Consider the following 72,089-nt stretch of genomic DNA (forward strand, 5'->3'; position numbering starts at 1 on the left):
ATTTAAATGATTTATTTTTTGAAAAGGCCCACTTAGGGCCACATCCCATTTATTAGTGGATGAGATGTGCCTACCGGGTCGTAACGTTTAAGGCCCGTCCAAGTCAAAGTCTGTCCCGTCCAGTTATAGCCTTTCAATCAATTGCTTTACTTTTTGTGAAATGGTACAGCAAAATCAAATTCTTTATTTATCAAAAAGAAAAAAAGATACTGAATTTCAAGGAAAAAACAACAGAGAAACAAGAAGTCATATATGTTTTCGGTAGCATATCACATATAAATTTCCAAAAACTTTCACCAATTATGATAAAATCATGGGGAAAATGGAATCTCAATTGAAGCTCAAGAATACCAGCAGTTGAAAAGAATAAGTAGAACTGCCTTCGCAATGAAGATGCAGAGCTTTGTCGTCTTACACGTTGATTCAGTGCTACAACAAAGTATGTGATCTCTGTCGAAAACAATTAGATGCCAGTTATGGCATTTTTCTCATGCTTGTTGTAGTTTTCTCCCGGAACGAGCAAAATGACAACATTGCTACAGAAGCTACCTAACAAAGACAACCCAGCAGATTCCATATAATGTAGCAAAAGTACTTCAGCAAATAGTAGCTGCAAACACTTTCTAGTATGTCAAAAAAATACTGGAATATTCCAAGGGAAAAACAAGAAGATATATATGTTCACCAACTGTTAGGAAATCACGGGAAAGTGGGAATATCAATAGCAGCTTAAGAATACCAGCAGTTGGAAAGAATACGTATAACTGCCTTTGCTGTGAAGATGAAGAGCTTTATCCGTCATACATGATTCAGTAATGCACCAAAGTATGCGCCATGTAAATTTATGTCAAAAACAATAGCATGTCAGTCCTAGCATTTAGCTCATACTTTGTAGTAGTAGTTTTCTCCCAGAACGAGCAAAATAACAACTATGCTAGAGAAGCTACCAAACAAAGAAAGAAACCCAACAGAATCCCTATCATGTAGCAAATAGTGGCTGCAAATATTTCTAGTATATCACAGAAACCCAAAATGCAAATGGATGTTCATGTCAACAAGAATTAAAGGTTTCAGCTAAGACAAAAAGTAGTAAGCTCCAACTAGGAAGGCATAGAAAGAGAATAGGAAGATAAAGGAATTAGCAAAGCATTACCTGTCATGACCCAAAATCCCATCGCATGAGTCGTGATGGCGCTTAGTTTCTAAGACTAGGTAAGCCAATTACAAAAACAATTCAAGCCAATTTTATTTTTTTTTTATTTTGAAATAGAGTTTAATACAAGTATCGAAACCAAAAACGGAAACAATTACAACAGCCTCCCAAGACTGGTAATACAGAGTCACGAACTCTAACTGGATACATGAAATGATCACAAGGATCGTAATACAATATTGTTCGAATAATAACTGATCGTACAATAAAATAAAAAGAATCTAAGGGACTGCGACGACCAAGCACCTCAACCTTGAATCCTCGCGATCAAAATGATAACTCTGTCCGAGTCCGATATCTCCAATATCTGGCTCTGCACAAAAATATGCAGAAGTGTAGTATGAGTATACCACAGTCGGTACCCAGTAAGTATCAAGACTAACCTTGGTGGAGTAGTGACGAGTTACAGTCAAGACATTCACTAGTCAAATAACTTGTATGCAGTATGTGAAAATAATAACAAGAGAGGAACATATTATCTCATGATAATAACTCAATCCTCGAAATCCAGTAAATACAGAAATACCAAATACTCAGCGTCTCTTACGAAAGCATCGAAGCCAATACAATTCAACAAGAGATACAAAGCACATAAACTGTTGAGGCGCGCAACCCGATCCCATCGTACAACACTATCCACCCTTATTACACCATGTGCAAGTGTACTATTACAGCCCAAATCAACAGAAAATATCAAGGATATCAATTAGCTCACCAAAACCGCAAGACGGGTTGCACAAAGTGTAAAATAATCACAACATCACACAAAACTCACCAACACAATAACCTCACATTATCACATATCATCCCTCACATTGCCACCCTTATCTCTCACATAGCCACCTGTATCACTAAGCCCAGACAATAACAATAGTCACATTTATCACTCTTATAACCACCCTTATCTCTCCGTATAATAGCCTCCCTTATCACTCCGTATAATAGCCACCCGTATCGCTCCGACCAGAAAATATCACAATACATATAAGAACAATGAAATACCACCCTTATGCCCTGTACGATAATAACAGTGGAATGCCACCCTTATACTCTGCATAACAATAATCCAAATCACACAACAATTCACACTATATATCGTCACAATAACACAACATAATCAACTCGTATTACAAATGCCCGAAGGCCACAACCTTTCCAAAGGTTCAACGGTATCAAAATATTTCACAACAGATAGCCCACGGCTCAACACAGCATATATAAAAAAAATCTCAATAATAATAATATCTCTTTTAAATTCAACTTCAAGTAAAATAAATTAATGCCTCTTGATTACTTAAATTCCAATTATTCAATTAAGGAAAAACTCAATAATGAAAATATCTTCAATAAAGTGGTAACTCAACAATCAAACGTTTCACGTAGATGTTAAAGTAGTAAATAAGAATTAAAAAAAAAATTGGCAAGTAAAGACTGAGGCAGGTAACAACGATTTACAGTTAAATCATGTAACGATGAACATGGCAAATAAAGGATATAATGTGTGCTCATGATCTCCAATTTATACATAAAAGATGCTTAAGAGCTTAAACCGATAGAATTTGCACACATAAGCCCGAGTACGTACTCGTTACCTCGCATACATGTTTTTTACATTACACAAGTTGCACATACGACTCAATGCCTAAGGGGTAATTCCCCCACACAAGGTGAGGCAAGATACTTACCTTTACGAGTTTAGGCCGATACTCCAAAATGGCCTTCTCGCGTGAAATGACCTCTGAACGGCTCAAATCTAGCCAAAATAATTTCATAACATCGTTAAAATTCATCGAAAATAATTCCGGATAATAAAACGTCGACTTGTAATTTTACATTGAAAAGTCAACCTGAGGCCCGCATCTCGGAACCCGATAAATTTTAACAAAATCTGAACACCCATTCCGATACGAGTCCAACTATACCAAAATTATCAAATTCCGAAAAAGAATCGTCCTCTAAATCTCCATTTTATATTTTTGAAAAATTTCACAATTTTTCTCAATTTCTTCCATTAAATTAGAAATAAATAATGAATATAATCATAGAATCATGAAATATAATCACTTTTGGATATATAATACTTACCCAAGTCAAACACATGAAAAACTCCTCCAGAATCGCCCAAAATCGAGCTCCAAAAATCTAAAACGAAATGAAGAAATGACCAATTCCGATCCCTTATGTTTCCGCCCAGTTTCGCATCTGCGGACAAATTTGCCCGCCTGCGATGTCGCTTTTTCGAGCCAAATTCCACTCATGCGGAATTCCACTGGCCAGCAGCCTATCGCACCTGCGGACTCTTTCGCATTTCTGCGCAATCGCAGGTGCGATGCACAATTGCGCATCTGCGAAGCTTCCCGCTTCTGCATTCCAGCTTCCGCACTTGCGGTTTCATAGGTGCGCTGGTTTTTCCGCTTCTGCGGCCACAATGCCAGTCCTCCCCAGGTCGCTTCTTCGACCACTTGGTCGCTTCCGCGATCACGCACCTGCGATCCTTCTTGCGCAGATGCGAAGACACCAGTCACCAAAATTCTAGCAACTTCAACAAGGCTTAAAATAATCTGAACCCCATCTGAAACTCATCCGAGCCACTCGGGGCCTCATCTGAATATACCAACAAGTGCCCTAACACAAAACGGACCTACTCGAGGTCTAAAATTACCTCAACAATGTCAAAATTACGATTCCACCTCTAATCGAACTCGTGAATTTTTCAAACTTTCCAACTTCTATATCTTGTGCCGAAACGTATCAAATCAATCCGGAATGACTTTAAATTTTGCACATAAGTCATAAATAACATAATGGAAATGTTCAAATTTCCGGAATCTAAATCCGAACCCGTTATCTACAAAGTCAACCCTCGGTCAAACCTCTCAACCTTCCAAAACTTCAACTTTCCAATTTTTGCCAAAATGCGCCGAATCATCCTACAGACCTCCAAATCCAAATACGGGCTCAAGCCTAAGTCCAAAATCACCATACGAAGCTACTGAAATCATCAAAACTCCATTTTGGATAGTTTATACAAAAGTCAAACTACGATCAGCTTTTTTCACTTAAGCTTCTTAAACAAGAATTATTCTTTCAACTTGATCCCGAATTATCTGAAAATCAAACTTGACCACACACACAAGTCATAATACACATTACGAAGCTGTTCGAGGCCTTAAATCGCCGAACAAGACGAAATTTCTCAAAATGACAAGTCGGGCCGTTACATTCGCCCTCTCTTAAACAATCGTTCGTGCTCGAACGTGCCAAGAACCTTTCTAAGGACATCAAATTACTGAGTGTATTCATTATACATATACTCGTGGGTGATCCTACGTCACCCCAATTGACACAAGCCAGATAACACCATCTCAATATGAGATTGTTTCTACTATTCACACTCATAAACCTTAGAACCAAAATTCCTCGCTATCCGATCATTTCCAAAAGGACCCGATTTCCACATCAATACACGATATCAGCCTCAACCAGTTGTAACAACTTATGCCTACACTCGCATGGTAAATTCATACAACATAACATATCATACATAGGCTCATAGTAATAACTTCCGCCCATAATGGCTGCCCATAATCGATTACAACACCAACAATTAACTTCATCTCAGTCTAAGCCTTGTTTCAAACCTTCACAATATTGACAATGATGTAAGGAACATGAAGACTCCATAAATATTCACCCGAATCAACGAGTCACATTTAACATCACCTAGGTACATACCTCGTAAACTAAAACTCAATAAATACAACACGAATATGGCTAAATATGCACAGAAAAACATATAAAAGAGCTGTCAAATAAGCCCAACAGGAATAACTCCCTATCAGTGCTATAATGCAAATAAATTTCATAAAGGAGAATTTAAAACACATGTATTAGCCACAAGGATCGCATCCTGATATAACTACCACCGTGGCACGTAGCCCGGTTCAAACATATCAAATCACATGAAATCGTGAGGATCCCATCTTCAGCTCTGAATCATAAGTATTATACTCATTGTGCCAATCGAAACCTTCCATTTCTTTTTTTTTTTCTTATAATAAATTTCTTTTAAGCAAATTCACAATACATAATGAACCCCCATACCGTTAGGGCATCTAATTCACAAATTGTAACCAAATTATCCCGAAATGACATGAAAACTCACCGTACTGAGTAACAGAAAGTCATTCTAGCCGCATATCATTCAGTAGTGAACAGAAACAAAATAATAGACTCGAGCTAACACCATAGAATCTCCCAACAGAGATAAACACATGAGTGGAGCATGATAGGATGTCTCGCCTAAAAAATCAGAACTGAATTAATATAAGAATAATGCTCCTTTATAATTAATCAACATCATACATGTAATAACACTATCTGGTGTAGCGGCCTCAGCCATACCATAGCAATTATATCAACAGGCCAGGCCTCCCCCTCTAGGGTGCCCTCTACCTGCCTGTCCTCCACCCCTAACTAGTTGTGCATGTGGAGTATTAACTGGAACGGAGCCTGTAGCCTGAATGCTCTGATGGGGCCTCTCCCAAGTCTGGGACAATCTCTCATGATGTGCCTAGTATCACCACACTCATAACAACCCCTTTGCGGGAGCGGTTGCTCATACTGAGTCTGTGTCGGATAACTGAAATAACCACTATAAGAACCTTGTGCCGGTGGTGCACTAAAAGATGACTGCCCCGCATGAGTACCCTGACTAACTGGAGCACCACGAGTAGTCTGATGTGCGGATTGGGTAGGCCGATTGCCCGAATCTCTGCCATAATGGTTCATAGATGAAGAATAAAATCCACTAAATCTTCCAGAACTTTGAGACCTTTTGGTCTCCTTAGACTCCCTTTCCTCACCCCGTACAAGTTCTAACATCTTGAAAATCTCCACAACTTGCTTAAATGGAGTATCAGTCTGCAACTCTCGTGCCATGCATATTTTAATATCATAATCGAGCCCCTTAATGAATCTGCGAACTCGCTCTATGACTCTATGAACCAAAGTAGGTGCATGACGGGAAAATCACTGAACCTGATGGCATATTTTGACACCATCATGATGCCCTAATGCAACCGTTCAAACTCTATGTGCCACGCATCCTGGAGGGTCTAGGGAATAAACCCTTTCAAAAAACATCTCCGAAAATTGAGTCCAAGTGGGTGGTGTTGCATCGGCTGCTCTACCCTCTTCATAACCTTGCTACCATTGGCACGCTGCTCGTGATAGCTGAAATGTAGTAGAGGAAACTCCGCTCACTTTCACAATATCCATGGTACGAAGAATACAATGACATTTTTTTAGAAATCCCTGTACATCCTCGGTAGTTGTACTGGTGAACGTAGGTGAACTATACCTCTGAAACCTCTCAAGTCTCCTTTATTCCTCTTCTGATGCTCCTGGCCTGACTTTAGGCTGAACCGGAATAACAAGCTGTACCGGCACTACACCCAGAACCTAACCAGTATGAACCCGCTGCTTTGGAGTAAGGGCGGTAGGAGTCTAAGCTCCTCCCCCAATCTGTGAAATATTTGGTGCAACGGAGATCAATCCCACCTGAGTCAATGTACTAAACATGTTCAGGAACTGTGCTAAAATGTCTTGTAGTCCATGGGTAACAACAGGTGCTTCTGGTACCTGTCCCCCAACCGGAGCTACTGGCGGCTCCTCAACTGCTTCTCTGACAGGTTCTCAAGCTGCGATACGTGTCCTTCCTCGGTCTCTACCACGGCCCCGGCCTCTCGAGGCTCTAGCAGGGGACGTAAGCGTCTGCTCAGCTGACACGGTAGCGCATGTCCTCACCATCTGTGAGAGAATAGAGATTCAAAGGCTCAAACCTCAAAATCAACAAATTCGCACTACATGAATGAAAGAAGTGAAAATTTTCCTAATAGTTTTATAGCCTCGCGAAGATAAGTAGATACGTCTCTGTACCGATCCGTAAGACTATACTAGACTCGTTCGTGACTCGTAGAACCTATGAACCCAGAGCTCTGATACCAACTTGTCACGAACCAAAATCCCACTACAGGAGTCGTGATGGCGCTTAGTCTCTAAGACTAGATAAGCCAATTACAAAAACAATTCAAGCCAATATTCTTTTTGAAATAGAGTTTAATACAAGTATCGAACCAAATACGGAAACAATTACAACAGCCTCCCAAGACTGGTAATCACGAACTCTAACCGAATACATGAAATGATCACAAGGATCGAAATACAATATTGTTCGAATAATAACTGACAATACAATAAAATGAAAAGACTCCAAGGGACTGCGACGACCAAGCACCTTTACCTTGAATCCTCGCGATCAAAATGCTAACTCTTCCCGAGTCCGATATCTCTAATGTCTGGCTCTGCACAAAAATGTATAGAAGTGTAGTATGAGTACACCATAATAGGTACCCAGTAAGTATCAAGACTAACCTCGGTGGAGTAGTGACAAGGTACAGTCAAGACATTCACTAGCAAAATAACTTGTACGCAGTATATGAAAATAATAATAGGAGAGGAACATACGGAACAGTAAAACAATTATCTCATGATAATAACTCAATCCTCGAAATCCAATAAATACAGAAATACCAAATACTCAACATCTCGTACGAAAGCACCTAAGCCAATATAATTCGACAAAAGATACAAAACACATAAATTGTTGAGGCGCGCAACCTGATCTCACCGTACAACACTATCCACCCTTATTCCACCATGCAAATATCAATAATAATAAGTAAATATATGTTGCAGCTCGCAACCCGATCCCACTATATAATCATTATCATAAAATACGGGTCTCAACCCACTATCATATTCTCACGGCACCTCATGCCCATATCTCAATCATAACCGCACGGACAACTCACGTGCCAATAATAAAATTATCATCTACTCATGGCACCTGATACCCACATCTCATATCACATCTGCACGTATAGTTCATGTACCAATAACATAATCATTATATACCCACGACACCTCGTACCCACATCTCATTTCACATCTGCACAGGCAGTTCACATGCCAATAACATAATCCGCTTGTCCTAGTCACATGCTCACAATTTTAGAATGGATTAGATAATTATCAATTTAAGTACTCGTGAGCTAGTATAAATATTATTCTACAGTGTATGTATGTGCAAGTGTATTATTGTAGCCCAAATCAACAAGAAATATCAAGGATATCAATAAGCCCATCGAAACCGCAATACGAGCTATACAAAGTGTAAAATAAACACAAAAGAATCACAACATCACATAAAAATCACCAACACAATAACCCCACATCATCACATATCATCCTTCACATTGCCACCCTTATCTATCCTATACCCACCAGTATTACTCCGCCCAGACAATATCAATAGTCACATTTATCGCTCCTATAGCCACCCTTATCTCTCTATATAATATCCTCCATTATCGCTCCGTATAATAGCCACCCTTATCGTTTCGCCTAGACAATATCACAACACATATAACAACAGTGAAATGCCACCCTTATGCCCCACATGATAACAACAATGGAATGTCACCCTTATACTCCGCATAACAATAATCCAAATCACACAACAATTCACATGAGCTATTGTCACAACAACACAACATAATCAACTCATATTACAAATGCCCGAAGGCCACAACCTTTATAAAGATTCAACGATATCAAAAGATTTCACAACAGATAGCCCACGGCTCAACACGACGTATATAAAAAATCTCAATAATAACAATAACTCTTTTAAACACAACTTCAAGTAAAATATATTAATGCCTCTTGATTACTTAAATTCCAATTATTTGATTAAGGAAACACTCAACAATGAAAATATCTTCAATAAAGTGGCAACTCAACAATCACAGATTTCACGTAGATGTTAATGTAGTAAATAAGCATACAAAAACAAACTTGGCAAGTAAAGACTGAGGAAGGTAACAACGATTTACAGATAAAGCATGTAACGATGAACATGGCAAATAAATGATATAATGTGTGCTCATCATCTCCAATTTATACATAAAAGATTCCTAAGAGCTTAATCCGATAGAATTAGCACATATAAGCCCGAGTACGTACTCGTCACCTCGCGTACACGGCTTTCACATTACACAAGTTGCACATACGACTCAATGCCTAGGGGTAATTCTCCCACGCAAGGTTATGCAAGATACTTACCTTTACGAATTTAAGTCGATACTCCAAAATGGCCTTCTCGCGTAAATGACCTCCGGAGGGCTTAAATTTAGCCAAAATAATTTCATAACATCGTTAAAATTCATCGAAAATAATTCCGGATAATAAAACGTCGACTTGTAATTTTACATTGAAAAGTCAATTCGGGGCCCGCATATCGGAACCCGATAAAATTTTATAAAATTCGAACACCCATTCCGATACGAGTCCAATCATACCAAAATTATCAAATTCCGTTAATGAATCATCATCAAAATTTTCATTTTATATTTTTGAAAGATTTCACAATTTTTCTTAATTTCTTCCATTAAATTCAAAATAAATGATGAATATAACCATAGAATCATGAAATATAATCACTTTTGGATATAGAATACTTACCTAAGTCAAACTTGTGAAAAACTCCTCTAGAATCGCCCAAAAACCAAGCTCTAAAAATCCAAAACGAAATGAAGAAATGACCAATTCTGATCACTTATGTTTCTGCCTAGTTTTGCATCTGCGGACAAATTTGTGCGCCTGCGACGTCGCTTTTGCGAGCCAAATTCCGCTCCTGCGGAAGTCCACTAGCCAGCAGCCCATCGCATATGCACACTCTTTCCCACTTTTGCACAATCACAGGTGCGATGCACAATTGCGCATCTGCGAAGCTTCCCGCTTCTGTGTTTCAGCTTCCGCACCTGCTGTCTCGCGGGCGCACTGGTTTTTCTGCTTCTGCGGCAGTGCAAGTCCTCCCCAGGTCACTTCTGCGACCACTTCGTCGCTTCCGCGATCACATACATGCGGTTCCTCATGCGCAACTTCAACAAGACTTAAAACGATCCGAACTCCATCCGAAACTCGCCCGAGCCACTCGGGGACTCCTCCCAACATACCAACAAGTCTCGTAACACAACACAGACCTACTGGAGGTCTCAAATAACATCAACAACGTCGAATCTATGAATTGGACCTCGAATCGAACTCATGAATTTTTCAAACTTTTCAACTTCTATATCTTGTGCCGAAACGTATCAAATCAATCCGGGATGACTTTAAATTTTGCACACAAGTCATAAATGACATAATGGACCTGTTCAAATTTTCGAAATCAAAATTCGAACCCGTTATCCACAAAGTCAACCCTCGATCAAATCTCTCAACCTTCCAAAACTTCAACTTTCCAATTTTCGCCAAAATGCGCGAATTATCCTACAGACCTCCAAATCCAAATCCGAACGCACGCCTAAGTTAAAAATCACCATACGAAACTATTGAAATCATCAAAACTTCATTCTGGAGTTGTTTACACAAAAGTCAAACTTCGGTCAACTCTTTTCACTTAAGCTTCTTAAACAAGAATTGTTCTTTCAATTTGATCCCGAATTATCTGAAAATCAAACTCGACCACACACGTAAGTCATAATACACATTACAAAACTACTCGAGGCCTTAAACCTCCGAAGAAGACGAAATTTTTCAAAACGACAAGTGTCACGCCCCGAACCTAGGAGCGAGACAAGCACCCCGTGCCTCACCTAACCTGGCGTACCAAATTGCGACTAAGGGACTCTGAACACATAATGTCATACTTTGGCCATGGGGCCACCTTGCAAGACAATTTGCGAAGCAAAATATAAATCTGAATGGAAACTAGCACTAACTAAATATCAATATAAAGCTAGGCCGACAAGGCCGTCATAGCTACTACAGCTGACAAACCACCAATTTATACAAACCCAACATACTGCACTAACCAACAGGATATGCCTACAAGCCTCTACTGATAGATGTACTGTGATCGGAACAGGGTCCCGACCTACCCATAACATATATACAGATATACATAAGATGTACACAAAACTCTAGTCCTGGCAACTCCGAAAGACGTGGAGCTTACCGATCAGGCGGAACTCGGAAAACACCTACTGAGGAGGTCTACCCGTCTGTCTGTCTGAACCTGCACGCATGAAATGCAGCGCCCCCAAAAAAGGGACGTCAGTACGAAATAATGTACCGAGTATGTAAGGCAATAAAATAACTGAAATCTGAAACTGAACTGATAATATGATAACTGAAATTAACTGGGAGTCAAAGATGATCTGGAGATATACTTACCTGCTGATACTGACTCAACTCCTTCAATATAGTAAGTAAAATAATTGTACGGCCTTATAAGGCTCGGTATATATAACTGCTCTGCCATAGTAGGCTCGCTTATAGGCGCTCGGCCATACTAGGCTATGTATCTCGACCATGCTGGGCTCGCTCATAGGCGCTCGGCCACAGTAGGCTCGGTATATAACTTTTCATCTGATCAGAAGTTGCCCAATAGGGGCCTGCCCATCGATTATAGCTCGATGGTAATGAAAATACTGTAATACTGTATATATAGGCTTGCTGCTCTCTTGACTGGAAGAAGACAATACTAAAATTGAATATAGAGTCTCGATAAGGAATAATATTGTAACTTATGAGAGTAGAATAGTGTGAATAAATTCATGAATATGAACTTCTCTTTTTGTCTCATTACTAACACATGTAGCTACGAGATCATGCCAAAATGAAGGAAGGCTTAGCCTTAACATACCTTATCACAATCTTTGTAATAACCAAGTTGAACTCACCTCTTCGCACCTTAATCTACAAGAATGATAATAATACTATCGTTAAGTTACGAAAGGTACAACTATCGCACAACGAACGACAAACTTATTTTGTATTAAAACGGGCAGCATCTCCCCTATAATCCTTACTTTCTCCAAATTCAAGATAATACCAACAATACAAGAACAGAACAATAACAATATATATACATCATTTTCCAGCCCTATATACACCATCAAATACTACAAAATAGCCCAACACACCCCAATCTCTTCATACACAAAACGATCACCGTAGTAGTGTCAAACGACCCGGAAATGTTATGACGAATGACCAGCCAATCACCCTACATTTATATGGTGTTTATAAACCCCCTTCCTCCTCCAAAACTCCACAAAACAGTAGTAAAACACGCAGCCCAACAGCAACACAAAACAGTCCACAAAACAGTCCGCTACAAGTGAATAACTCGAACTCACGGCTTCCGATCACCGTCCCGTGAGTTCTTACAAGTATAGAACGACTTACCATGAATTTTCAGAAGAAAAACTGGATGAAAGAGAGCAGTAAACTCACCTTATTTGTTGGATAACTCAGCTCCTATCTTGGTTCTTCAAACTCTAGGTTTTACCTCCAATTAGAACTTGAAAGGGAGAGAAAATCAATTAGGGTTTGTGGGAAATTTTTGGGAGGATTCTTTGCAGAGCTTATGTCTGGTTATTATGCTCTATTTTAAGTCTAATATATGAAGAAAATAGGCCCTTAAAAGGCCTCTTTGGACGACCATAAATGGCCCATTTTTGGGCTTTCATTTAAGCAAGTAGGTGACACACCTACTTGTCACCTAGCAGCTTGCGCAGTATCGCACAAATGCCCATATCTTTCTACTCCAATGTTGTATTGACAAACGGTTTAATGCGTTGGAAAATAAACTCATAGATATTTAATTTGATGGGTGGAACACCCTATAACTCTAAGTATATTGGGAGAAAATCGCAGTTACATTTGACCCAAAATTTCAGTAAAACCTATGAGTGTAACTTGTGATGACTTTCATCGACTTTTGTTCCACAACTCGCTTGACATTAAAACATAACACACGGATGTCATACGACTAATATAAATCATAACATAATCTCCTTATCATGTTAATCACCCTAGTCTCACCCCAAAGGTACATGTTATAACATTCCCAACTTGTCGACTTTCGACGAAATATTATTTTATTTAATTGCTTTAGCTTCTGAACTGTCCAACCCTCTTTGTACTTGTTGTTCATGATCTTTAATATTTGTAACCTCAGAGGTAACATGATTAACTTACTTTATATACTTTTAAATATTATCTCATCTTTGGTCCTACATTAGTTTGCTTATGACGCATTTTTACGTACGAAAATATAGGTTGTAACATCACTCCCCCCTTGGGAACATTCGTCCTCGAATGTTTACTCTTAGAGATTTTGGAAAATTTTGCCAAAGTATCCTTCGTACACTAGGTTAAAACCAACCTACACGTAGCCAGAAACATACTATGCATGCCACATATGGCCAATCTTTATAAATAGCAGCAATTTGCCTCACCGACCGTAAATCATAAATATTGAAAGTGAAAAATAAAAGCTTACCTGATGACCTGCTAGCCTACATAGAGCTATGTTGTAGCGTCCCATCTCGAACCATATCTTCAGTTTGAAATAGGTGGGGGTATTTAGACTTCATTTCTTCCTCCGATTCCCACGTCATCTCTTCTACATTCTTGCTCCTCCATAAAACCTTTACGGAAGCTACCTCCTTATTTCGTAGATTGCGGATTTGTCGGTCTAGGATAGCAACTGGAATTTCCTCGTATGACAAGTCCTCTGTAATCTGTACATTCATCCGTGGGCACCACTCGGGTAGGATCGCCAATGCACTTCCGTAGCATAGATACGTGAAAAATCGGATGGACAGACTCCAATTCTGAGGGCAACTCTAACTCATAAGCTACTTGGCCCACTCTCCGAATGATCCTATAAGGCCCAATATACCGTGGGCTAAGCTTGCCTTTCTTGCCAAACCTCATCACGCCCTTCATAGGTGATACCTTTAAGAATACCCAGTTATTAATCCTGAACTCTAAGTCTCGTCGCCGCACATCAGAATATGACTTCTGACAACTCTGAGCTGTCAACAGTCGCTCCCGGATAAGCTTTACTTTCTCTATGGCCTGTTGAACCAGGTCTGGCCCATATAACCCAGATTCCCCAACATCAAACCACCCTATAGGAGATCTGCACTTACGCCCATACAAAGCCTCGTACGGAGCCATCTGAATACTGGAGTGGTAACTGTTATTATATGCAAACTCAACAAGAGGTAGATGTTCATCCCAACTTCTTTTAAAATCCAACACACATACTCGTAACATATCCTCGAGCGTCTGAATTGTGCGCTCGGCTTGTCCATCAGTCTGTGGATGAAAAGCTGTGCTGAGATTCACCTGAGTCCCTAGACCTCTCTGAAATGACCTCCAAAAATGTGCTGTAAACTGAGCCCCACGGTCAGATATAATAGAAATTGGTACTCTGTGTAGCCGTACTATCTCCTTAATATATAACTTTGCATAATCTTCTGCTGTATATGTAGATCTGACCGGTAGGAAGTGAGCTGATTTCGTGAGCCTATCGACTATCACCCCTATGGAATCGAACTTACGATTAGAATGAGGTAAACCCGTGATAAAGTCCATGTTTATCGCCTCCCATTTCCATGTCGGGATCTCTATAGTCTGCATTAGCCCTCCAGGCTTCTGGTGCTCTATCTTCACTTGCTGGCAACTAGTACATTGGGCGACAAACTCAGTAATGTTCTTCTTCATATCGTTCCACCAATACACATCCTTAATGTCATGATACATCTTCGTCGATCCAGGATGGATGGAATACCATGAATAATGTGCCTCTGACATAATCCTGTCTCGTAGCCCTGCTACATCTGGAACACACAAACGACCCCTGTATCTGAGAACCCCATCTCCCTTGAGCTCTAACAATGGCTTCTTCTGCTGCGGAACTCGCTCTCTCAACTCAACCAACTCTGGGTCCTCGTACTGCCTTTCCTTGACTTCAGCTATGAGGGATGATTTTGCAGTGTTTTGGAGTACAACTCCACCATCCTTAGAATCTACTAACCGAACCCCCAACGAAGCCAATTGATGAATCTCTCTAGCTAATTGTCTTTTCTCGGGCTCTACATGTGCTAAGCTACCCATAGATCGGCGACTTAAGACATCTGCTACAATATTAGCTTTCCCCGGATGGTAGAGAATGTTAACATCATAATCTTTCAATAACTCAAGCCATCGCCTCTGTCACAAATTCAACTCTTTCTGCTTGAAGATATATTGTAGGCTTTTATGATCAGTAAATACATCAACATGAACACCATATAAATAATGCCGCCATATCTTAAGTGCATGGACAACCGCAGCTAACTCGAGGTCGTGGGTCGGATAATTCCTCTCGTGCTTCCTCAACTGCCTTGAAGCATACGCAATTACCTTCCCATGTTGCATCAGGACACATCCTAACCCGACACCTGATGCGTCACAATACACGGCATAACCCTCTAGACCCTCTGGAAGTGTTAGAACTGGAGCTGAGGTCAACTTGTTCTTAAGCTCTTGGAAACTCTACTCGCAAGCCTCTGTCCATTGAAACTTAGTTTCTTTCTGTGTCAACTTCATCAATGGTGCCGAAAGGGAAGAAAAACCCTCTACGAACCTCCGATAGTATCCTGCTAAGCCTAGAAAGCTACGAACCTCTGTCGGAGTGGTAGGTCTAGGCCAAGATTTCACGGCCTCAATCTTCTGAGTGTCCACCTTTATCCCTTCATCTGATACAATATGCCCCAAGAATGCTACAGACTTCAACCAGAACTCACATTTAGAAAACTTAGCATACAACTTACGATCACAGAGGGTTTGGAGTACTGCTCGCAGGTGGTCCGCATGCTCATCCTCTGAACGGGAATAAACTGAAATATCATCAATAAATACTATCACGAATAGATCTAAAAATGGTCGGAATAGGCTATTCATCAAGTCCATAAATATAGCGGGTGCATTAGTCAACCCGAAGGACATGACAAGGAACTCGAAGTGGCCATATCGGGTCCTGAAGGCTGTCTTCGGAATATCTTTTTCCCGAACTCTGACCTAGTGGTACCCCGACCTCAAATCAATCTTGGAAAAGCATCTAGCTCCCTGCAACTGATCAAACAAGTCATCGATCCTTGGAAGTGGATACTTATTCTTAATAGTTACCTTGTTCAACTGCCTATAATCGATACACATCCTCAGCGAGCCGTCTTTCTTCCGCACAAATAGTACCGGTGCACCCCAAGGTGAGGTACTGGGCCTAATGTAACCTTTCTCCAGCAAATCTTTTAACTGCTCCTTCAACTCCTTCAATTCGGCAGGTGCCATTCTATACGGAGGGACGGATATTGGTTGAGTTCCTGGAAGCAAATCGATGCTAAAATCAATCTCTCGCTCTGGAGGAATACCTGGAAGCTCATCTGGAAACACATCTGCATACTCTTTGACTATGGGAATAGACTGAAGTGTAGGTATCTCAGCATCTGCATCTCTAACTCGCACAATATGATAAATGCACCCTTTTGCGATCATTTTCCTCGCCTTTAGATAGGAAATAAACCTACCTCTGGGTGTTGGTGTATTACCTACCCATTCAAGGACTGGCTCACCCAGAAAATGAAATTTGGCTACCTTTGCTCGGCAATCAACTGTGGCATAGCAAGCTGCCAACCAGTCCATGCCCATGATAGCATCAAAGTCCATCATCTCTAGCTCAACTAGGTCAGCTGAGGTCTGACGACTACAAATTGTCACCGTACAACCTCGGTAAACCCGTCTAGTAATAATCGATTCTCCGATCGGTGTAGATACCGCAAAAGGATCACTTAGTATTTCAGGCACTATACCAAACTTCCTCGCGACAAATGGGGTAATATACGATAAAGTAGATCCTGGGTCTATCAAAGCATAAGCATCGTGAGAGAAAATGGTTAATATACCTGTCACAACGTCTGGTGAAGACTCCTGGTCCTGTCGACCCGCTAAAGCATAGATACGGCTCTGATTACCACTTGAACTGGAACCTCTACCTCTGCCTCGACCTCTACCAGCCGAAGACTGAGACTCACGCCTTGAAGGATGCACGGACATAGACGATCCTGTTGCTGAACTCGCTGGTTGTGCCATTCCCCCAGAATCTCTATTTGGGCAATCTCGCATCATATGCCCCGGACGCCCACATGTATAACAAGCATCAGAACCTGCTCGGCATTGACCCAAGTGTCCTCTACCACAGATGTCACACCGCGGAGGAAATGACCATGTCTGCGCAGAACCTCGTTGTCGCTGCAAACCCGACGCCCGTGAGCTCTCACCTGGTCCTGACTGAGTATAGCGGTCATACCCGTAACCCTGTAACTGAGGTGGCGGAGGCCTAGGTGGCCGTCCGAAGTACTGGGTCCTATAACTACCCTGAGATTGCTCCTGAGACCTGGGAAATCTCATCCTCTTACGTTGCCCTTGCTCAGCCCTCTCTGTACCCTGCTGCCGACGCCTACCCCTTTCTATATTCTGGGCGAATGCCTGAATCCGGGAGATATCCATACTATCCTGCAATGCAGCGGTGGCACATGCCTCGGTTAACTCTGGGGCTAACCCTGCTATAAACCTGTGAATCCTGTCCCGCATAGTAGAAACTATGGATGGTGCATATCTGGCCAATGAGTCAAAATGGAGACTATACTCTCGAACACTCATATTACCCTGCTTGAGGGCTAGAAACTGATCGACTCGAGCCTGTCGGATCTCCCGCGGTAAGTACTGGTCAAGGAAAGCATCTGAAAAATTCTCCCAAATAGCTGGAGGTGTATCACGTCCCCTGGACCTCTCCCATCCCTCATACCAAAGGATGGCTATATCTCGGAGTCGAAAAGCTGCTAGCTCAACTGCCTCTTTCTCCGTGGCATGCATAACACGAAAGATCCTGTGAAGCTGATCTATGAAATCCTGCGGGTCCTCCCTCCGATCTGTCCCCGTGAACTCTGGGGGACTCAAAGCAATAAACTCTCGGACCCTTGAACTCCCAGACCCCTCAGAAGTTCCTGCACTAGCTGATGCCCTAGCATGTTGCTGGGTAGCTACCAACTGTGTCAACAAATGCACCGCACTCCTTAAGTCCTGATCTGATGGAAGTGGAGGGGGAACTGGATGTGCGGTTTCCCTAGGAATCTCCGTAGTTGGTGGAGGAGCCGGTAATGGCTGAGTAGGGGTCTCCCCTTGAGCCTCAGACTGGGCCCCATCTACTGGGGGTACCCTGTTGGTCCCCTCACCTACTACTATATCTCTCCTCTGGCTAGCCGTAGTCTTCCTAGTCACCGTCATCTGTGCATGCAAACACCAACACATAAGTTTAATTCAAATTTCCTATAACTCAGTTCTATAGCACGATTTAGATTTCAAAGAAGTGTAACCAACTCCTAAATGCCCTGTAGTTCCTTGCTTATATAATGTGGTGCACAACACATCTATAAACAAGACCCTACTAGACACGGCTTGTAGACTCCCTAGGACAGAACTGCTCTGATACCAAGTTTGTCACGCCCCGAACCTAGGAGCGAGACAAGCACCCCGTGCCTCACCTAACCTGGCGTACCAAATTGCGACTAAGGGACTCTGAACACATAATGTCATACTTTGGCCATGGGGCCACCTTGCAAGACAATTTGCGAAGCAAAATATAAATCTGAATGGAAACTAGCACTAACTAAATATCAATATAAAGCTAGGCCGACAAGGCCGTCATAGCTACTACAGCTGACAAACCACCAATTTATACAAACCCAACATACTGCACTAACCAACAGGATATGCCTACAAGCCTCTACTGATAGATGTACTGTGATCGGAACAGGGCCCCGACCTACCCATAACATATATACAGATATACATAAGATGTACACAAAACTCTAGTCCTGGCAACTCCGAAAGACGTGGAGCTTACCGATCAGGCGGAACTCGGAAAACACCTACTGAGGAGGTCTACACGTCTGTCTGTCTGAACCTGCACGCATGAAATGCAGCGCCCCCAAAAAAGGGACGTCAGTACGAAATAATGTACCGAGTATGTAAGGCAATAAAATAACTGAAATCTGAAACTGAACTGATAATATGATAACTGAAATTAACTGGGAGTCAAAGATGATCTGGAGATATACTTACCTGCTGATACTGACTCAACTCCTTCAATATAGTAAGTAAAATAATTGTACGGCCTTATAAGGCTCGGTATATATAACTGCTCTGCCATAGTAGGCTCGCTTATAGGCGCTCGGCCATACTAGGCTATGTATCTCGACCATGCTGGGCTCGCTCATAGGCGCTCGGCCACAGTAGGCTCGGTATATAACTTTTCATCTGATCAGAAGTTGCCCAATAGGGGCCTGCCCATCGATTATAGCTCGATGGTAATGAAAATACTGTAATACTGTATATATAGGCTTGCTGCTCTCTTGACTGGAAGAAGACAATACTAAAATTGAATATAGAGTCTCGATAAGGAATAATATTGTAACTTATGAGAGTAGAATAGTGTGAATAAATTCATGAATATGAACTTCTCTTTTTGTCTCATTACTAACACATGTAGCTACGAGATCATGCCAAAATGAAGGAAGGCTTAGCCTTAACATACCTTATCACAATCTTTGTAATAACCAAGTTGAACTCACCTCTTCGCACCTTAATCTACAAGAATGATAATAATACTATCGTTAAGTTACGAAAGGTACAACTATCGCACAACGAACGACAAACTTATTTTGTATTAAAACGGGCAGCATCTCCCCTATAATCCTTACTTTCTCCAAATTCAAGATAACACCAACAATACAAGAACAGAACAATAACAACATATATACATCATTTTCCAGCCCTATATACACCATCAAATACTACAAAACAGCCCAACACACCCCAATCTCTTCATACACAAAACGACCACCGTAGTAGTGTCAAACGACCCGGAAATGTTATGACGAATGACCAGCCAATCACCCTACATTTATATGGTGTTTATAAACCCCCTTCCTCCTCCAAAACTCCACAAAATAGTAGTAAAACACGCAGCCCAACAGCAACACAAAACAGTCCACAAAACAGTCCGCTACAAGTGAATAAGTCGAACTCACGGCTTCCGATCACCGTCCCGTGAGTTCTTACAAGTATAGAACGACTTACCATGAATTTTCAGAAGAAAAACTGGATGAAAGAGAGCAGTAAACTCACCTTATTTGTTGGATAACTCAGCTCCTATCTTGGTTCTTCAAACTCTAGGTTTTACCTCCAATTAGAACTTGAAAGGGAGAGAAAATCAATTAGGGTTTGTGGGAAATTTTTGGGAGGATTCTTTGCAGAGCTTATGTCTGGTTATTATGCTCTATTTTAAGTCTAATATATGAAAAAAATAGGCCCTTAAAAGGCCTCTTTGGACGACCATAAATGGCCCATTTTTGGGCTTTCATTTAAGCAAGTAGGTGACACACCTACTTGTCACCTAGCAGCTTGCGCAGTATCGCACAAATGCCCATATCTTTCTACTCCAATGTTGTATTGACAAACGGTTTAATGCGTTGGAAAATAAACTCATAGATATTTAATTTGATGGGTGGAACACCCTATAACTCTAAGTATATTGGGAGAAAATCGCAGTTACATTTGACCCAAAATTTCAGTAAAACCTATGAGTGTAACTTGTGATGACTTTCATCGACTTTTGTTCCACAACTCGCTTGACATTAAAACATAACACACGGATGTCATACGACTAATATAAATCATAACATAATCTCCTTATCATGTTAATCACCCTAGTCTCACCCCAAAGGTACATGTTATAACATTCCCAACTTGTCGACTTTCGATGAAACATTATTTTATTTAATTGCTTTAGCTTCTGAACTGTCCAACCCTCTTTGTACTTGTTGTTCATGATCTTTAATATTTGTAACCTCAGAGGTAACATGATTAACTTACTTTATATACTTTTAAATATTATCTCATCTTTGGTCCTACATTAGTTTGCTTACGACGCATTTTTACGTACGAAAATATAGGTTGTAACAACAAGTTTTTGGAAAATTTTCGATAATGAGTTTTTCAAAAATGCATGTCCAAACATAATTTCAAATTTGAAATACCATTTTTCAACTTAACTCCAAATACTACTTTGTTTTTTTCAAAAATTATAATTTTTATGTCCAAACGCCTGTGTACGCAAACTTTACCCCTACCTATAGGAAAGTAGAGTGGCTGGTCTTAGAGGGTCCAAGGAGAGGTAGAGGTTGACCAAAGAAGTATTGGAAAAAGGTAATTAGGCAAGATATGACGATACTCCAGCTTACTGAGGATATAACCTAGATAGGAATGTGTGGAGGTAGAGAATATATTTAAGAAGATTATAACACTACAAGAAAGAAGCCCTTCGCCAATAATATTTTTGGTTGCTATATGTTGAATGTCATTGCCAAAAGTACTTTTTGCAACAAAAGAATATTGTTGCATGTCGTTGTGGCAAACTCTGATGCGAAAAGTATATGCGACATGAAAAAATGCTGCTGCTAAAAGCTAAATTAAGGCAACAAACCATAAATTATTTATTCTGTTATTAAAAAATCATGAAATTGTGGCTAATTAGAACCTACACGCTAGTGAGCTTTATCAAAAAACTTATTGGACCAAAGGAGTTGAACAATAGTATTCTTTAGTAGGTTTGCATTAGTCTCATGTAAAGTATGTCAACTCAAAAAATCAACTCAGCTATTTTATTTATTGTGCATTTAGCAAAAACCTCAAGACAGCGCATGCTATAGATTCAACTAGAGCATGACTAGAGGCTACAATAGACTATGCTAATCTTTTTGATAAAGTAGGCTAGGAAGGTCTTTTGACTTGCCTCTTCTTCTGTTTTATCTTGCTCGGCCTCTTCGCTTTCATTCTTGACATGTACATCAATCTATGGAAGGAAGATGCAATTTGCAATCTTCTTTTAGTTTTTCCCTTTAATAACTTCTTCCTCCCACCTTTCAGCTCCTTCTTGCGTAATTCAGATGACTCTTCACAAGCGTCTCCACCATAATAATCTGTCCGTTTGTCAAGTAAAACAAGGCTCTCTTTGTAAGTATTAACATAAAGTGCATTGTCAAATGGTTCACAGTCAGTGCTATAAATACAAAGACAATTCATTTTTTTAACTTCAAGATCATATGAAACCAAGAATGGATGGTAGGCCGTCCACAAAATTTCTCCATTTTTCCTTGAAGCCATTGGCTGAAACAAGTAATGGGTAACTTGATGCTCATCTGGAACAGAGTCACCATAAAGCATCGAGAAAAATTCATCGGCAACAACGCTGAATTTAATGCCTCGACAGATGCTGAATTGTTTCACCCATGAATATGATTTCGGGTCACCATTCCCTTTCATAATCCAAATATCAATTGTTGTCTCGCCATCTACCAAACCATGAGCCAAACAAAATGACTCCTGTGATTCAAAAAGGGCAAACTCAAAATCATAAAACCAAGGCTTTTCAACTAAACTAGCGGGTAACATTATCTCCCGGAACATCTCATCATACATATCAAATAGGACAATCACATGCTTACACTTTCCTCCGCTCTTATGTGCTCCTTTCCCTTTAGAGGCAACCCAATGACAAGCCCCATTTACATAAACTCTTGCTGGTACCCGCGGCAAGATATCATAAAAAGGAGCAACAAGAGTAATGTCTTCCCAAACACCAGTGCTTAACTTATAAAGCTCAACATTAGGTGATCCCAACTTAATATTATGACAAGTGTGGGCTATTCTTACCACTTTGTAGTCATTAGTAACAGAATCAAATCCAAACCCCAGCATATGATAAACCGGACCAGGACGATGATGTTCCTCTAAAAAATAAAACCATCTGTCTCAGAAACAAAAATTGGTTTAGGGAGTTCTACCGACTTTCTAATGGATGGGTTCCAAAGATAGATAAGGTTTGCATAACCATTTTGCTGGTCGAAAAGGCACAAAAGACCATTACAAGTTTACAACTACCCACAACATTAAAGTGATGGTAGTGGCATTCAAATGGCACATAAAAGTGGGCATACTGATCAAAATTTTCATTGTCAAGGAATAATTCATATTTCTCTTTAATGGGGTCTCCAGAGAAACGTCGTACTAAGATGTGATCGTCTTGGTTTCGGTTGAGGTGTGTGGAGATAAAAGTAGGGCTATTAATAAGAGAATACCATGACTTACACACACACATCTGAATCGAAGGATGGAGTTAATGGGTAGTCTCCGGATGATTTCAATCACCAATTCTTGCGGCAAATACTCGGACATGTTGAAAATCACTTCAAAAAAGTATCAAAATTCTTTATTTCCTTTCTCCTACTTATGTGTATTTCTAATGCTTGTCTGTGTTCTTTACTAAACCCTTATTAAACCCAGGAAACGCGGCTGCTATATATGTTCTTTACCGACTACAGTTTTTGTTTTGATTATTTTCCTTTTAACCCCTTAAAACGAAGTTCATACTAATTGGAGTGTTCTAAAACCAATTGAAAATTTTCGAGAGGAGTAAATCGGAAAATAGAGAATTTTTCGCTCAACTACAAAAAATTATCAAATGGAGAAAATTTTAAATTTTCAGAAAAAATTCCCCTCAAGCAGATATATTATGTTGTTGTTTAATGTTTATTGTTTGTTTTCACTCCTCTATTTCTTTTTATGCGTTTATATCCATTAAAAGCAAATATATTATTTGAAAAAAAGTTAAAATTGACGAACGTTATTATTAGTGTTTTATTAGTATTATTTTTTCTTTTTTCGGGTTAATAACTTAAAAGAGAAGGACCTTCATCAAGTATTTGACGTATTTTGAGTAGTTTCAGTTTCATTAGAAAGTTTATTAAAGATTTATTTTTCATAAAATTGTAGTTAACTTTGAAATTATTTAATGTTGAATTGGTAAACATTATATGTGACTAAATCAAATTGAGTAAGAAGAAGGATTACGCTTGTTCCTAATCATATAAGCAATGGTCGGTACTGCATCGCATATGGAAATGTTTTTTAGTCAGAGTTAGATGTATATAACAGTTGTTCATGCATTATATGCCCACAAAAGAAAAGGAAAAGACATGACCAAATAACTCGATCCACAAAGTTTATATATTGGGACCGTTTGTGCATTGGTAAGTGGTTATATATATAAAGAGAGAAAGAGAGAGGCTAGGAGATACACATATTTTTGATTGAACCGCCAAATATGTAACTTTAATTCCCATACAAACAATTGCTAGGTGCTTAGTTGCCGCCTTCATACCTTTTTAGTATATTTTTTCGTCATCTTCCTTAGATCCTGTTACTTTTACTTCTTCGTTTTTGTCCATCCTCTACAAGTCTACAGCTGTATCTTCCTAGTTCCTAACATTAGAGTAACATCATTTTATATTTAAAAATCTCAAGCCGGACATTCTTAAAATTAAGAGTTAATATCCTAAAATCTCTTATGCTATCAATTTTTTGGCATTTACATATTTAAATTATTGGGTGTCCCAAAACCCTCTTAACTATATTTTCTTTCATATTAAAACTCTCACATTGTTTACCTGGCATAACATGTATAATAACACGCTTGAGAACGTATGACTTGTTGAAAAAAGCCATTAAGATATTTCACCTAACAGAATATAACGACTAATTAGTCACTTTTTCAAAATTAATTTTTAAATTTTCTCCTTATTTGCTTTATATTGACCTTTCGGCCTCAATTTTTCGCCATTCTTCCTTCTTTTTTCATCTTTCTTCTTCATTTTCTCATCTTTCGTCTTCTGCACTCCATATGGGTTCCCTCTGAATTTTTTTCTCCCTCTCTTATTTCCTCTTCTTATCCATATTATTGAAAGAATACCATTTAAATCTTCTTATTAAACCTAATACCTCGTAGAGAATAAAGTTGAATCTCTTGAGCCTTGTTTTGTGTGATCTAGAATTAGAGATTGTAGTTGCTGGCCGATTGGTTTCTTATTTGTGGAATATTATGTTGTGTAATCTTGTTTATGAGATGGGTTTTTCATAAATGTAACATTATATGCCTTTTTTTGTATGTGTTGCAAAGTAAATATAAACAAGGACTTATTCAAGTGGAGTCTAGTATAAAACACAATTACAATATTGGATCTAAAAATAACACATTATATTATATCCTATATTTGGCCAAAACTCGTAGAATTAATCAGTCATCCGAGAGTAATGCATCATGAGTAAGCTACATCAAACTTTAGTACAAACTACAAGTTAATATAGTTATACAGACGCACCTCTAATAATAATTCGATAGGGGTTTTCAAATATAGGAGAATATAGTTCAAAGAAATTTTGAGGACACCAGATAGTTTAAGTAGGCAACTGATAAAAAGTGATAGTTTAGAGGGGTTTTAGGCTGAGTTAAATAGCCACGTGTACTGTTGCATGACACATTTTTTTGATAATTAGGAGCTTGTACTAGGCACACCTCTAAGATGCAACGAGGAGACTTTAATATGAAGGGCAATTTAGTTTAATAGGATTTTGGGGCACCCGATAGTTAAAGTATGTAACTGCCAAAAAAATTGATAGTTTAGGGAGGTTTAGGATATTAACTCTAAAGTTAATTAAGAGGATTTTCTGTTATTAGGCTTTTAGTTATTCCTCCTCTCTTCCCCGTGGGACGACTTTTTCCACTCGAACTGCCAAAGATTCCAATCGGCATGAACATATAAAAAGATAAGTTACAAAGTTCCTTTTCAGTCAAACTTAAGATCTTCTCCCTCCTTACTCCTAAAATTTAGTTGCTCTTAAGTGTATATATTTATTGAAACGCGAATGATCCTCTTGCATGATACAAATTAAAACACATTTTGTCGTTGTTGCTTCTTGGTCCGCTCATCAACTTGAGGTTGAAAACCGAGTATTTGAACATTGAAATTGGAGTTGAAAAAAGAGTATTAAAAGTTGATATTGAGTTTTGGAGGTTAATTTCACTTAGAAAAAAAAAAGTTTTATATCCAAACGGCTGGCTTGATCTGTCTGTTGACTAAGTCCCTCATCTGTGGTTTTATAGGTTCAGTAGTTTCTGCCAGAGTCAAGTTTTTTGTCTTTGGAACTTGTCCGAGTCAAACACAAGGAATCTGGATTTCAGCAAATCTGCAGATGCCCCTGTTGTTAGCTTATAATCATATAGTATTAAAAATAAATGTGGTCCGAGGATTAGAAGGTAACAGGGAACATGAGCGGATTGCTCAACCAGTCCTTCCATCAGACTTTTGTTCTTAAGGATTCCGAACAAAATATATGATTATTTTTAACATCTATATCCAACATATCTGCCGAGGTTAACGGGGTCCGGTCACCCCTCTGCTCAATACATAGGAATAAAAAGCAGAGATCACAAAGCTATTAAGCCTACGTTTCTAGGGGCCGGGAATGAAAATGGAGAACTTCTACAGCATGTTTGCAGCAACAATGTGTGGGATCATTTTCTTAGTATATACATTGAAAGTGTTGAATTTGGTATGGTTTAGGCCAAAGAAATTGGAGAAGTTCCTCATACAACAGGGCCTCAGGGGAAATTCTTATAGGCTCCTCCATGGAGACTTGAAAGAGCTCTCTAACAGCATCAAGAAAGCACAGTCCAAGCCTCTTAATAATCTGTCAAATGATATTGCCCCAAGTATCATTCCTTATTTTATTCAAATCATTAGTAAATATGGTATGTGTAGTTAGTACTATGTAATAATGTCCTAATTTTATTGGGGAAAATATCACTTTTACCTGCAACCGAAAATATTTACATTCGGTGACCGCAAAAGTGTATAAAATTTGTATATTTTTGTATATAATCATACATAAATGTATATGTATATATATATATAAAATATACATTTTTCGGCTATTATTTTAAGAGCAGCTATATAATATCATTTTCCCATTTTATTGTTGTAGGAATAGGAACTATTTGGATTTAAGTTGTGAATAGAAGCTTTTGCTGACTCAAAGATTGTGTATATATATGCAGGGAAAAAATGCTTTGTATGGTTTGGACCAAAACCAATGATATTGATAATGGAGAGTGAACTAATTAGAGAGATATTTGCTAAGAATTATGTGTATCAGAAGCCTCACCACAGCAATCCAGTGGCCAATCTGATGGTTAGAGGCATTGCAAACTATGAGGAAGATAAATGGGCAAAACACAGGAAGATCTTAAAGCCAGTCTTCCATATGTAGAAGTTAAAGGTTCTACTACCTTAGCTTATCTATTCTAATGCATGATATGCTTTTTTTCATCCTCCTACTTGTTGAAAATAAAATATGTAAATTAAGCACTACTTAAAAAGTAGTATTATGTTCTTTCTAACAGGTTAAACTTTTAAAAATGACCATACAATCCGCAAGGTAAAAGAGTGAGCAAAAGATCCTAGGTTCAATTCTCTTCGCCACCCAAAGCAAAAATTATTTTATCGTATGACCCAAGAAATGAATCAGACCCGGTGAAGGGTGTGATGAGACAAAACATAATTAAGGGGAAATTGTGCGCTATGTAACGAATTAAGCCTTTTAATGAATGGTTACACAATTCAAAATTACTATTATTGGACTTTGGAGCATTATAGAGTAGCTATTAATATTCTTTGAATTGTAAACTTATACAATTAAGTGAAAAGTCTGATTTATCTCAAAGATTAAGCTTTTAGATGAGATGATTGTACAATTCAAAACTACTAACGGACCTTGTAGCATTATATCATACTGCTATTAATATTCTTTACACATAATGAAATTATAAATAAGCTTTCTACATTAGCTTGTCATTAATAAGTTACACAGACGAAATGAATGATTTCTATAACTAACGAGATATATACATTTTGCTTTTGTTTTGCAAGTAGCTTATGCTGCCAGCTTTTTATTTAAGCTGTATAGAGATGCTAAATGAATGGGAGCAGATTGTACCAGGGCAAGGATCAAAAGAGTTGGATGTTTGGCCTCATCTTCAGAAATTAACAAGTGATATGATTTCTCGCACAGCATTTGGTAGTAGCTACGAAGAAGGCAGAAGAATATTTGAACTTCAAAAAGAACTAGCTGAGATTATTATGAAGCAGTTTAATTCCATTTATATCCCAGGATCAAGGTTATTTTAGCATCTACTTTGTTTAATTTTATTATTGCTGCCACTAATTAGGACAACTAAACTTTTTATCATGACTAGAATTGTCTAGAGTTTATCTTACTCAAGTAGAGTTATGGGAAGTATACGCTTTTTAGTCCCCAAAATATCGATAGATTCTGATTTTGATCCTGTTGATGTTTGGTTAAACACATATACCGTTCAATAAATTGAAATGTGAACTTTTGATCCTTGTGCTTGTGATCTTCATAAATTTAATCAATTATTAACAACTAAATCATTTAATTGTCTGTGTTATGTCAAATTTGTAATGTTATTCTGTATTTTAGGGCAATATAGTTCTTGAAATAAAATAAATATAACATATTTCCTATACAGAATGACGAAAAACACATATTTTGCTAAATTGAAGGCTTAATACGAATATCCAAAGGATCAATTTTGCAGTTATGTAGAGCTATTCACTTTGCAAAGCCAATAATTGTTACATGTGTGATTTTCTATTGTTAAGTTACAACTTTAATTTGCAGATTTTTGCCCACCAAAAGCAACAAGAAATTGAAAGAAACTGAAAGGGAAGTTCAAGAATCGATCAGGCGTATTATTGACAACAGACTAAAGGCAAAAGATGCAGGGCAGGCTTTTGGTGATGACCTATTAGGTACACTACTGGAATCAAATTCCAATGAAATTGAAGAGCAAGGAAGCAAGGAATTTGGATTGACTATTCCTGAAGTAATTCAAGAGTGCAAATTATTTTATGCTGGTCAAGAGACAACATCAGTGTGGCTTGTTTGGACTATGATTTTGTTGTCTAGGCATCAAGATTGGCAGGCAAAAGCTAGAGAGGAAGTTTTACAAGCCTTTGGAAATGATGAACCAGCTTTTGATGAATTAAGCCGGTTAAAAATTGTAAGTTCTTTCACCATAACTTGGAAAAATAACTCATGTATGCATAGACCAGAGGAAACCTAGGATACTAAGCATGCGTTTGGCCATAGATTCCCAAATTTATTGTGAAAAATCTGATTTGGGTGAAGTTTGGTTTGAATATGAAAATGTGTTTGGACATCTGTTTTGGGAGAAGTTTGGTTTGAAAAAACATGAAACATGACTTATACATATAAGTTCTAAAAACTATCACAAATACCCAACATTACCATTATCAATAATATTCATTATATTATCGCAAACCATAGTCCTGAACATAAATAAATTTGATACAATATTATCATTTTTATAATGAACTACATGATACACTATTAGATGACCGAGAAGACGAAGCAACATCATTATAAAATAATAAATGGTGGGCTCTTTTATAAAATATAAAAGTTTGGGGCAATTTTTAAAAAATATAATAGTGATATTTTGGCCCAAAACCAGCTATTTTGGGATTTGGGAATTGGCCAAAATGTAGGCAAAATCTATGGCCAAACATGTGTTTGCCAAATAAAACCCAAATTTATTTTGGCAAAATCTATGGCCAAACGCGTCCTAAATTGCAGTCATTATCGTAATCAAGATTTGGTATATCAGTTGGGGAAAATTTTACTGGTACATAGAGTCATCTAAGCAGTGGTGGAGGCAGGATTTCCTGCTAAGGGGGTCAAAAAAGAAAAAAGTTAAAAAATATTGTAGCTAGTAGGAATTGAACCAATGACCTTACAAATGTTTTGAACCCCCTTGACTACTAAGCTATGCTTTTGGGTTGTATCAAAGGGATTCAAAACATAATATATAGAGGTGATACAGTTTAATTTTTCGGCGAAAGGGGTTGGGGTGAACCCTTCCGCCCCTAAATCCGCCTTTGCATCTAAGTTGTAATGGCAACTTGCCTGGCGAGATAAGTGCGTAAGAACATTTTGTCTAAAGTTTAGCTTTTATAGACTGAGAGCGTAACTTGGAAAATAAAATCTTTTCAGGCAAGTTACATGCTACAACTGGTTAAAATATGTAAAAGTTCATTGTGTATATGAGCTAAATTCATCTTTTGTTTAAACCAGCATATCTAAGGACAATATCAAAGATCATCTATTAGCTTCTAGTTACCTACCATATGTTATAAAGGATTAATGCTTCTCTTGACTTAACCACCAATAGAGAAGCTAAATTAGGGGATAAACTTTCTTAAAGTTCTGTAGTATACTTCTATTGACTACGCTCGTTTTAGTTTATTGCAGATTGATTAATGAGAGGATCATTTCTTACCTCGATAATTCAATATATATTTTCAGGTGACAATGATCTTGTACGAGTCCTTAAGACTATATCCACCACTAGCAACACGCATCCGAAGGACTAATGAAGAAACTAAATTAGGGGATGTTCATCTACCAACTGGATCACTGCTCTTCATACCAACAATCTTATTACATCACGAGGAGGAAATTTGGGGCGAAGAAGGAGATCAAACAAAGTCATTAATGACGGTTCAATATTGTCTAATAAAATTTTAGTCCGTTCTCGTGATGAGACAATGTTCAGTACCAAGGATAAAGAATTAAGGCTTTTTAATGATTTTTAAATTTGATACGGGGTATATCAAATAGTGTATCTACAGGATGACACGTTTAGGAATCACCTATGTAAGTGTGAAGTGTTAGCCGCTTCAAGAAGAACTTTGTAAGGCCAGTTCTCTACGCACTTATGAAACCAGGCGGTGTTCATGGATGAAACGAACACAACAATGAGAACCAAAGATGGTTAAGGGTTGATTGTGTGACTTATGGTTGTCTAGGTATACACCAAAGTTCGACGGTTCAAAGATATCAAATCTACCGCTAATCGAATATTAAATCGAGTGCCCGATAGCAAAACACAACCCATTCCATATGAAAAATGAAAAGGAAGGAAGCCCAAATTGAATTATTTTAAAGTGTGGGGGTGTTTGGCAAAAGTGCAAGTTCCTAAACCCAAAAGGGGTAAAGATAGGACCGAAAACCGTTGATTGTGTTTTCATAGGATATGCGACAAATAGTAAAGCATATCGATTTCTGGTTCACAAATCAGAAAATTCCGACATTCATAATAATACGGTTATATAATCAGATAATGTTGAGTTCTTTAAAAATATATATCCGTATAAAAAGGAATGTGAGTCATTTGGTGAAGGGTCTAAACGACCTCGAGAAGAAACAAAAGAAAGTACATGTAATCAAGAGGATCCAAGACGTAGTAAACGTCAAAGAACTTCTACTTTATTTGGACCAGATTTTGTGACTTTCTTATTGGAGAATGAGCCTCAAACATTTAAAGAAGCTATGACTTCTTCCGAATCATTATTTTGGAAAGAGGCAGTCAATAGTGAAATAGAATCCATATTGAACAACCATACATGGGAATTGGTTGATCTTTCTCCTGGAAATAAACCTTTGGGTTCTAAATGGATTTTTAAGAGAAAAATCAAAGATGATGGCACTATTGATAAATTCAAGGCAAGACTCGTAGTCAAAGGGTATATACAACGAGAAGGTCTAGACTACTTTGATACATACTCTCCAGTTACAAGAATTACGTCCATACGGATGTTAGTAGCATTAGCGGCAGTGTATGGTCTTGAAATTCATCAAATGGATGTTAAGACGGCCTTCTTAAATGGAGAGTTGGAGGAAGAAATTTACATGGAACAACCTGAAGGGTTTGTGGTTCCAGGTAAAGAAAAGAAGGTATGTAGACTTGTTAAGTCTCTTTACGGACTAAAACAAGCACCCAAACAATGGCATGCGAAATTTGACCAAACAATATTGTCAAATGGTTTTAAGATAAATGAATGTGATAAATGTGTGTACATTAAAAATGTTCCAAATCACATAGTCATTGTTTGCCTATATGTGGATGATATGCTGATAATGAGTAATGACATTGCCAACATAAATGCTACTAAGCGTATGCTCAATAGCAAGTTTGATATGAAAGACTTGGGAGTTGCTGATTTAATTCTGGGAATTAAGATCCATAAGACTCCTCAAGGTCTGGCATTGTCACAATCTCATTATATTAAGACAGTACTTGAAAAATTCAAGCACTTGGGCTTTAAAGTTGCAAAGACTCCAATTAACGTGAATCTTGCATTAGCAAAGTATAAAGGCCAAAGCATATCACAATTGGATTATGCTCGTGTGTTGGGATGCTTAATGTATATCATGAATTGTACACGACCAGATATAGCTTGTGCTATAAGTAAACTGAGTCGATATACGAGCAATCCAGACCAATCTCATTGGATGGCAATGAAACGAGTTTTGGGATATTTAGAACATACCCAGAACTTTGACTTGCACTACAGTAAATTCCCTGCGGTGATTGAGGGATACTGTGATGCAAATTGGATCACCGGTTCAACTGATTCTAAGTCCACGAGTGGATATGTATTCACTATTGGTGGAGGAGCGGTATCTTGAAAGTCGTCCAAACAAACATGTATTGTCCGCTCTACAATGGAGGCTGAATTCATAGCCTTAGATAAAGCCGGTGAAGAAGCTGAATGGCTCTAGAATTTCTTGGAAGACATTTCATTTTGGCCCAAACCGTTGGCACCAATATGCATACATTGTGATAGTCAAGCGGCAATTGGAAGGGCTGGGAGTGTTATGTATAACGGTAAATCTCGTCATATACGACGAAGACATAAAACCGTTAGGCAATTACTCTCTAGAGGAATTATCACGATTGACTATGTAAAGTCAAGTGATAATGTGTCAGATCCACTTACAAAAGGCCTAACTAGAGAGGTAGTTGAGAAATCATCAAGGGGAATGGGGCTATGGCCGAGAACAAGTCATTGTGGCGGTAACTCTACCTAGAAGACTGGAGATCCCAAGATCTAGGTTCAAGGAGATCAAACAAAGTCATTAATGACGGTTCAACATTGTCAAATAAAATTTTAGTCCGTTCTCGTGATGAGAAAATATTCAGTACCAAGGATAAAGCATTAAGGCTTTTTAATGATTTCTAAATTTGATACGGGGTATATCAAATAGTGTATCTACAGGATGAAACGTTTAGGAATTACCTATGTAAGTGTGAAGTGTTAGCCGCTTCAAGGAGAACTTTGTAAGGCCAGTTCTCTACGCACTTATGAAACCAGGCGGTGTTCATGGCTGAAACGAACACAACAATGAGAACCAAAGATGGTTAAAGATTGATTGTGTGACTTATGGTTGTCTAGGTATACACCAAAGTTCGACGGTTCAAAGATATCAAATCTACCGCTAATCGAATATATCCGACATAAGTTCACTACGGAAAGTTCAAAGGGAAACCTGCTTATCCAGATGTGATTAATCCTTGCTTGCAAATCACACAGTTTTTTCATGCATACTTCCGTGATATAGCCATTCCCCATTCATGTGGGGGATTGTTGAGGTTTTTGTTATTTAAAGATGAAATAGTTTTAAAATGAGGGTGAATGGGAAATGGAGGGAAAATTAAATTTTTGAGTAAAATTTTAAGTTTTCCCCTCTTGACAATGAGACATTGTCCCATATTGGAAGAGGAAATATTTTTTGGTGGGTATATATATAATTGTTCTTCTTGTAACTCTTAAAGAGTTAAGAAGAAAGCAAGCCTCGCGCCGTCGTCGTCGCTTGCTCGCTCGGCTCGGCTTCGGCTTCGGCTTCGGATTCGGATTCGGATTCGGATTTGGTCAAATGATTGATTGATTAATTTTTTGGACCAAATTTATTTGTTAATAGTAAATATTAACGTAAGATTATCCGCATTTATAACAGATATGTTCCAATCCGTGTACTGACCACCAGCTGCAATAGCAGCCGCCTAATGCTCTTCCTACCATGGCCAAGTGCTTGCTCCACAAATAAGCTAGTGCATGCTCCACCATGGAGGATGGAGGATCGTTCATCTTCAAAGCTGGCTGCTATATATATGTGCAGCAGCTGTTGAAGAAAGACATGAACGAAAAACGAAAAACACCAACAAATCTGAAAAAAACGCTCAACTTTGGCTATACATTGCACTCCTTCCTCTCAGCATTTCCATACGAATTTCTGAGTTTCTACTCCTTCGTTCTGCATTGTTTTAATTTCAAACAAAGCAACTGTAAATGTGATTTGCTACCGAACTTTGTGTTCGCTGAAACACTGGGGTTTGAAGTACCGCTACACCAGTGTGTGATTCGTTCTATCCTGGGAGGAAATAATCCATTACCTTGGGTACTAGGAGGGGATTAAATTCCTTAAGGAAACACTGTAAATTCAGTGGGCTCGAATTAATTACTGTTTCATTACGATAACTTATATTTTACAGAATTATTATTTACAAATACAGCAATATTGGCGGGACTAACAATCTTAAGGAATTTAATATTTATTTCTGTATTTGTATTATTCTTATTATTCTGCAAACTAAAACCTTTGTGGTTTTGTGTACTCCCGTTTTGGAGAGTAAAGCCTTCGTGGCATTTTGTTGGAGATTAAAATCTACGTGATTTTTACTCTAGTTTGAAAACGTGAATGACGGCTGAAAGCGAAAACCAAGCTGTTCCGACGGTGACTGCCAACGCATCGACAAGTCGAACACCGGCGTTAGCACCGGCAGAAAAACTCAGAAAATTTTCCGGGATTGATTTTAAGCACTGGCAGCAGAAGATGTTCTTCTACTTAACTGCGTTATGTCTACAGAAGTTCATCAAGAAAGATGTTCCTGATCTGCCAGATAAAACTCCAGAGAATGAACGCTTTATCGTGATTGAAGCGTGGAAGCATTCTGATTTTTTATGCAAGAATTATATTCTTAGCGGACTGGATGATAATCTGTATAATGTATACAGTAGCGTGGAGACGTCAAAAGAATTGTGGAATGCGCTTGAAAAGAAATATAAAACTGAAGATGCCGGGATGAAGAAATTCGTTGCCGCAAAATTTTTGGACTACAAAATGGTAGATAGCAAGTCTGTTATTACCCAAGTTCAGGAATTGCAAGTGATTATTCATGATCTACTTGCTGAAGGTCTTGTCATCAATGAAACATTCCAAGTAGCAGCAATGATTGAGAAGTTGCCTCCGTTATGGAAGGACTTCAAAAATTATTTGAAACACAAACGAAAGGAAATGTCCCTTGAAGATCTCATTGTTCGGTTGAGAATCGAAGAGGAAAATAAAGCTGCTGAAAGGAGAGGCCGTGGAAATTCAACAATAATGGGAGCAAATATTGTTGAAGATAACAAAAAGAGGAAGAAGGCTTCTGGTCCGAAATACAACCCAAGCAAGAAGTTGTTTAGTGAAAACTGCTACAACTGTGGGAAAATCGAACACAAATCTACGGAGTGTCGTGCTCCGAAGAAAGACAAGAAAAGGGGTCAAGCAAACATGGTAGTAAAGCATGATGATGTTGATATGATAACTTGTGTGTCATGCTTTCCGAATGTAACTTGGTGGGAAATCCTAAACTGTGGTGGTTTGATTCAGGAGCCACTCGCCATATTTGTGCAGTTAGAGAAGCTTTTGCTACTTATGCTCCTGCTGGACCCGGAGAGACAGTTTATATGGGAAATGCTTCAACAGCAAAAGTTGAAGGATATGGGAAGATATTTTTGAAAATGACTTCTGGCAAGGTCATGACTTTGAACAATGTCCTTCATGTTCCCGAAATGAGAAAGAATTTAGTCTCTACTGGACTTCTTGTTAAGCATGGCTTTAAGTGCGTTTTTGTGTCCAACAAGGTTGTCATAAGTAAGAATGAAATATTTGTAGGAAAAGGTTACCTCACCGAGGGCCTTTTCAATCTAAATGTAATGGTTATGGAAAACAATAATAATATTTCAGCTTCTTCTTACTTACTTGAGTCAAATGATTTATGGCATGTACGTTTGGGTCATGTCAATTATAACACCTTGCGGAAAATGATTAACTTGGAAGTACTGCCTAAGTTTGAATGCGAAAAATCAAAATGTCAAACATGTGTGGAATCTAAGTATGTTAAACATCCTTATAAGTCAGTTGAAAGGAATTCAAATCCTTTAGACTTAATTCACACAGATATTTGTGACATGAAGTCAATACCATCTCGCGGTGAAAAGAAGTATTTCATAACTTTTATTGACGATGGTACTCGATATTGCTATGTTTACTTACTGAATAGTAAAGATGAAGCAATAGACGCATTCAGGCAATACAAAAATGAAGTTGAAAAGCAACTTAACAAGAAAGTAAAAATGATAAGAAGTGATAGGGGTGGTGAATATGAATCTCCTTTTGAAGAAATATGTTTAGAATATGGAATTATTCATCAAACAACAGCCCCTTACATGCCCCAATCTAATGGGATTGCGGAAAGAAAGAATCGCACATTAAAGGAGATGATGAACGCGTTGTTGATAAGTTCTGGTTTGCCACAGAACTTGTTGGGGGAAGCCATTCTTACGGCTAATCGAATATTAAATCGAGTGCCCCATAGCAAAACACAATCCATTCCATATGAAAAATGAAAAGGAAGGAAGCCCAACTTGAATTATTTTAAAGTGTGGGGGTGTTTGGCAAAAGTGCAAGTTCCTAAACCCAAAAGGGTAAAGATAGGACCGAAAACCGTTGATTTTTTTTTCATAGGATATGCGACAAATAGTAAAGCATATCGATTTCTGGTTCATAAATCAGAAAATCCCGACATTCATAATAATACAGTTATAGAATCAGATAATGCTTAGTTCTTTGAAAATATATATCCGTATAAAAAGGAATGTGAGTTATTTGGTGAAGGGTCTAAACGACCTCGGGAAGAAACAAAAGAAAGTACATGTAATCAGGAGGATCCAAGACGTAGTAAACGTCAAAGAACTTCTACTTCATTTGGACCAGATTTTGTAACTTTCTTATTGGAGAATGAGCCTCAAACATTTAAAGAAGCTATGACTTCTTCCGAATCATTGTTTTGGAAAGAGGCAGTCAATAGTGAAATAGAATCCATATTGAACAACCATACATGGAAATTGGTTGATCTTTCTCCTGGAAATAAACCTTTGGGTTCTAAATAGATTTTTAAGAAAAAAATCAAAGATGATGGCACTATTGATAAATTCAAGGCAAGACTCGTAGTCAGAGGGTATAGACAACGAGAAGGTCTAGACTACTTTGATACATACTCTCCAGTTACAAGAATTACGTCCATACAGATGTTAGTAGCATTAGCTGTAGTGTATGGTCTTGAAATTCATCAAATGGATGTTAAGACGGCCTTCTTAAATGGAGAGTTGGAGGAAGAAATTTACATGGAACAACCTGAAGGGTTTGTGGTTCCAGGTTAAGAAAAGAAGGTATGTAGACTTGTTAAGTCTCTTTACGGACTAAAACAAGCACCCAAACAATGGCATGCCAAATTTGACCAAACAATGTTGTCAAATGATTTTAAGATAAATGAATGTGATAAATGTGTGTACACTAAAAATGTTCCAAATCACATAGTCATTGTTTGCCTATATGTGGATGATATGCTGATAATGAGTAATGACATTGCCAACATAAATGCTACTAAGCGTATGCTCAATAGCAAGTTTGATATGAAAGATTTGGGATTTCCTGATTTAATTCTGGGAATTAAGATTCATAAGACTCCTCAAGGTCTGGCATTGTCACAATCTCATTATATTAAGACAGTACTTGAAAAATTCAAGCACTTGGGCTTTAAAGTTGCAAAGACTCCAATTAACGTGCATCTTGCATTAGTAAAGAATAAAGGCCAAAGCATATCACAATTGGATTATGCTCGTGTGTTGGGATGCTTAATGTATATCATGAATTGTACACGATCGGATATAGCTTGTGTTATAAGTAAACTGAGTCGATAAACGAGCAATCCAGGTCAATCTCATTGGATGGCAATGAAACGAGTTTTGGGATATTTAGAACATACCCAGAACTTTGACGTGCACTACAGTAAATTCCCTGCGGTGATTGACGGATACTGTGATGCAAATTGGATCACCGGTTCAACTAATTCTAAGTCCACGAGTGGATATGTATTCACTATTGGTGGAGGAGCGGTATCTTGGAAGTCATCCAAACAAACATGTATTGCCCGCTCTACAATGGAGGCTGAATTCATAGCCTTTGATAAAGCCGGTGAAGAAGCTGAATGGCTCCGGAATTTCTTGGAAGACATTCAATTTTGGCCCAAACCGTTGGCACCAATATGCATATATTGTGATAGTCAAGCGGCAATTGGAAGGGCTGGGAGCATTATGTATAACGGTAAATCTCGTCATATACGACAAAGACATAAAACCGTTAGGCAATTACTCTCTAGAGGAATTATCACGATTGACTATGTAAAGTCAAGTGATAATGTGTCGGATCCACTTACAAAAGGCCTAACTAGAGAGGTAGTTGAGAAATCATCAAGGAGAATGGGGATATGGCCGAGAACAAGTCATTGTAGCGGTAACTCTACCTAGAAGACTGGAGATCCCAAGATCTAGGTTCAAGGAGATCAAATAAAGTCATTAATGACGGTTCAACATTGTCAAATAAAATTTTAGTCCGTTCTCGTGATGAGACAATGTTCAGTACCAAGGATAAAGCATTAAGGCTTTTTAATGATTTCTAAATTTGATACGGGGTATATCAAATAGTGTATCTACAGGATGACACGTTTAGGAATCACCTATGTAAGTGTGAAGTGTTAGCCGCTTCAAGGAGAACTTTGTAAGGCCAGTTCTCTACGCACTTATGAAACCAGGCGGTGTTCATGGCTGAAACGAACACAACAATGAGAACCAAAGATGGTTAAGGGTTGATTGTGTGACTTATGGTTGTCTAGGTATACACCAAAGTTCGATGGTTCAAAGATATCAAATCTACCGATTGACCGAGTATATCTGACATAAGTTCACTACGGAAAGTTCAAAGGGAAACCTACTTATCCAGATGCGATTAATCCTTGCTTGCAAATCACACAGTTTTTCCATGCATACTTCCGTGATATAGCCATTCTCCATTCATGTGGGGGGATTGTTGAGGTTTTTGTTATTTAAAGATGAAATAGTCTTAAAATGAGGGTGAATGGGAAATGGAGGGAAAATGAAATTTTTGAGTAAAATTTTAAGTTTCCCCCTCTTGACAATGAGACATTGTCCCATATTGGAAGAGGAAAAGATTTTTGGTGGGTATATATATAATTGCTCTTCTTGTAGCTCTTAAAGAGTTAAGAAGAAAGCTCGGCTCGGCTTCGGCTACGGCTACGGCTTCGGCTTCGGCTTCGGCTTCGGCTTCGGCTTCGGATTTGGATTTGGATTTGGATTTGGATTTGGATTTGGTCAAATGATCGATTGATTGATTAATTTTTTGGACCAAATTTATTTGTTAATAGTAAATATTAACGTAAGATTATCCGCATTTGTAACGGATATGTTCCAATCCGTGTATTGACCACCAGCTGCAATAGCAGCCGCCTAATGCTCTTCCCACCATGGCCAAGTGCTTGCTCCACAAACAAGCTAGTGCATGCTCCACCATGGAGGATGGAGGGTCGTTCATCTTCAAAGCTGGCTTCTATATATATGTGTAGCAGCTGTTGAAGAAAGACAAGAACGAAAAATGAAAAACACCAACAAAACTGAAAAAATGCTCAACTTTGGCTATACATTGCACTCCTTCCTCTCAGCATTTCCATACGAATTTCTGAGTTTCTACTCCTTCGTTCTGCATTGTTTTAACTTCAAACAAAGCAACTGTAAGTGTGATTTGCTACCGAACTTTGTGTTCGCTGAAACACTGAGGTTTGAAGTACCGCTACACCAGTGTGTGATTCGTTCTATCCTGGGAGGAAATAATCCATTACCTTGGGTACTAGGAGGGGACTAAATTCCTTAAGGAAATACTGTGAATTCAGTGGGCTCGAATTAATTACTATTTCATTACGATAACTTATATTTTGCAGAATTATTATTTACAAATACAGCAATATTGGCGGGACTAATAAATATGACATGGCATTAACTTTTATGATAAAAATCAGAAAATAAATGCCACATAAGCTAATATGGGTCATACCCATTTTAGATCCATTTTTTCTTTAATGTGATTTGTTCCTACTTCCAAATGAGTTTCGATTAAAAAAAATATTAACTCCATATTAGTTTAAAATGATTATCTTATACTACAAAGTTTTGTCTTTTCTGTCACAGCACATTCATAATTATTCTATACTAAAATAATTTATGCTAGAAAATTCTTATATTGTTTGTATGTCACATCCGAGTCATTTTATAACTCTACTGAAGCTAAAATACTATTGTATACAGTAATATTTTAAAATGACTCAGATGGGGCATACAAACAAAATAAGAATTTTCTATCATAGATTATTTTAGTATAGAATAATTATGAATGACTCGGATGGGGCATACAAACAAAATAAAAAAAAATTTAGTATAGATTATTTTAGTATAGAATAATTATGAATGACTCGGATGGGGCATACAAACAAAATAAGAATTTTCTAGCACATTAGTTTGGATACAATAATATTTTAGCTTCAGCAGAGTTATAAAATGACTCAGATGGGGCATACAAACAAAATAAGAATTTTCTAGCACATTAGTTTGGATAAATAGTATTTTAATTTCAACAGAGTTATAAAATGACTCGGATGGGGCATACAAACAAAATAAGAATTTTCTAGCATAAATTATTTTAGTACAGAATAATTATGAATATGCATTATGTAACAGAAAAGGCAAAACTTTGTAGTATACGATAATCATTCTAAACTAATGTGGAACTTAATATTTTTTTTTATCGAAACCTATTTGTATTATGGGTCAAATCACATTAAAGGATAATGAGATATAAAATGGGTATGACCCATATTAGCTTATGTGACATTTATTTTTGGATTTTTATCTTAAAATTTAATGCCATGTCATATTTATAGTAGGAATTTGAGGCAAAAAATGACTTTTAAATGACAATGATAAAGTTTAATTACTTTTAAGTGATAAAAAATAGTTAAATAACTTTAGAGAAATTGAAAGATAGTTTAATAACCATTAATAAAATTTGCAAAAAAATATATTTGAATTGTATACATACGATAAGATCACAAACATTCTAAATTCACTTACTCTAAATTTTGAGTTCGCCTCAACTTGCAAGAGTACGTTATCCCAGGGCTTAAGTTTCCGCTACTATTTATCCAACAAATTTGAGCTGAGATTTTGTGTTATCGGCTGAACTTTATGCCCTTTTGTGTTTATCATTGCCCACAATAGCATGTATTCTTTTGTGAAATGGTTGTAATACTTCACAATCAAGTTGGGATATTTTTGTCATTTAATATTACTTAAACTAAAAATAATACCTAGCCAATTGAATGGGCAAAAGCCCATTGTAAAGTGACGGCAAAACAGAAAAGGGTCAAGGGAAAGGGAAACGAAGCATTCTGCTTCAGGAAACGAAGAAAACAAAAGCAGAGAAGGAAAGAAAGAGAAAAGAAGAAAAGAGAGGAAGAAGAAGAAAGCTTTGGACAAAGGCTTTAAGAAGAATTGGGGTTAAAATTGAAAGTATAAAGTTCTCCTTCGTCTCAAGAGGTTAGCCTTCTTCTTATCAGTTGAATTATTTCACTACATCTACGCGATTTCATGTAGTACAAAAGAATTTAATATCAATTTTCTTTTTTATTAATAAATAAATAAATAATTACTATGGACAGTAAGGCTATAAAGATTTGGTTTATGTACTGATAGGTCTAATTTTGGAGGAATAAAGTATATTAAATAGTTTGAAATTTATAGATTTTGGACTAGTTCTATGAGAATATAAATCCACAAATTAAGACTCAAACATGAATCCTGATGATTGGGTATTCTAAATTAGCTATGAATTAGCTTAAACAGGGAAATTAACATGAGATCGATATTATGTAATTATATATTGATTGGAGGAATTTGTACGAATTGCTCGAGGTGAAGCATTTGGTACTTCGGCACGAGTAATGTGAGTAGTAATCTTACCGCAATTTGTGTTTTCATAAGTTGCATAATTTACACATGATTTTTAATATGAATATGTTACCGATTATTTTGAGTTGCATGTGGGACAAGTCTTTTACTCGATATGATATCGAAATAGTTATTTGAGCTAATTACCGTTGTTTAAATATTGTCGTTGTCACTAGATCTGTTTTACCGTTACTTGAATTTACTGTTATCGAAATAAAATTTTATGATTTGATAAGAACCGAAATGCCCTATATTGTTTTAAAATATTTTCTACGAGTATACGGATTACAGAGACAAGTATAAATAGGAGTAGACATTGAAGGATCCCGTAGCTAACAGCGGGTTCGTTAGACCTGGTGCACCTTATAATTACCGATTACCGTTATAGCCCTCGCTAGTGGAAAGGTAGAACTAGCATACCATTACCGATTTTCCTCGAGTAGGGACTACCGTTATATTTGACTTCTTGCGAAGAAATCCACAGTTATACCGATTACATGATTCGTTCATTGAAAACTCCCAAATGTGAATATTGATATTATACAATGGTTACCGAGCTTGTTATTGAATTGTTAATTGTATTATACTACAAGAAAAAGATGATGAGACTGAATTTTTTTTTTATTGTTTCCGAAAGGGCATTTTTATGAGATTTTTTGTTTAATATACTAGCATGTTTTCTGACTTGTCCCCAATAAAAAAACGGTTGTAGTTAAGTGTTATTACTCACTGAGCAAGCGACTCATTCTCCCCTAATTTGTTTTACAAAGACAGCAGTTAACGCGGGCGAGGATTTCGTTAATTAGAACGCACATGTTGATAGTTCTTGGTGAGCCTCGCACTTGTTCGCGTGGGCCGAGATTTTATTTTTATTGTTATGGTCTTTTCTTTGAACTCTTAGAGTCGCTCCATAATCATTCTTTTAGAGTCTTGAGTATTTTCTTGTTATTATAGACTTATGTTGAGTATCGCTCATTCTTATCAAAGTTGGAGATAAAGTAGTATTTCTAGTTGTTAGTGGGTGGACTATTAATGGTAGATATTTGATTTGGTTAATTGATAAAATCATTATCGTTTGAATTGATATTAGGATGTTTGGTTGTTGATTTGAGATAGGAAAATTTTTGGGAAAATCCAAAAACAGGGAAAACTCTGTCCGATTTTCTGTAAAATATCGATGAGGCTTACATGAGGGCACTTACTGCTAAGTGCCGATCATGATCCTAAATTGGGTCGTGACAACGTTGATATCAGAGCTTAGGCTTTAAGTCTCGAGTCATAGAGCAATGTTTAGTAGAGTCTTGTTCATGGGTATGTAGGCGTCCATACTTATGATCTTGAGGCTACTGAACATCTAGGAATGTTTTCCCTTATTTCATTATTTGATCGTGCGTTGAGATAACTTGAGATTGACTTTGGAGTATTTCTTTCGCAGATGGCTAGGACACGCACACCCTCATCTGCTGGGCGTGGTACTACCCGGGGTAGCGGTCAAGTTGGGGTTCATCAAACTAGAAGACAGACTGCTCCTCAACCTAAAGTTGGGAATATTGGTCAACCCCAAGCTGCTATGCGAGATCAATTGCAAGGGCAGGGAGTTCAGGATGCTCCACCACCAGTGCCAACTGTTGTACCTACTGTTGCCTTACCTGCATACACAGTGGCAAGGTTATTGAATGTGTTAGAGGCATTGGTTCCTACTCAGGGTGGAATTTCAACTCCTCAGGCTACTTTATAGACACAAGCACCTGTACAGACTCAGACTTTCGGGAATAAGGAAGTATCCCTACAAGAGTTCCTGAAATTGAAATCACCAAAATTCACAGGTTCTGATAATTCGGCAGATCCTCAAAGTTTCTTAGATGGGACACTCAAGGCATTACATGGTCCAGGATGTTCTAGTGAGAGAGTCGTGGAGCTCGCAGCATATAAACTAGAGGATTTGGCTAACACATGGTATGAAACTGTATTGCTAGGAAGGCCAGCAGGAGCAACACCACTGACATGGGATGAATTCACTAAATTGTTCATGAATCATTTGTTTCCGGACAGCCTGATGCAAAAATATGCTAGAGATTTTGAGAGATTGGTTCAGACTCCATATATGGATGTGTCAACATATAACACCAAGTTTTGTAAGCTGGCTAGCTATGCCCCCTTACTTAGTGCATACCGAAGAAGCTCGAGTTCAGAGGTTTGTTGATGGATTAGTTGGTCGTTTATACACTGCAGTAACCCCACAGATGAAAACTTTATCCTACTCTGATGCAGTCGACCTTGATAGAAAGATTGAAACCAAGGGACGTGAGGAGCGTGCAGCTAGTGATTTACGTAAGAAGGCCAAGACAGGAGGGTCTTTCAGTGGCAATTTTAGTGAAAATCGAAGAGCAGGAAATCAGGGACAACAACAACAGGGTTCTCAGACAAGGACACACTTGTCTTCACAGTCCACATATAGGCCACATTATAGACAAGGTACTAGGGCACCATCATCATCTGGAGATCGTAATTCTAGGCAGATATATGCCACTATTCCAGTCTGTCAGACCTGTGGTAGATCACATTTGGGCCACTGTCGTGTTTTGACTGGAGAGTGCTTTCGGTGTGGCTAGTTGGGACATCACTTGAGAGATTACCCTCAGCCTCCGAGGAATTTCAGCCAAGCTTCTATTCAGTCAGCTGCACCTACTCAGACCACTCGTAATACTTCAGGTGCTACAGGTACAGGAAATAGAGGTCGAGGTGCTGGAGATCGTGCTACTGTGAATCAAGGACAAGGGACTGCTGGTAGAGGTCAAGCGAGAGTTTTTCCATTTACTAGACAGGATGCTCAGGCCTCGAATGCTGTGGTTACATATATTCTTTCTGTCTGTTCATTTGATGCACTTGCGTTGATTAATCTGGGATGTACTCACTCTTATGTGTCCTCGTACTTTGCTTTGAGGTTTAGTAGACAACCTGAGCTATTGAATGATAATTTTCTAGTTGCTACTCCTGTTGATTGAATACGTATATCGTGCTTGCCAGATTCAGATTGAGGGTAGAGATACTCTAGCTGACCTTATTATACTTGATATGATTGACTTTGACATGCTGATGGGAATGGATTGGTTATCTTCTTTCTATACTATCGTCGATTGTCATGCAAAGATAGTCAAGTTTGAAATACCAAACGAACCCAATTTTGTTCTAAAAGGGGGTCAGGTTCCAGAGATTTGCAAAGTTGTATCTTTTATGAAAGCTCAACGGCTTTTGAAGAAAGGTTGCTTGGATCTCTTAGCTATTGTGAATGACACAAGAAAGGAAACAGTTAGTATAGAAAATGTACCAGTAGTGAGAGAATTTCTGATGTATTTCCTGAGGATTTACCAGGATTGCCTCCAGTACGAGAAATAGATTTTGGTATTGATTTGCCACATGACACACAACCCATATCAATACCGACATATCGGATGGCACCAGCAGAGTTGAAGGAGCTAAAACAACAACTGCAGGATTTGTTAGATAAGAGTTTTATTAGATCGAGTATATCTCTATGGGGTGCACCAGTACTGTTCGTAAAGAAGAAAGACGGATCCCTGAGAATGTGCATTGACTACATGCAGTTGAACAAGATAACAATATGCAATAAATATCATTTGCCTCGTATAGATGACATGTTTGATCAGTTACAAGGAGTTGCCCACTTTTCAAAGATTGACCTCCATTCTGGTTATCATCAACTTAGAATCAAAGATGAAGATATTTTTAAGACTGCTTTCAGAACTCGATACGGGCACTATGAGTTTCTTGTGATGTCTTTCGGACTGACTAATGCTCCAGCTGCATTCATGGATTTAATGAATAGGGTGTTCAAGCTGTTTCTAGATAGATTTGTAATAGTATTTATTAATGATATCCTGATATATTCTCGTAGCCAAGGAGAACACGAGAATCATCTCAGGACTGTGTTGCAGACATTGTGAGAACATCGGTTTTATGCTAAGTTCTCGAAGTGTGAATTTTGTCTTGACTCGGTACAATTTCCGGGGCATGTTGTATCCAAAGATGGAATTATGGTAGATCCTAAGAAGACAGAAGTTGTGCATAAATGGCCCAAAGCCTACTTCTCCTACAGAGATTCGCAGCTTTTTAGGCTTAGCAGGCTATTACAGGCGTTTTGTGCAGGATTTCTCCAGAATAGCAACGCCACTGACTAAGTTAACTTTAAAAAAAATGCAAAGTTTTAGTGGACGAAGGAATGTGAGCAGAGCTTTCAGAAACTCAAAACGTGTCTGACAACTGCACCAATATTAGCCTTACCATCAGGTTCTGGAGGATTTACAGTATTCTGTGATGCCTCGAATATGGGATTAGGATGTGTTCTCATACAAAATGGTTGTATTATAGCTTATGCTTCGAGACAATGGAAAAAGCACGAGAAAAACTATCATACACATGATTTGGAGATGGCTGCAGTGGTATTTGCTCTAAATAATTGGAGGCATTACCTATACGGCGAAACTTATGAGATTTATACTGACCATAAAAGTCTTAAGTATATCTTTCAGCAGAGAGATCTAAATCTTCGGCAGCGTCGGTGGATGGAACTACTCAAGGATTATGACTGTTCTATTTTGTATCATCCTGGAAAAGCCAATGTGGTGGCTGATGCATTGAGTAGAAAATCTATGGGGAGTTTGGCATATATAGCTCACACAAAGAAACTTTTGGCCAAGGATATTCAGAGACTAGAAGGTACAGGTATCAGATTTAGTGTCGGAACTTCAAAGGCATTGTTGGCTTGTGCTCACGCTACATCTTCATTAGTTGAGCGCATTAATGCCACCCAATATGAGGATGAGCGATTTTGCAAATACAGAGATGAGGCCTTAGCTGGTAAAAGCAAGGATATGATTGTTGAAAGTGATAGTGTTCTTCGAATGGGTGACAGGCTATGTGTAGCAAACGTAGATGGGTTGCGGCATGCTGTTCTTGAAGAAGCTCACAACTATAGATACACTATACATCCTGGATCCACAAAAATATATCATGACCTAAAGTAATTTTATTGGTGGGAAGGTATGAAGAAAGATATTGCTAACTTTGTTTCTAGCTGTTTGACTTGCCAGTAGGTCAAGGCTGAGCATCAGCGACCTGCAGGTCTACTACAACAAATTGAGATTCCAGAGTGGAAATGGGAAAGAATCACCATGGATTTTGTGACTAGCCTACCCCGTACTCTTAGAGGTTATGATTCTGTGTGGGTAATTATAGATCAACTGAAAAAACCAACACACATTTTGCTTGTGAAGACTACATATGGTGGAGTGAGGTATGCACAGATATTTATGAACGAAATTGTCCGACTTCACGGAGTTCCAATATCCATCATCTCTGATAGAGGGTCACAATTTACCTCACATTTTTGGAAATCTTTTCAAGAAACATTGGGTACACGAGTAGATCTTAGTACTGCATTTTATCCACAGACAGACGGGCAGTCTAAACGTACTATACAAATCTTGGAGGATATGTTAAGAGCTCGCATTCTTGAGTTTGGAGGTAGTTGGGATGCTTATATACCTTTAGCTGAATTTGCTTACAACAATAGCTTCCAGTCCAGTATTCAAATGGCACCGTACGAAGCATTGTATGGTAGAAGATGTCGCTCTCTTATCGGATGGTTTGAAACTGGTAAGACTAACTTATTGAGACCTGACCTAGTACAAAAAGTTATGGACAAGGTCCAGTTGATCAGACAAAGATTGCTTACAACTCAAAGTAGACAAAAGTCTTATGCTGATAAGAGAAGAAGAGATTTAGTATTCACAATTGGGGACAAAGTGTTCCTACGAGTCTCCCCTATGAAAGGTGTGATGCGGTTTGGGAAACAAGGCAAGTTTTCCCCCGGGTTTATAGGACCGTATGAGATACTAGATCGAGTGGGAGCTGCGGCTTATCGTTTGGCACTCCCTCCTGAGTTATCCTTTATTCATCCAGTGTTTCATGTCTCAATGCTAAGGATATGTATATCAGACTCACCTCAGGTGCTTGAAGCACCTGCTGTACCGCTTGATGAGAAGTTATCTTACGAGGAGGAGCCGGTCGCTATTATTGATAGCCAAGTAAGAAAGTTACGGTCAAAAGAAATTGAGTTCGTAAAAGTCTTATGGCTAAATCATACAGTTGAAGAAGCTACTTGGGAAATAGAAGATGCCATGAGAGTCAAGTACCCCCATTTGTTTCAGTCTACAAGTATGCACTTGTTATAAATTTGGGGACCGAATTTCATAAGGTGGGGTGAATGTAATACTTCACATTCAAGTTGGGGTATTTTTGTCATTTAATATTACTTAAACTAAAAAAAAAACCTAGCCAATTAAATGGGCAAAAGCCCGTTGTAAAGTGACGGCAAAACATAAAAGGGTCAAAGGAAAGGGAAACGAAGCATTCTGCTTCAGGAAACGAAGAAAACAAAAGCAGAGAAGGAAAGAAAGAGAAAAGAAGAAAAGAGAGGAAGAAGAAGAAGAAAGCTTTGGACAAAGGCTTTAAGAAGAATTGGGATTGAAATTAAAAGTATAAAGTTCTCCTTCGTCTCAAGAGGTTAACCTTCTTCTTATCAGTTGAATTATTTCACTATATCTACGCGATTTCATGTAGTACAAAAAAATTCAATATCAATTTTCTTTTTTATTAATAAATAAATAAATAATTGCTATGGACAGTAAGGCTATAAAGATTTGGTTTAAGTACTGATAGGTCTAATTTTGGAGGAATAAAGTATATTAAATAGTTTGAAATTTATAGATTTTGGACTAGTTCTATGAGAATATAAATCCACAAATTAAGACTCAAACATGAACCCTGATGATTGGGTATTCTAAATTAGCTATGAATTAGCTTAAACAGGGAAATTAACATGAGATCGATATTATGTAATTATATATTGATTAGAGGAATTTGTACGAATTGTTCAAGGTGAAGCATTTGGTACTTCGGCACGAGTAATGTGAGTAGTAATCTTACCGCAATTTGTGTTTTCATAACTTGCATGATTTACACATGATTTTTAATATGAATATGTTACCGATTATTTTGAGTTGCATGTGGGACTAGTCTTTTACTCGATATGATACCGAAATAGTTATTTGAGCTAATTACCGTTGTTTTAAATATTGTCGTTGTCACTAGATCTGTTTTACCGTTACTTGAATTTACTGTTATCGAAATGAAATTTTATGATTTGATAAGAACAGAAATGCCCTATATTGTTTTAAAATATTTTCTACGAGTATATACGGATTACAGAGACAAGTATAAATGGGAGTAGATATTGAAGGACCCCGTAGCTAACGGCGGGTTCGTTAGACCTGGTGCACCTTATAATTACTGATTACCGTTATAGCCCTCGCTAGTGGAAAGGTAGAACTAGCATACCGTTACCGATTTCCCTCGAGTAGGGACTACCGTTATATTTGACTTCTTGCGAAGAAGTCCACAATTATACCGATTTCATGATTCGTTCATTGAAACCTCCCAAATATGAATGTTGATATTATACCATAGTTACCGAGCTTATTATTGAATTGTTAATTCTATTATACTACAAGAAAAATATGACGAGACTGAATTTTTTTTATTGTTTCTGAAAGGGCATTTTTATGAGACTTTTTGTTTAATATACTAGCATGTTTTCTGACTTGTTCCCAATAAAAAAACGATTATGGTTAAATGTTATTATTCACTGAGCTAGCAACTCATTCCCCGCTAATTATTTTTACAGAGACAGCAGTTAACGCGGGCGAGGATTTCGTTAATTAGAACGCACATGTTGATAGTTCTTGGTGAGCCTCGCACTTGTTCGCGTGGGCCGAGATTTTATTTTTATTGTTATGGTCTTTTCTTTGAACTCTTAGAGTCGCTCCATAGTCATTCTTTTAGAGTCTTGAGTATTCTTTTGTTATTATAGACTTATGTTGAGTATCGCTCATTCTTATCAAAGTTGGAGATAAAGTAATATTTTTAGTTGTTAGTGGGTGGACTATTAATGGTAGATATTTATTTTGATTAACTGATAAAATCATTATCGTTTGAATTGATATTAGGATATTTGGTTGTTGATTTGAGATAGAGAAATTTTTGGGATAGTCCAAAAACAGGGAAAATTCTGTCCGATTTTCTGTAAAATATTGATAAGACTTACTTAGGGGCACTTGCTCCTAAGTGCCGGTCATGATCTTAAATTGGGTCGTGACAATTAAATTTCAGAGTTTGATTGTGACAAACTAGGCTTGGTTTGATTCTTGTAGTTGGGTCTCTTGAATAATTGATGAAGATAAAAACGAAAAAAATGTTCACATAACGAAAATATCACAGAACTTCCTGATTTTCTTTCACTTGCTTTCAGATATCTATATTTATATATCTATCTATATCTATACAAGCACACGAAGGCTCTTAGCGAAATATCGTTCGCCTTTTTTTACCCCTTTAAAATATAATCACATTGGACAAAATACTCATTTGATTATACTAATATTTAGGACCTAATAATTCTTTGAAATTTAGTTATTAAATCTTTACTTATTTAAACTAGGTACCTAAAATGTAGGACTCTAAAATCCATTTATTGTACCTTAAATAATAATTAAGAAGTCAATTATTTGGATCGTTAGTACAATTTGTAGCCGTGCTTTTGAAGTAATTTCTATATGGCAATTGTAAAATGACATCCTAGCTAATGGTACTTTATCATGATGAAGAAAATAGTTTTTTAGCATCAATGAGTAATTTTTTAGAAGAACCTTTTTTACTTCACTTAGTATTTGCAACAAAGTATATTAATTTATCGTAATTACGTGATAAATAATGTGAAACTAAAATTAAAACTACTAAATATATAGGAAAATAACGTTTCACTTAATTTTGTCTTCTTCAATCAATAGACTATTATAAAAGTACGAAACTACAACGCAAAATTGGTCGATGTTTTTGTCATATAAAATAAATTTTACATTGGATAAAATTAATGTTCAAATAATATTTTTAATATTTAGGACGTTAAAATTAATTAAAATTTTGACTATTACATTTTTTCTTATTTGAACTATATAAGAACTTCTAATATTTATAAGTTGATTAATTTAATTTTCACAAGAATGTTATGAAATAAAGACAGTAAAGTAAAGACAAGTATAGAGAGAAACTGATATATTATTCAAACTTCAAACTTCTGTACATAATGAACTGAATTCTCCTATATTTATAGAAGAAAGGAAGCTGCTGTGTAAGCTGCTACTGCAAGTTGCTGTGTAAGATGCTGCTGCAAGCTGCTGTGTAAGCTGCTACTCTAAGTTGTTGTGTCAGATATAGATAATCTTTTACTATGGGCAATATTTATCCATAACGGAGTACCGAAATGATAAGCTTCTTCAAGAGGCTTATTTCCAATAGAGTACTAAATAGATAAATATATTTACGGCGGAGTCTCATATGGATAAGCTTCTTCAGGAAACTTATTTACAACGGAGTACTAAATGAACATCCATAATATAATATATTTATAACACTCCCCTTTGGATATTCATAAAAAGATAATGTGCCTCATTAAAACCTTACTAGGAAAAAACCCCATGGAAAAAAATCCTAGTGAAGGAAAAAAAGTACACATATTTAGTAATACGCATTGCTAGCTGCCTCATTAAAAACCTTATAAGGAAAACCCTGTGGGAAAAAACCTTAGTAAAGAAAAAAGAGTACATCGCGTATTTTACTCCCCCTGATGAAAATCTTATTTTAAATATTTAAGTCTTCGCATTCCAATCTTGTATACCATCTTCTCAAAAGTTGAAGTTGGTAAAGAATTAGTGAATAAATCTGTTGGATTGTCATTTGAACGGATTTGTTGCACATCAATGTCACCATTTTTCTGAAGATCGTGTGTGTAGAATAATTTTGGTGAAATGTGCTTCGTTCTATCTCTTTTTATAAATCCCCCCTTCAACTGGACTATGCATGCAGCATTGTCTTCGTATAAAATTGTGAGTCTTTTCTCACATTCTAAATCACATTTTTCTCGAATAAAATAAATTATTGATCTCAACCATATGCATTCCTTACTTGCTTCATGAATAGCTATTATTTCAGTATAATTTGAAGAAGTAGCAATAATAGATTGTTTTGTGGAGCGCCATGATATGATAGTACCTCCACATATAAAAACGTACCCGGTATGAGATCTAGCTTTATGGGGATCAGATAAATAACCTGCATCTGCATAACCAACAAGATCTGCACTATCTTTGTTAGCATAAAACAAATCCATATAAAGAGTTCCCTTTAAATATCGCAATATATTCTTAATCCCGTTCCAATGTTTCCGTGTAGGAGAAGAACTATATCTTGCTAGTAAATTAACAGAAAATGCTATGTCAGGCTTTGTAGCATTAGCAAGATACATTAGTGCACCAATTGCACTGAGATAGGGTACTTCGGGACCAAAGAGTTCCTCATCCTCTTTTGGAGGTCGGAACAAATCTTTATTCACTTTAAGTGATCGAACAACCATTGGTGTACTTAATGGGTACGCTTTGTCCATGTAAAAGCATTTTAAGACCCTTTTTGTATAGGCAGATTGATGAATAAAGATCCCGTCTGCTAAATGTTCAATTTACAGACCAAGACAAAGTTTTGTCTTTCCAAGATCTTTCATCTCAAATTCTTTCTTAAGATATTCAATTGCCTTTTGGAGCTCTTCTGAAGTTCCAACAAGATTTATGTCATCAACATAAACAGCAAGTATAACAAATTCTGAAGTCATTTTCTTTATAAAAATACATGGACAAATAACATCATTTATGTAACCCTCTTTCAGCAAATATTCACTGAGGCGATTATACCACATGCGCCCAGATTGCTTTAAACCGTACAAAGATCTTTGTAATCTGATTGAGTATATTTCCCGAGATTTTGAATATGCTTTAGGCATTTTAAATCCTTCAGGGATTTTCATGTAAATTTCATTATCAAGGGACCCATATAGATAAGCTGTAACCACATCCATTAGATCTTTGTAATCTGATTGAGTACATTTCCCGAGATTTTGAATATGCTTCAGGCATTTTAAATCCTTCAGGGATTTTCATGTAAATTTCATTATCAAGTGACTCGTACAAATAAGCTATAACCACATCCATTAGATGTATTTCAAGCCTTTCACGTAAGGCTAAACTGATGAGATATCAAAATGTTATGGCATCCATAACTGGTGAATATGTTTCTTCATAATCGACACCGGGTCGTTGTGAGAATCCTTGTGCAACAAGGCGAGCCTTGTATCTTTCAACTTCATTTTTATCATTCCTTTTTCGCACAAAAACCCATTTATGACCAACTGGCTTTATACCAGCAGGTGTTTGGTCTACTGGTCCAAAGACCTCTCTTTTAGCAAGTGACTTCAATTGCGATTGAATTGACTCTTGCCATTTTGGCCAATCAGATCTTTGTCGACATTCTTCGATAGATCGGGGTTCAAGATTCTCACTATCTTGCATAATGTTAAGTGCAACATTATATGCAAAAATATTATCCACCACTATTTTAGATCGATTTAAATTAATTCCATCACCAGTATAACCTATTAAAAGTTCCTCACTCACTTGAGTCTCGGGTTCATTGATTTCTTCAGGAATCTCAGAACTAATCAGATCTTGGGTCTCTTCGGGAGATCCCTTCATAATATCATTTTGATCATTTGTCAATTTTTTTTTCTAGGATTTCGATCCTTAGAACCCAAAGGTCTACCACGCTTCAGGCGTGCTTTAGGTTCACTAGCTCTCATGCTAGTAGATGGTCCTGTGGGACATCAATTCGGATAGGCACATTCTTTGCAGGGATATACGACTTAGTTATCCTTTTTAAATCAGTAAATGCGTCTGGCATTTGATTTGCTATATTCTGTAAATGGATGATCTTCTGGACCTCCTGATTACATATAGGGGTACGTGAATCAAAGTGAGATAATGATGAAACTTTCCACGCAGTTTCTCTTTTGATTTCCTTTTTCTCTCCCCCTAATTGTGGAAAATTTGTTTCATCAAATCGACAATCTGCAAATCGAGCAGTAAATAAATCTCCCGTCAATGGTTCAAGATAGCGAATAATAGATGGTGATTCAAACCCAATATATATTCCTAACCTTCTTTGGGGGGCCATCTCACTACGCAGTGGTGGTACTACTGGCACATATACAGCACATCCAAAAATTTATAGACGGGCAATATTTGGTTCATAACCAAAAACTAATTGTGACGGAGAATATTTATTATAATATGTTGATATGAGACGGATAAGTGATGTTGCGTGCAAGATAGCATGGCTCCAAATAGTAGTGGGCAATTTTGTTTTCATAGGTAATGGTCTTGCTATCAATTGAAGCCGTTTAATAAATGACTCTGCAAGGCCATTTTGAGTATGAACATAAGCTACAGGATATTTAATTTTTATTCCAACTGATAGACAGTAATTATCAAAAGCTTGAGATGATAAATCTCCAGCATTATCAAGGCGAATAGCCTTTATAGGATAATCTGGGAATTGTGCCCTTAATCGAATTATTTGGGCTAATAACTTTGCAAACGCCAGGTTGCGAGATGATAGTAGGCACACATGAGACCATCTTGAAGATGCATCTATTAGGACCATAAAATATCTAAACAGCCCACTTGGTGGGTGAATAGGTCCTCATATATCCCCATGTATGCGTTCTAAAAAGGCAGGGGACTCAATGCCAACCTTCATTGGTGATGGTCTAGTGATCAGTTTGACTTGATAACAAGCATCACAAGAAAATTCATCATTTGTAAGAATCTTCAGGTTCTTTAATGGATGCCCACTCGAATTTTCAGTAATTCGTCTCATCATTATTGATCCAGGATGGCCCAACCGGCCATGCCAAAGCACAAAAGTATTTGAATCAGTAAACTTCTGGTTTATGATAGAGTGTGCTTCAACTGTACTAATCTTTGAATAGTATAAGCCAGAAGATAAAGTTGGTAACTTTTCTACAATGCATTTCTGGCCAGAAATATTCTTTGTAATGCAAAGATATTTCACGTTCATTTCATCTATCGTCTCAACATGATACCCATTTCGGCGGATATCCATAAAACTCAACAAGTTTCTTCGGAACTTGGAGGAGAATAATGCATTGTCTATAATAAGTTTTGTTCCCTTAGACAGAAATACAGTAGCTCTTCCGGAGCCTTCAATCAAACTTATATTACCAGAAATTGTAGAAACATTTGCTTTTTCCTTATGCAAATAAGAAAAGTATTTCTGATCCTTGAATATGGCATGAATTATTCAACTATCAATTACACAAATATCTTCATGATTGGTCTTTGATCCAAATATAATTTGAGGATTATCCATATTCTTCAAAATGACATAAACAAAATAAATATGATAGTAAACATCATTTTCAAAGCATAACTTTTATTTATGTGCAACAATTACATAACCATACTATCTACTACAAACAACAAAAATTAAAATATTTACATTTCTACAGATTCACTACCGATCACATGACTTGTTTCTCCTTCCGGGAGTACAAAATAATCAGCTACATCTAAATGCATGAAGTCTAGATTATCTTCAGAAATAAAATTTGCTTCAGCATTTTTCTCTGTCTTCTTCAGGGAGGCTTGATACAGCTCAACCAGGTGCTTTGGCGTACGACATGTACGTGACCAGTTCCCTTTTCCTCCACATCTATAGCATGCATTTTCTGGCTTTGCTGCTTGCACCGCTTCATGCTTTTGTTCCTTCCTTTTCCACTGCTGGTGGTGAGGAGGGTTCTTTGGTGCATTATTATTACCATGATTAGAGTTTCCTCCCCGACCACAGCCATGACCACGACTGGGGCAACGTCCTCTTCCATGCTTAGCTTGGTGGAAGTTCGTCTCATTCACTTCAGGGAATGGACAAGAACCAATAGGTCGGCTTTCATGATTTTTCATTAATAGCCCATTATGTTGCTTGGCTACAAGAAGATGTGAGATAAGTTCAGAATACTTTTTGAATCCCATCTCTCGATATTGCTGCTGCAGGAGCATATTCAAGGCATGAAAAGTGGTGAAAGTTTTCTCCAACATATCATGATCAGTAATATTGTCACCACATAGTTTCAATTGGGAAATAATTCTGAACATAACAGAATTATACTCACTGATAGATTTAAAATCTTGTAGCCTTAGATGAGTCCAATCATAACGTGCCTGTGGAAGAACAGCCATCTTCAGGTGGTCATATCTATCTTTCAAATTATTCCACAGTATGACTGGATCTTTAACAGTAAGATATTCCATTTTCAGGCCCTCATCAAGGTGATGGCATAGGAATATCATTGCTTTGGCACGGTCTTGGTTTGATGCCTGATTTTTATCTTTGATGGTGTCTGCCAGACCCATCGCATCAAGATGAATTTCGGCATCAAGCACCCAAGACTTGTAGCTTTTGCCCGATATATCCAGGGCTACAAACTCAAGTTTAGAAAGATTTGACATTATTTAGAAAAAGAAAGTTCGTACCTCTGATACTTTCAAAGTATTTTCTCGAGATGGCAGAGTCTCGTGCTGATAACGTGTTATGAAATAAAGATAGTAAAGTAAAGACAAGTATAGAGAGAAACTGATATATTATTCAAACTTCAAACTTATGTACATAATGAACTGAATTCTCCTCTATTTATAGAAGAAAGGAAGTTGTTGTGTAAGATGCTTGTAAGCTGCTACTCTAAGCTGTTGTGCCAGATATAGATAATCTTCTACCATTGGTAATATTTATCCATAATGTAGTACCGAAAGGATAAGCTTCTTCAGGAGGCTTATTTCCAATAGAATACTAAATAGATAAACATATTTACGGCGGAGTCTCATATGGATAAGCTTCTTCAGGAAGCTTATTTACAATAGAGTACTAAATGAACATCCATAATATAATATATTTATAACAAAAAATACATAATTTTAGGAATTGTTATTTCACTTGGAATAATAATAATTAAGGTGACATAAGAATTCTTCCACTTCGAGTTATCAAGAGATAAAAACTTAAAGCAAAACTCAGGAGCTCATAATTATTTTCAAATTAGCCAAAAAATTAAAGATTTAAGGTGGGTAATATTAAAAATGTTAGCTATTTCAAACTATTCTTTTTAAAAAAATGTTAATAAAACACTTTCCAAATTAAAAGTGTTGTCATAGAGTTTTGTAATATTTCATAGTGTCGATAAATCTATCTAGCAGATAGATATTGCATGTAATCGTAAATAAATATCAAATTAGGGATATGTAGCTAATAGATATACAACACATCACTATTGACCTAAGTGAAGCGACGATGTTTATTAGTATGTATAATCTCTTTATCATAATAATGATTGAATCTATCACTTTATCATGATAAATCTATTGCTAACGAAAGTATAAATAATAAGGTTCTTTTATTGAGTTAGATAAATGTGATTAATGTTCATCATTTTTTCAGGAATTTGGACTTTTTAAATTTTCATTTAATAATTTAGACACTTTTGTAAATAATATCTATGTAATTTTTATAAAAGTTTGTTTACCCGAAAAATGGATAGAGTTGAATTTATACGTAGTTCTAAGGATACGTGGTATAACTTGGTACAAATTGGAAAAGTAAGTAAAAAATATCGAATATTGACTGTAAAAAAGAATGAAATATAAACCAAATCGAGTGGAGAATGATTTATAAACAATCAAGATGAATCAATGTCCAAAGGCCAAAAACGAATAATCTCTACTATCCTTCTGTGTAAATATCAATAATCTTTGAAATGTGAGAGTGTATTCATGTCTCAATGTTCAACGTGTCCTTTACAGAAATGGTAGCCACTCTTCATATAGTGGAGGGATCCTACTTTGGATATAATTAAAAATACATAGTGGGATCCCATGATAGATTAGTTAATTAGTTTCTTCTTAATTCCCGCCGAGATTCTCTCTCTTGGTGTGGCTACAACGGCTCTTTGTTTCTTAGCTCGATCTTGGTCGGTCTTGGAACTTGGTCGATCTCTGGATCTCGAACTCGATATTGACTCGAGTTCGATATTGTGTTGAGCTCGGTATCGATTGATCTGGATCTCGTGTTTGATAACACCACTTCATATCATAGTTCGATTTGGACTCGAGCTCGATATTAACTTCGAGTTCGGTATTAATCGGTCCCTGAATCTTGAGCTCGATAACCTGGCTCCAGATCTCATCTCAATATTATGATGACGACCCTAGGTCCATCATGTTCCAATCTCGACTAATTACACGAAGGGCAAAATCGGTTTTGACCGTATACAGATAGTCCTCTCGTTTCTAGGGAGGAATGCGGCGAGAAACGACATGAGTTTTCGAATTCCAACTAGGTGGGTAATGATATAAGCGATGAGCCCGATTATGACGTATGCAACAAACGTCCATTCGGTCCAGTTACCAAGACAGTAAATATTTGTCAGTCATTGGTTTGCCACTATCGGTTCTGAACCGTCATCATCAGGCCTATAAATATTCAAACTTTTTACTAAAAGAAATTTCCTCTACTCTCATATCTTCTTCAAAAATCCTTCTACTTCATATACTTTACATCACAAACAAACCCAATTCTATTTTCCTATATTCATCAATGGCGAAAATTTCCAAAACGGTGTCGCAGAAAGAGGTCATTTCTTCATCGCGGCCTACCGGCAGCGAGGATATGGCGGAGCCCTGCCCCGAGGAGTTCGTTCCGGTAGGGTGCTCGACTGTCATTGATTTCAAAGTCGAAAAACCCTCTTCGGTACCGGGCCGATATGAGCTGGTCTCGAGGTACTAGTGTTCAATCATCGAGAACATTCTAGAAAAGGTAAAAAAAAGAATGTAACTAGGGTGACAAAAACATGGTAGTTCCATCGCCCGAAGAATCAATTACTACCCACGTGGAAGGATTCTTAAGTGTTTATACTTACCCTTTCACGTTGGGTCCATTAGATCCCGTCATCGTCGCTTTTTGTAAAAGATACGATGTGACCCTTGGCCAGATTAATCCTTCGTTTTGGAGAATAGTGATTCTTCTCAAGCAAAATCGAGGGGTATCTATTCACCCTCGATCACCTTACGCGCCTATATAGTCCCCGACTCTATCAAGGAGGGCTGATCAAGTTAGCTTGCCGAGCCACTAAAGTGCTATTCTCAAGTATAGATGAAACTCGAGATCGAGGTTAGATAGGCCGGTTTGTTCGAGTCAAAACCTCAGACCTAATTTCTATCGCCGACATGCCGTTTCCTGAGAAATGGAATATGGGCCGTGAGTATTTACTTCCTTTCCAACATTTTAATATGGGGCCGTCTTTCATTCTCTTGATCCACTCTTTCTTTTCTGTTACAGATGTGGCACAGATGCCGGAACTGATCCCGGACCTTAAGCAATAGGTTGAAGGTTTCGTGCTGTAGAGACCGTACTCTGAGCATGCTTGGATGGAGCTATCAAAGGATCGATGGGAGGCCCGTAGCCACGGTAAGTCTCTTTCTCAATTCTGTTTGTATCTCGATCTTATTCACTTACATACCCTCCTTTTTTCTTTTGTAGGGCTCGAGAAAGATGTTGTTCTGAGGCCCCTGCCTCGAAGCAGGTTAAAGAGAGGAAAAGAAAAGATGCACAGAGTTCCCCAGTCTCGGACAAGAAAAACTCGGTGAAGAGAACTCGCAAACCCAAAGGGGGCTCTGATATCATGCCTTTGGACTCGATGCGCCAATTAAGGGACGAGCAAGAAGAAGAAGAAGAAGAAGAAGAAGAGGGGGAGGAGGAGTTAGCCTGTGTATGGGCCAATGTTATGATACAACAATCCTCCGAATCAGTGGAGGTTAACACGGGAGTTCTGGCCGTGATTCTCGAACAAGGAAAAGCTAAAAATACTCGATCTCGAGCTGAGATGGTTGAGGGAGAGACCAAGGGCAGGACATCTCGGGCAGAAGATATTTCGAGGGACAAGCTCGGGATAGTTAATATTACTGGATCCCCTCAGATATCGAATGCTATGATCCGTGAGGCCAGCATGTTGGAAGGTCGATCCTACGAGATTATTCAGGAGCCGACTGATATCCACGGTTTTCTGGATGGGATCGAGTCAGCTGCCTCGAAGGAGGTTATCTGGTTTGGCGGATTACCGATACCAAAGAAAGCATCATGGTCGGGCTCCGCATGGTCTTCATCCGTTTTGAAACTGGTAGATCGATTCCCAGCCCCGAGTATTGATCCCGATCGTAGGCGGAGGGTAGTGCTCTCCATCCCGGAAGATACCCTAATTTTCTCTCCCCCCCCCCCCCCCGTGAGGGTTTCCAGTTACCTTCGGTCCTTGGTGACCGAAGAGGATCAATCAGTGATGAATGCGGTAGGACCCGCCTGCCTTTTCAACGAGGCCCAGCGTGCTCTGAATCAGGTAACTTCGATGGAATATTTGTTGTTTCTCTTATAGTTAGATATGCAGCTAATTCTAACATTTTCCTATGTTTGTAGGCTTCGGTGCTGCATCACGAGGCCTTCCTCCGAGTCCTAGAGGAGCACGAGGCTGAGGTTCGAAACCTCACTGAGAAGAGTGACTCTTACAAGATTCTTAGTGAGAAACTTTGAGCAGATTTGTCAGCAGCTCGGGAAGAGCACGAGGAGATGGCTGAGCAGGTATTCTGACCATGATAGTGAAGATGAATTGGAGATAACCACTAACGATCAGATTCTGTAGGTTCGGCAGAGGATCGAGTAGATCGGACAGCTTCACTCACACGTAGATGGGCTACTGGCTAAGGCAGAAGAATTTAAAAGGAATATGGATATCCTTGCCTTGAAAAAGGAAGTCGTTCAAGCTCAGTTAGAGTTGTCTGAGGCCGAACTTTGATCTGCAAAAGAAAAGGCCTCGGGGCTGATCGAGAGGATGAGGGAGCTTCAGCATCGGTTAGATTTGGCTATTTCTGATAAAGCAAGCTTGGCTGATGAACTTGAAGTGTCTAGATCTGAGGTAATCGAGGCTAATAAAAGAGCTGATGCTAAAGTGGGCCAGTTCAGGATCGATGTTGAGGTCAACCAAGCCAAAGCTAAGAGCATGGTCGAGCACGCTAAATGGCAGGCTCAGAGAGAAGCACTCGAGAAGGTCAGTGCTCAGGGCTTCGATGTTGGGGTCGAGATTGAAATTGCCAAGGCAGAGGAAAACAAGGCTCGAATGCTGGCCTTCCCTGAGGAAGACTCCGATAGCTCGAGCAAATCTGAAGGTGGGGAAGATGCCGAGAACGCGGCCTCCGATGAAGATCAAGCCATTTAGGACCTTAGGTAGTTGTTGTTATTTCTTTTGAGGTTGCTTTCGGTCTTTGTAAAGAACTTCCTTCGGGTCGAGTTGCCTTTGTACAAGATTTGTATATAAAACTTTTCCCTTTGAAGCAAAATAGCCTTTTAAGCTTGATATGTAGTCTCCGATTCGGGGCAATAGTTCGAATTTGAATCATTGTAGCCTTCGGGCTTTGTGTTCGAGTGAGAATGATTTCTCAGACTCGAATTAATGTAGCCCTTAGGTTTAATGGTCGAGTGAGTGTTTGCTCGAACTCGAATTAATGTAGCCCTTAGGCTTAATGGTCGAGTGAGTGTTTACTCAAACTCGAATTAATGTAGCCCTTAGGCTTAATGGTCGAGTGAGTATTTGCTCGAACTCGAGCTAATGTAGCCCCTAGGCTTAATGGTCGAGTGAGTTTTTGTTCAAACTCGAATTAATTTAGCCCTTAGGCTTAATGGTCGAGTGAGTGTTTGCTTGAACTCGAATTAATGTAGTCCTTAGGCTTAATGGTCGAGTGAGTGTTTGCTCGAACTCGAATTAATGTAGCCCTTAGGCTTAATGGTCGAGTGAGCATTTGCTCGAACTCGAATTAATGTAGCCCTTAGGCTTAATGGTCGAGTGAGTGTTTTCTCGAACTCGAATTAATATAGCCCTTAGGCTTAATGATCGAGTGAGTGTTTGCTCGAACTCGAATTAATGTAGCCCTTAGGCTTAATGGCCGAGTGAGTGTTTTCTTGAACTCAAATTAATGTAGCCCTTAGGATTAATGGTCGAGTGAGTGTTTGCTCGAACTCTAGCTAATTTAGCCCTTAGGCTTAATGGTTAATTGAGTGTTTACTCGAACTCGAATTAATGAAGCCCTTAGGCTTAATGGTCGAGTGAGCGTTTGCTCGAACTCGGATTAATGTAGCCCTTAGGCTTAATGGTCAAGTGAGTGTTTGCTCGAACTCGAGCTAATGTAGCCCTTAGGCTTAATGGTCGAGTGGGTGTTTGTTCGAACTCGAATTAATATAGCCCTCAGGCTTAATGGCCGAGTGAGCATTTGCTCGAACTCGAAGTAATGTAGCCCTTAGGATTTGTTATCGAGTGAGTGTTTGCTTGAACTCGCATTAAGAGTAGCCCTTAGGCTTAATAGTCGAGTGAGCATTTGCTCGAATTAAGAGTAGCCCTTAGGCTTTATCGAGTGAGTGTTTGCTCGAACTCGAAATGAAAACAGCCCTTAGGCTTTATGGTCGAGTGAGTATTTGCTCGAAATCAAAGTAATTTAACCCTTAGGCTTTATGGTTGAGTGAGTGTTTGCTCGAACTCGAAGTAATGTAGCCCTTAGGCTTTATGGTCAAGTGAGTGTTTGCTCGAACTCGAATTAAGAGTAGCCCTTAGGTTTTATGGTCGAGTGAGTGTTTGCTCGAACTCAAAATGAAAATAGCCCTTAGGCTTTATGGTCGAGTGAGTGTTTGCTCGAACTCAAAGTAATGTAGCCCTTAGGCTTTATGGTCGAGTGAGTGTTTTCTCGAACTCGAAATAATGAGTAGCCCTTGGGCTTTATGGTCGAGTGAGTGTTTGCCTGAACTCAAAATAATGTAGCCCTTAGGCTTTATAGAGCTTGATCTCGTTGATTTTTCAGTTGGCAGTCCCCGATTTATGGGGTAAGTTTTCAAACTCCGGTCATGGTCGACCCTTAAGCCTGTTTGAACATGAAAAAGAAAGATCTTTCTGAGATATGAGATATTGGTAAAGAAGAAATTTCTCTTTATAAGTTATTATACATGTATTTATGTTTTGTGCCAGGGATCGAGCAAACTACGCGGGCATGGTTCATTTGACCATTTGGCCCTTACACATTTTCCTATCGAGACCCTGTTTGACATGAAGTGACTTTCTTGCATCGAACTTGACTTATTCGAGGGCAATGCCCCCCAGTATTCGAGGTTAATTGTAAAGAAGCCTCGGATACTGTTGAATTGTTCTAAGTTAGCACGATCAATGGTTGCCTTATTAAAAACCTTGCCGAAAAACCCATTTGGAACAAAACCGGTCTAAGTGAAAAAGAATGCAACGCGTGCTTTTAGGCCTAAAGGCTTCTAGTTGAATAATCCATCCCTGTTTCTAGTCGAACACCTGCAAGTGTTAGTTTTGAAATATAAATGAACATGGGAGGGTCGTACCTTAGCATTAGTATTGTTTTAGGTGCGACACATTCCAATTGCTTGGTAGTTGTTTTCCATTTATCACACCGAGCTTGTAGGATCCTTTTTCGATGATTTCGAGAACCTGATATGGTCCTTCCCAGTTCGGACCTAGTTTTCCTTCATTCAGATTTTGGGTATTGAGGGTGACTTTCCTTAGCACCAAGTCCCTGATTTTAAAATGACAAAGATTGGTTCTTCGATTATAGTATCTTTCGATCCGCTATTTTTGGGCAGCCAATCGGACGAGAGCGGCTTATCGTTTTTCATCCAATAATTCTAGGCTCGTGTTCATGGTTTCGTTATTCGACTCATTTGTCGCATATCGAAACCTGATGCTAGGTTCTCCGACCTCCGCCGAGATAAGAGCTTCGGCGCCATAAACCAACAAGAATGGTGTTGCTCCGGTACTGGATTTCGATGTTGTGCGGTATGCCCATAGGACTTCGGGTATTATTTCTCTCCATTTTCCTTTAGCGTCGGTTAATCTTTTCTTAAGATTTTGGATGATGGTTTTGTTGGTCGATTCGGCCTGTCCGTTCCCGCTGGGATGATAAGGTGTTGATAGGATCCTTTTGATTTTGTGATCCTCGAGAAATTTAGTTACTTTGCTGCCGATGAATTGCTTTCCATTATCACATACAATCTCGGATGGCATCCCAAATCAGCATATGATATGGTCCCAAATGAAGTCTATCACTTCCTTTTCTCTCACTTTCTCGAAAGCCTGTGCTTTAACCCATTTAGAGAAATAATTAGTCATAAACAAAATAAATTAAGCCTTACCTTGGGCCGATGGGAGGGGGCCAACGATGTCCATCCCTCATTTCATGAAAGGCCATGGAGATAAGACCGAGTGGAGAAGTTCCCCGAGTTGATGAATCATTGGTGCATACCTTTGACACTTGTCAAATTTTTGAACGAACTACCTCGCATCCTTGTCCTTATCGATCTAATAATATCCTGCTCTGATTATTTTGTGGACCAACGGATCGGCACCAGAATGATTTCCACAAGTTCCCTCGTAAATCTCACATAGGATGTAGTCGGTTCTCCCAGCCCCAAACATATTGCCAGTGGTCCATCGAACATCCTCCTAAATTGCGTTACGTCTTTGGACAAGGTGAATCGTGTTGCTTTTGTGCGCAGAGCCCTCGTTTCTTTTGGATCTGATGGAAGCTTCCCGTTCTTGAAGTACTCTATATATTTGTTTCTCCAATCCCAGGTTAAACTTGTGGAGTTTATTTCGGCGTGCCCTTCTTCGATCACCGATCTTATGAGTTGTACGACAGTCCCCGAGCTGAGTTCATCATCTTCGACCGACGAACCTAAGTTTGCAAGAGCGTCGGCCTCGTTGTTCTGTTCTCGGGGTACATGTTGCAAAGTCCATTCCTTAAATCGATGTAGAGTCACCTGTAGTTTATCCAAGTACCTTTGCATTCGATCTTCTCAGACTTCAAAAGTCCTATTATCTTGGTTTACCACTAGAAGGGAATCACACTTAGCCTCTACGACCTCAGCTCCCAAGATTCTAGCTAGTTCTAGACCTGCAATCATGGCCTCATACTCGGCTTCATTGTTAGTAAATTTTATAGTTCTGATAGACTGTCTAACTATATTACCTGTGGGTTATTTTAGTACGATGCCCAGTCTGGACCCCTTCGCGTTTGAGGCACCGTCTGTAAAGAGGGTCCAGACTCCCGAAGGGGTACCCGATTTTATCAGTAGTTCCTTTTCAATCTCGAGTATGAAGGACGACATAAAGTCAACCACGAAATCCGCTAAGATTTGAGATTTGATAGCGGTTCGGGGTCGATACTCGATGTCGTACCCGCTGATTTCTATGGCCCATTTGGCCAATCGACCTGAAAGCTCGGGTTTGTGCAAAATATTTCGAAGAGAATAAGTTGTTACAACATGTATCAGATGGCACTGGTTATATGGTTTTAGTTTCCTAGAGGCGCTTATTAAAGCAAGCGCTAATTTTTCTAAGTATGGATATCTAGTTTCAGCCTCGCCTAAAGTTCGACTGACATAATAAATAGGGAATTGCGTACTTCGTTCTTCTCGAATTAGGACTCCACTTACCGCTATCTCCGAGACAGCTAAATATAGATAAAGCTATTCGTCTACCTTCGGGGTATGAAGCAATGGTGGGCTCGATAAATACCGTTTTAGTTCTTCCAAAGCCTGCTGACATTCCGATGTCCATGCAAAATTGCTTTTCTTCTTAAGCAGAGAGAAAAATCGGTGGCTCCTATCTGAGGATCTCGAAATGAATCGTCCTAAGGCAGCTATCTGTCCCGTTAGCCTCTGTACGACCTTTACATTATCTACCACTGTGATGTCCTCGATAGCTTTGATTTTATCGGGGTTAATCTCGATTCCTTGATTGGACACCATGAAACCAAAAAAGTTGCCCGAGCCAACCCAGAATGCACACTTTTCGGGGTTGAGCTTCATATTGTACTCCCTCAGTATGTCGAAAGTTTCCTGCAAATGCTTTAAATAGTCCTCTTCTCGCAGGGATTTAACTAACATGTCATCAATATAAACTTCCATTGATTTTCGTATTTGCTTTTCGAACATTCGGTTTACTAGGCGTTGATAAGTTGCACCAGCATTTTTTAGATCGAATGGCATTACATTATAACAGTAGGTACCGTACTTGTGATAAACGAGGTCTTTTCCTGATCCTCCGGGTTCATCTGTATTTGGTTGTACTCGGAATAGGCATCGAGAAAGCTGAGAGTCTCGTGGCCGGCCGTGGCATCGATCATACGATCGATATTAGACAAAAGAAAAGAATCCTTAGGGCATGCTTTATCCAGGTCTTTATAATCTATACACATTCTAAGTTTGTTCCCTTTTTTAGGGACTGCCACCACATTTTCTAGCCATTCGGTGTATTTTACTTCCCGAATGGATCCTATTTTAAGAAGTTTGGTTACCTCGTCTTTGATGAAGGCATGTTTGACCTCGGACTAGGGCCTTCTTTTTTGTTTTACCGGATGGAATTTTGGGTCCAAGCTTAGTCTATGAGTGGTGATTCCTAGTGGAATCCCTGTCATGTCAAGATAGGACCAAGCGAAACAGTTCATGTTAGCTATAAGAAATTGAATAAGCTTTTTCGTGAGCTCGGGATCTAACCCCGTGCCCAGGTATACCTTTCATTCAGGCAGATGTTTGATTAACGTGATTTGCTCCAGTTCTTCGACCATTGATTGGGTAGCGTCGGAATCATCGGGGACCACAAAGGATCGAGGGACCCCATGTTCATCATCTTCGTCAGTTTTCTGATTCTCTAGTTGGGTCGAGGCTGACATTTGTGATTGCTATTTGGTATCCCGTTCCCCTTTCGAAATCCAATCCTTTTGTCGATGATAGTGAAGATATCAGAATTACTTCATCGATGACAAGCATTTCTTTTACGGCGGGTTGCTCTCCGCAGACCTTTTTGACCCCATCCGATGTTGGGAATTTCAGAACCTGATGGAGGGTCGAGGGTACAGCTCTCATATTGTGGATCCACGGTCTTCCAAAAAGGGCGTTATACCTCATTTCGCCTTCGATTACGTGAAACTTCATTTCTTGGATGGTTCCGGCCATGTTTATTGGCAGAATTATCTCGCCCTTAGTAGTTTCACATGGCATATTGAATCCGTTTAGAACCAGGGTTGCTGGCATGACCTGGTCCTGTAGATCGAGCTGCTCCACGACCTTCAATCTAATAATGTTGGCCGAACTAACTGGATCAATTAACACACGCTTAACTTGAGTTTTATTCATAAGTACATATATTACCAGTGCGTCGTTGTAGGGTTGCATGACTCCTTCTGCGTCTTCATCATTAAAGGACAAAGTTTCTATGGATGCATAATCCTGAGTCTGAGATCGCTTCTCTCTTACAATCAACATCTTAGTGCGTTTAAGCACCGACCACTGGGGGATATCAATCCCACCGATGATCATGTGGATGAGTTGTTGTGGATCTTCTTGTTCATTTTGTCTACTGAAATCCCTATTTTTGAAATGGTTTTTGGCCCGGTCACTTAAAAATTCTCGAAGGTTCCCTTTATTGAATAACCGGGCTACCTCCTCTCTCAGTTGCCTGCAATCTTCCGTTCTGTGGCCATGAGTGCCATGATATTCGCACATTTGATTGGGATTCCTTTGGGCTGGGTTGGTCTGCAGAGGTCGAGGCCATTTAGTATCTTTGATACGTCTGATAGCCGACACGATGGCAGATGTATCGATGTTGAAGTTATATTCTGATAACCGTGGTGCTTCCTTAGGTCTGGTATGCCTGTCGAACCCATTCCTGTTCATCAGCTCCCGAGACCTTTGGCCTCGATCACTTCTTTTATTGCCTTGTATGAGGTTACGTCTTGGTTCGTTACCCCAGTGATCTCCACTATACGGCCAATATCGGTCCTTGATCGTCCTTGGTTCTCGGTTGATGTCCCTTTTAATAACGGACCCAGAACCCAACTGGTCATCTTCGACTCTAATTTTTGATTGATACCGATTGTGTACATCGGCCCAGGTAACAGTTGGGTACTCGATCAGGTTCTGCTTCAACCATCGTGAAGCCATCGAGCTTCATTCATTTATGATACTTATGGCTCCAGCATGTGCTTTTACGAAAGAATCTGCAAGCATAGCAAAAGAATCGATTAAGTTAGGCGATAAATTATGATACCATATCATTGCTCCCTTTGAAATGGTTTCACCAATTTTTTTCAATAATACAGATTCGATCTCGTCGTTTTCTAGATCGTTCCCTTTAATGGCACATGTGTAAGAGGTGACGTATTCGTTGGGTCGGTTGTTCCATTATATTTAGGAATTTCGGGCATGCGGAACTTCTTGGGGATCGATTTCGGAGCCGCACTCGGGGGAAGGGATATTGTACGAATATTTTGGTATCCAAGCCTTTCAATACTGGTGGTGCCCCCAGGATCTGATCAACCCTGAAGTTATGCATTTCTACTTTTTTGTTGTTTGCTTTAATCCTCCTTTCTCCTGACTCTATTCATTTCGTCAGTTTCTCGAGTATCTTAACAATTTCGGGATTAGTCCCCGATTCTTACTCATTTGACCTTACTACAGCTGGCCCCGTTCTGTGGGTGACTTCTCGGGATGGATTGGGCTTCGGCCTGCTCGGTGCCTGGGTTTGGCTCTGCAACTGAGCTATCGCTACCTGTTGAGCTTGCAACATTTTGAAAATCATACGCAAGCTGATTCCGTTTTCCTCAACGTTTTGGGTATTTCGAGCTGCAGATCGAGTTCCACCATGAATGCTATTTTCAAGGTCGGAGCGTTGGTTTGCCTCGATGACAACATGTGAATTAATGTCTATTGGCACTTCGACCTGAGCTCCAGCGGCATCGATGAGTGGCCTATGCAACTTCTATCGGCGGTTTGTGAAAAGTTACTCCCTCATTGCAGTGCCGCTGACAGAACTTCTCAAGAAGGCCACCCCGTGGGATTGGGGCCCCAAGCGGGCAAAGGCCTTCGACGCATTGAAGATGGCTATGTCCAGTAGCCCAGTCTTGGCCCTCCCTGACTTGGCCAAGCCATTCGAAGTGCAAACGGATGCCTCCGACTATGCACTTGGTGGAGTATTGCTACAAGAAGGGCATCCCGTAGCGTACGAGAGCCGGAAACTGAAGGATGCAGAGCGACGCTATGCCGCCCATGAGAAAGAATTATTGGCTGTCGTTCATTGCTTACGCCTTTGGAGGCATTATCTACTGGGAGCCCCATTCGTGGTCAAGACAGACAATACAGCCGTTAGCCATTTCATGACCCAGCCAAAGCTGAATGGACGACAGGCTAGGTGGCAGGAACTCCTAGCGGAATTTCACTTCAACCTGGAGTACCGGAGTGGAAAGACCAATCATGTTGCTGATGCACTCAGTCGGAGAGCTGATCTAGCATCGATGTGTGTACTCGCCGCCCTAAAGGGAAGTGAAGTAACCACCACCATAAAAGACCAGATACAGGATCTACTCATCAAGGATCCTGCTGCACAGTATTTGGTTGATTTGGTAGGACAGGGCAAGACTCGCCAGTTCTACACCGAAGATGGGTTCCTGAAGGTGAAAGGGAACCGACTTTATGTTCCTAAAGGAGGAGATCTGCGACGGACTCTTCTTGCAGAATGCCACGATACTTTGTGGGCCGGTCATCCCGGCGAGGAACGCACCATGGCATTGCTTCGCCGTGCATATTATTGGCCTCAAATGGTCGATGACGTCGCTCAGTATGTGAAGACTTGTCTAGTATGCCAGAAAGATAAGTCAGACCGCTTGACGCAGGCAGGGCTCTTGGAACCACTAGCTGTACCAAAAAGACCTTGGGAAAGCGTTTCCCTGGACTTCATCACCGGATTGCCCAAGGTCGGAGATCTCACAACTATCTTGGTTGTGGTGGATCGGTTTTCCAAGTATGCTACCTTTATAGCAGCCCCACAATATATATCAGCAGAAGATACAGCTCGACTATTCTTCTCTCATGTCGTCAAGTATTGGGGCTTACCTAAAGACATTGTTAGTGATCGCGACTCACGCTTCACTAGCAATTTTTGGACCCAACTCTTTAAGTGCCTCGGGTCAAAATTGAGTCATAGCTCAAGTTTTCATCCGCAATCTGATGGCCAGACGGAGCGATTCAATGGCATGCTAGAGGAATATCTCCGGCACTTTGTGACCGGATCGCAGAAGAATTGGGTGAAGCTTCTGGATGCTGCTCAACTGTGTTTCAATTCACAAAAGAGCTCAAGTACCAACAAAAGCGCTTTTGAAATTGTTACCGGACAGCAACCGCTACTCCCACACACAGTGAACGCACCAAACATGTCAAAATCTCCTCGGGCTGCCAGCTTCTCAAAAGAATGGAAGCAAAATTTGGAGATAGTGCGGAGCTATCTTGTCAAAGCCCAAAAGCGGATGAAGAGGCATGCTGATCAGAATCGCCGCTTTGTGGAATACCAGGTGGGAGACAAAGTGATGGTCAAAATCCCAAAGCGGTACTTGTTTGCAGGGGTCCATGACCCTCGCCTATTGCAAAAATATATTGGACCCTTGTCCATTGAAAGGCGCATTGGGAAAGTTGCATACCGGGTGGATACCCCAGCTTGGTGGAAAATCCATCCTGTTTTCCATGTCAGTCTCCTAAAACCTTTTCGGGAAGATGTGGAGGATCCTTCACGAAGCCAACTCACAATACCAAGTATTCGAGGCCCCAATTCAACCGGAAAAAGGCGTGCTGAAGCTATTCTTGATGATCGAGTGATTCACGCCTCAAGAAAAGATCACCAGGAGTTCTTGGTGAAATGGCAGGGATGTGATGCAGAGGAGAATACTTGGGAGAGGGGAACAAACCTCAAAGCCTACAAGAGCCTGATTGATGATTACCTTGCAAGGAAGGCACCGAGGACGTCGCCAACTCAGGTGGGGGAGAATGTCATGGGCGGCTTTCCAGCCATGCCCCATGATCCCTTGGACGCGCCCCATGGCGTCCTGGCCAGCCTCCCAACGCCCGTCGCCACGGTCGGCCCCGTGGTCTCGGCAGCTCCAAGTGACAAGCGCGCATGTGCCTCTGTCGCTCCACCGATAGCCATCGCCAGCGCCCAGCCACAGGCAAAAGCCAACAGCGCCGCGCGCGCAGACAATGCCGCGCGCGCAGACCCTGATGCGAAAGACAAAGTTGCTGCCAACGGACTTGCTGCTGCTTTGTAGAAGACTAAGTCCTTTTCATTGTAAATATAGAGTAGTTTTGCTGCATTTTCTTTAAGTGTGATTTTCCAGCTTTCATAGGTCTAGTCATGTAACTTTGGTTTATTTTTTTTTTAAGCATTATTAAAGGGGACCAAGCAATCAAAACTTTCAAGCAAGCAAACAATTCTCTGTACTGGTGTCTCTCCCCCCCGACACCGTCTTGTTTTCTGTAATAGCTTTCATTCAATGCAATCAAGCTTTCTTTCATTCTCAATTCTCTTTTCTGCTCTCTTTCAATTGCTCATGACATTGGTTTTCCCGTACGGCACTGACAATCTAGTCTAGCGTACGGAGGGGACCTCAGTTGGCGGACAACAACCGTACTGACATCGATTGCCTAGCCTTACGTCGCCCTTCCAAGGAACTTCAGGAAGGCGCCGCGTAACAGTTGGGATGCTTAATGTATATCATGAATTGTACACGATCGGATATAGCTTGTGCTATAAGTAAACTGAGTCGATAAACGAGCAATCCAGGTCAATCTCATTGGATGGCAATGAAACA

The 72,089-nt window shown here is 38.9% G+C and overlaps 1 pseudogene; it reads left to right on the top strand.

The window, feature by feature from the left end:
* The first annotated feature begins 25,941 nt into the window (after positions 1-25,941).
* Positions 25,942-31,007, top strand: LOC107821327 (cytochrome P450 CYP72A219-like; annotated as a pseudogene).
* Positions 31,008-72,089: the final 41,082 nt, after the last annotated feature.

This window comes from Nicotiana tabacum, chromosome 2 (assembly GCF_000715075.1).
Source record: "Nicotiana tabacum cultivar K326 chromosome 2, ASM71507v2, whole genome shotgun sequence".
Lineage (NCBI taxonomy): Eukaryota > Viridiplantae > Streptophyta > Magnoliopsida > Solanales > Solanaceae > Nicotiana > Nicotiana tabacum.